The 66565-nt window shown below is 30.3% G+C and overlaps 1 protein-coding gene across 1 annotated transcript; it reads right to left on the bottom strand.

The window, feature by feature from the left end:
• Positions 1 to 9682: 9682 nt before the first annotated feature.
• LOC111637228 (armadillo segment polarity protein-like) lies at positions 9683 to 59974 on the bottom strand. The gene is made up of 17 exons (XM_023382671.1): positions 59883 to 59974; positions 42705 to 42756; positions 39883 to 40004; positions 33641 to 33934; positions 31179 to 31543; positions 29491 to 29614; positions 26757 to 26963; positions 25783 to 25914; positions 25527 to 25649; positions 25280 to 25441; positions 24575 to 24706; positions 24319 to 24441; positions 24072 to 24233; positions 23826 to 23976; positions 18587 to 18711; positions 12833 to 12959; positions 9683 to 10965 (listed from the first exon to the last, which is right to left on the bottom strand). Exons 2-17 carry the CDS (start codon positions 42742 to 42744, stop codon positions 10772 to 10774), a joined length of 2583 nt encoding a protein of 860 aa, XP_023238439.1. The 5' UTR covers positions 42745 to 42756; positions 59883 to 59974; the 3' UTR covers positions 9683 to 10771.
• Positions 59975 to 66565: the final 6591 nt, after the last annotated feature.

Here is a 66565-nt window from a genome sequence, read left to right on the forward strand (position 1 = left end):
GTTTGTAGGATGTTTATGGAAGGATGTACGCATTTTTCTATTAATTTTCGTCACAATATAAAACATTAAAACTGTGGCCGGATGCCGAAAAATATTGCAACAACTTTCTATTGTCTTTTTTTTATTTTTAATTATACAAAATGGCTCATGCCGCAGTTAAGTATAAACCACAAAATGCGTCCCACATTTTGCGTTTTGACAACTTGGGAACGGAAATGATGTCATCAATTTCCGGAAGATTGTGACATATTTGAAGTTTCCAATTATATTAAAGTAACTAATTACGTTTGGGTAATTTTTATTATCAAACATCTCAGATAAGGTGTGTTAATATTCCTATCGTTATTCACTGCATAAATTTTATTGCCGCTGTGTAGAAGCGGCACTAAATTATTTTAAATTGAAATAAATAATTATCTGATCATTTTAATACAATAATGTATAAATATACATCAATTTTAATCGGTTTTATACCGATATTTTGATCAGTTAACGTCTTTAAACAGACGGAAGGAAAGTCATTAGTTGAGAGATCGATAGTTTATAAGAGAGTAAAAATAAGCTTATATTTCATTTACTTCAAGAAATAATCGTAAATATGGAGAAATAATAAATAAATAACTTTCAAAACGTTTAATTTAATTTAAATAAATGATATATTTTTATTCAATGAAAGAAACAAATAGCGTAAGAAAGTGAGGCTATTTGAAACCAGCTTCTCAAACTGTAGCTTACGGGCGAGTCATTTAAAATTGCATTTTTCCTCCTTGAATCTATCATTATGTCAAAAGTAACGATTAAGTTTTATTCGTTGCTCTAAAAATCGTAATTTATATCGAATTCGGTATTTTAATAAATTTACAATAAGCAAAATTCTCATTTCCGTATAAGTATAGCTTCGATTTATAAGTTCTAAGGTTCCATCATTGTTCTGATGTATAATCAGTTGTTTTATGTCGAGAAATTTGAGAAATTCAATAAATTGAGAATATGGCCAACCAAAGAAGGTCGCTGGTTCGGTTCCAAACTGAATTTTTAAACATTTTCCTCCTAATAAAATAATAAAAATAAACTGTAATTTCGTTTAGTCAATATAATGATTTCTGATCGATAGAACAAGGTAGTTAAACTCCTCTTTTCTTCTAACAACGTATTAAAATCCATACTTTCAATAACGCATCGTTACTATATAATTTAGCTATAAAATAACTCATTGCTGAACTTAGACTTGCTGTTGCCTTAATCTATAACACAACAGGCCATTTCTCTTTATAAATAATGATACATATAAAAATGTGAGGCCTTAAATATAAACTCATAAAGCGAGGTCCTAAACTATAGAGTCATAAATGATTAATCAAAAATATAATTAACCATATTAAGGCGTAGGAGGTATAAATTAACACGTAAAGCAGCTCGTTCGGAAAATACCTTTAATATTGAAATACAAAATATTTTTATTATAGATCATGACAAATGAGTCACTTTTAAAATCATTAAATGATCATTAGAGAGATAAAGTTGACACGAAAGTCGTGACTCGACTTTAATAACGACAATTTTTGAATGATATTCTTTTTCGGAGAAACTCTGCCTTGTACTATACATAATTTAAGCATAATATATTAAATTTTATAATATTCTTATTTGTAAGTGTATAGGAATACATTCCAATTAAATTTTATGTGAACATAATTCTTTCCCCTCTCGCTTGCACGTTTGAAATAGAGGAAAAAATTAATTAATTAATTATAATTAAAATTAATCAATCATTAATAAAAACTGAAAATTCGTAGAAATGTTGCATCATAAAATCCAAATTTATTAATTTGAAAAGACTGTTCTGTAATTATAGGAACTAAAAAAAGGAAGATAGAAGGGGAACAAGAAACAAATGTAACGCTCCACCCTCTTTGAAAGGCATAAAAATAAATAACAAAATAATAAAACCAATAAAAAAAACAAATGTTTCATCATTTATCAAAAGAAACTTTAATTTATATAATTTAGTATCATATTTTTTAAATAAAATCCGTTGAATTTTGGAAAGCTTTCTATGTACCCTGTACTCAATCCCTGTGTGCCCTAAGTACCCTGTACCCAATTTTCCAATAAACATTTTTAATGTTTTTATCCCCTGGCTTTAAAACACTTTTTGTGTTTTTAAACTCTTTCCACTCTGCGGACATACTAAGAGGGCCTTTATTCCATATCCATCATGTGTCTAGCCCACAACGGAGATCGCTGAGTGGTGAAGGATGGATCCAACATATTCGGTAGAAAATTCCTGGAGGTTGGTCATTTGGATTCGATTCTGGGTCCCTCGGAGCCCGCCGCTCTGGAGGATCGGAGTGATCTGCAAGATGGCACCCCTTTGGAAGATTGCCCATATGTTGCGTTGCCTTATTACATCAAATCAAACCGAATACTTAATATAACCTATAAATCCGATATTGATGAATCTATAAATGTAAACGATACGAAGTTATCAGTGTCAAAGTTTATAGACCGTGAAGAGTTACGTGAAAAATTTAATGAGATGATATATAAAACTGTATTTTATTCGTGTACTTAAAATTTTATATAAACACGTACAAATATCGCATTTTCCTATAAATTATTTATTTATTTTTAATTATGTAAGTTAAATATTAAAATTTAATTGCGAAATCATAATATAATTAAGAAAAATTTTATATGAATATTATCTAAACAAGTTGAATTATTATTCCAAGATATATTTCAGTTCATTTAATTTATAAACATAAACGAACCCACCTTTAAACAACGTCCAATTTTTATGTTACCATCAATGGTCGTTGTTCGGAAGTTTCACAGTATATAATGTATTATTTTCTTGAATAATTCAAAATTTACTTTTGCTAATATAGTTTAATTTCGAGTACAACAAGTAAAAATACAGCATTAAAATATTTATATCTAGATTAACTGTCCTGAAGTCAATGAATATTCGTGTTAATATCCATTTAATTTCCGGGTCAAAGGGTCTTTGCGTTAGTAAATTACATTCATCCTAAAAACAATGACCAAATGAAACAATGAATCGAATTTCTTAAAACTATTTAATGAACATTTTGAATGATTAGATTTTAATACAAGTTGCTTAAAGTAAAAATCAGCTTGAAGAAATATTTATGCTCATCACCAGGACCCCAGAAAAGCACGATGATGTGGGATTCTATTCTTTTCCGAAAGGCATAAATGTATGTGAATAAAATAAATAAAAACAAAATCATCATAAACCTTTCTTCGATAAATTATATCATTTGCACATCGGGTCTTTCATATGAAACTGACCCAGAAAATGATCCTGTAGGGACGTTATATGCGTGTATTTTCAGAACATAATATATTGGACATAACATAATATACTGGAAATAAAATTTTATTTATATTATCTAGTTTAAAGTATGGATACAATACAATTATATAAAGAGATAAGCATCTAAAGGACACTGAAAATGACACAATGCAACCTTGTTTACGTTTTAAAGGATAAATGCCAAACGCGAATTCATTAATAGAAAAAAAATGATGATGTATATCATCGAAAATAGAAGTATTATATATTATGAAACTCAGAAATACATTATTTTTATTATCAAAAATTATGCAATATTCATAGTAAAACACGAAGGAGCATTAAAATGTAGTACTGTACAGTATTTCAGAATTTGATCATTTTATGTTAAAGAAACGGCATTTCGAATGATGCAGGATGCACAGATTGAACATATTCTATATTTATATATTTTTCCACACTTTCTTATTATAATACACCTTTCAGATCTTACTTTTACAATATACATATATACTATAATTTATTAAATAAAATTGCAATTATTCTAGCAATCTATGGACGCGCGTTGCCTGGTGAAGAGACACTTAATACAGCTAAATAAGCAAACCAATGACAAAGTCCGTTTCAAATAAAATGGACTGTCATTGGCTCGCTTATCCAACCGTATTAAAGCGGCTTCACCATGCAATGCGCTATTTTATGATAGAAATCCGTATATTTATTTAAATATAAACTGTTAAATACATAGTTTCGTGTATATTAGAATACATATATTTAAAAAATAATGAAAATTTACAAAATTAAGAAATTTTTTAGAATGTAAAACACTTACAGGCCTATATATACATAATAGTCTTTTTAATTGTATATAATCTATTCAGAAGTTCTTTCGCGTATTATTTAACTTATGAAATTTTTTAGATATATTGTGTGAAAGGTTAAATTTACTATATTAAAAAATCTTATATTTTAAACCTTTAAAATATTTATTTTATTGTCAATAGATGGCGCAACTCAAGTTACAGACAATACTGTGCCATCTGTTGACGACTTTAAATATATTTCTAATTCGGTGATTTATCTTCCATTTTTTTGTGAGGGAATTTCAAATAAGCAATTTAATTGCTTTTACAGATAATAAATGTGTTTTAATAAATAAAAAGCTTAATAAAAAATATTATCCAACCATATGCCATAACAATTACAGTGATACTTTTGAACTAGTGATGCAAACTTACTAAATTTAGGGGAAAATCAGCAGGATAGGGGAAATTTATGGAAGATATTGTTTAGAACGGAATGCTTTAACTCGTAAGATTATAAAGTGAAATTATCAATAAAATAAAATAAAGGTGACTGAAAAGTCGATATTTTCTCACTCTAAAAACTCTTCTGGAAATCTTTTCTGGCTATGGACGTCTACAATTACAAAGTTATGTCTCGATCTAGCTGGATCGCCTTTTCTCCGATCCAGTCAGAATCTCCATATTAGAGAAGAAGAAAAAAAATTCGAGAGTGTCCGTTAATGGAACTTTCACTGCATTATGATTTCTTGTTTACAGATAGCAGACACCTCTACTTAATTTAAGAAGGAATGAACTCAAGTTATTTTAAAGTAGGTGCGCTTTGCAAAGAGCAAAGCGCATCTACTTTAAACAATTTCCTACTTTAAATAATTCTAGTATTGTTGAAAAAAATTACTTAGCAATTATTTAATATGAAGAAATCTTGATCCTACAATAAGATTCGTTTTTAATCTGAAACTTAGCTTTACGGGTGCCGGACATAGTTCATTCGCATTGCTATATAGGTATACCTCGAGTTATGTCGTTCTCGATTATACGTCGTTTGTCAAAAGATATATGGAAAAATAAAAATCAAGTTTAAGTCATTTTATTCGACTTTACGTCCGTCCGACAAAAATATTAAAGTCGTAATATCACTAGAAAAGCGTTAAAGCACATAAAATCATATTAAAATATGTACATTTACAGTAAATGTTAATATAATCATTATAAATCCTAGAGAATTTTCAAATTCTCCCCACTGGGGGGAGATGGACAGGATTAAGGCTTACTGTAAAGAACTCTGCTTCTATGATATTTATACTATTTTAGATGAGGTTTTTTGCGTTTTTGATTGCGTTTTAATAGGATACGTCAACAGAATGTACACTAAGAAGGGATTTTTCGAAAAATCCCCCCCATGGATGAAGTGTCATACATTTATAATAGATACATTTTGAGCCACAACAACGCGTGGCAGGGTCTGCTAGTTACTTTATAAAGTTGACAACCGTAATATTGGTACTCTAGCAGGAAATTTAAAAATAGCGGAATAAAAATATCAAATATTTTAGTCGTCTTTTTTAAACTCCTATCAACTATACAGAACTATCATTAAAACATACCAGTAAATTTCTATCGGTTGGGTTAAGTTATAAACCTACTATTGCGATTCACGTAATCGGGCGAGGGCGGCCAAATATCTAGCGGGCGGGCGGCTAACAGCCCAGAATCGGTCCTGGATAGAATTGGATGCGGTATACGTGTAGCATCTACAGAGCTCCTAGTCTTCCACCAGATAAACCGGGTGAGGTTGGTGCTCTGTAAAGCGAATGCGCGAATCTGGCTTTCTGGATGCTGACAATACGGCGCTTCCACTTCGCCACTAATACAATAGCAATCTTATCTTTTTTTCTCACGTATAGTATAGAAATTTGTAATAAGATACATAATGCGGTTATAATAAAATATTTTGCGATTATTTTCATATAATTAAAATTAATACGTATTTAATTTTTAGAAAATACAAGGAAAGCGGCGCATCCACCGCTTCCAATGACAGCACGCCACTGACCAACACGTATATTATTAGAAATTATTTTTATTCTGTGCCAACTAGGTGATTTCATTACGTTTATTCGAATACTGTACATTTTCTTTTAAGCGAAGTTTTACATTTAACAAATATTTTGTCAAATCCGAGATAAAATAATTTGTTAAAAAGAAACTTTCCTTTAAAAAATGCATACTCGAAATACAGTTGTCCCTTGATAATCCGACAGGTATGGGACCAAAGGTGTGTCAGATTACCAAAAGTGTCCGGATTACCGAAAATAATTACATATTTCGCATTGTTTTGCTAGCAGTAACTTACAATATTCTCTACTCCAACTGTTCGAACAGAACTGCTCACATAAAACACACGAAATGTGTGTCATCGTGTAAAAATTGGATGGGGAGATTCACATTGCGACATGCAAGCAGACACGTAACGGGGACGGGTACCTTGACGGGAGGTGCGTCGGACTACTGAGCATATCGGATTAAAAAACGTCGGACTATAGAGGGACAACTGTATTACATCTATGACGTATGAACGGATTCGAATTCGTTCCATTTCGCATTCTCCGGCGCCATCTTGAAATAGAAAGTTTTCCGGAAACTGCGAGTTATTTTTCCCTCCATATTGACATTTTTCGAAAAAGTTGAATTACATAAACCCGAATAACGCAGGCAATGTAAATTTTTGATTTATCAGCGATCAAAATTGAATAATTGTCGATAGAACATTACAGATGATCTCATTCTAAATAAAACACATACAATCATTTTATAGATATTTATTAGCAGCACCAGTATACATTATTTTAATATAAAAATTGCATCTCCATAGTATATATAAAAAAAGATATAAATAGGAACATTCATATCTATAAAAAAATTGTGCTATTGTTTTACATTTTTATTTTATATTTAAATATAAAAAAAGGAATTGTATTTGTTCTAAATAAAAAAAATTGCTTACACTCTTACTGAGACAACACATTGCATATATAATAGACAATATACAAAAAACAAAATTGAATAGAACATTTAGATTGATTTTAAATTTAAAAAAATACATAATTAAAAACATAAAAATTTTATCCAATTGTTATAATTTTTTATAAATAAAGATATTAAAAATTTAATCAAGAGTAATAGTATAACATAAAACATAATTCAGTGATATAAGCTGCTTAATTTAATGGCTGAATTGTATTTTATATTGGGTGTGTTGTCCAGTAAAGCAGCTTTAATACGATTGGATAAATGAGTCACCGATAAAACTTGTTTCAAATGAAATGAACTACAACAGTGGCTTATTCATCTAACTGTACTGAAGCCATTATACTAGACAACACACTCATTATTACTTCTGATACTTACAGCAAGAGTAAGAATTTTGCAATTTAAAAGTTTTCATAGCATTCTATTTGAAAATTTTAAAATATTTTGCATTTGTTTCTACATCATTAATAAATTATGAAAGCACACTACATATATTCACAGCAAAATGTTTTGATATAAAATTTTCTTTGTGAACTTTTCAAATGATTTATAATAAAAGTTCTATATTAATATTTAAAATGTATAAATATAAAAGATAAGATATATTTAAATATACCTTTTTTTTCCTTTTCTATTTTTATTTATGAAATATTTAGTATAAAAATGTTTATCTGTTTTTGCACATGATAAAATAAAACATTGTATAAAAATATGAAATATAAAATACATCAGAATTGATTTTGAAATGTATATCAAGTAAGATATATTCATTTTTTTATATATATATATATAAATAGAAAAAATAATTATTATTTTCTGATAAAAATTATAAAATTTTTTACAATTAATTATTTTCTTTTATAAAATATATTTGTAATTTTATCCATCACACACAGATTCATAAGGCTTTGATAACTTTACATCAATTATTATTTATAGTAGTTAAACTGTCATGTAAAGTTTTCTAAATCAAATCAGGAAATTAAACATTTGTCCTTCACTTACTTTATATTTTATTATCTGAAACATTTAAAAGCTTGAAAATCTTTTTTGCTTTAAATTTTCAGTACTGAAATTAATAAAATGGCATATTGTAAGCCAAGAAAATTTCTGTAATTTACTGATTTAATTTAGAAATAGAAAGGCCGATTAAAAATATCTGAAACGTACTGAACAGCAATGTACTGTACAAATTCACTTTATTTTATTGACAAAGACAATATTTATAATCAAATTTCATGCTGTTGAGACAACATAATTCTTACTGAATTTCATTTTTAAATAATTTAATATTAGTACTTTGTCTATCCATCTACCTGCATTTATTATTTTTGAAAAATTTATTTGAAATAAATATTTAAAAAATTATTGGGATGGAGAATTATTACAGAAGTATTTTCAAATAATTACATGCTCTAATGTGCTTATATCCTTGCCTGCTTTTTTAAAAATTTTATTAATTTTAAAAGAAATGTACTTAGAATATAATACAATAATTAAAATATTAGATCATGTAAATTAGCTGTAAAGTCTAACAAAAAGGTTTTAAATTCTTATGATTTTATTAATTATTTATATTAGATTAATTAGAGCTCTCAGCTAAAAATCTGAAGAATTTATTATTGAAATAATTTGAGAGAGAAATTATCATGTGTGTGCTAAATTGCATAAAGCATAATAGCCAATGTGATTTGTTTATTCTGCATCAGACTAACTTAAATAACTAATTAAATAGTCTCTAAATTCTTTAAGAAAATATATGATAAAAATTTAAGCATCATATTTAGACATTTCCTTGATTGTTAGCAAGTTTATAAATTTTTTACAAATAAATGTAACATATAAAATGCAGGCACAAAGATGGATGGAAGACAAAGTATTACACTATTGAGTATCAGTATGTCATACATATTTCTTTTCTGTCTTATTTGTTTACAAACTACAGTAGAGCGTCGTTTATCCGAAAGAATTCTAGTTGGCAAATTTAAATTTTCGCCAGTGCTGTGGCACTGCAATCTTTGGCTTTGTCTTGAGCTACTCAAATATTTTACGTTTTTTATACTAAATTAACTTCTGAAGTATAATTTTTTATTGTTTTTACATTTTCTATTAAATTCAATATATTTGAATTTGAAAAAGTACAGTAGAATGTCAGTTATCCGAAAGAATTCCAGTTGGCAAATTTAAATTTTCGCTAGTGCTGTGGCACTGCAATCTTTGGCTTTGTCTTGAGCTTTGGCACTTTTGTGTGGTGTTTTTCTGAGGACTGTGTGTCGTGCTGAATCGAACGTTTTTGATACTAGATTAACTTCTAAAGTATAATTTTTTTTTTTTATTGTTTTTACATTTTTCAATATATTTATTTTGTTTGTACAAAATAAAAAAATAATTTTTAACGATACAATAGTCTTCGTTAGGCTTAACATCGACGAAAATTCAACACGAAGTGACATGCAATGGAGAAAAATTTCAACATGGGATAGGTTAATATATTTTTCATACATAATCGGTTATCCGAAATATTGATTTTCCAAACAACCCCAGTCCCCAATTGATTCGGATAAACGACTCTCTACTGTATCAATATAAATCATTTACAGCATTATTGTTATTTCAGCTGATTAAAGTACTTAAACTATATAAATGGATGAACAAAAGAACAGAAACAATTTGGCTAGTATGAACAACAAAATTAAATCATTTCTCATGCAGATCAGACCTACAGTTTTCTAAAAGTGATAGTATGAAGTTCAAATGGGATTTCTTGAGAATAGATATTGTCATATGAAATAATAAACAACAATGTATCTAAAAATTAATAAATGTCATCTACATTTTAGAATGCAAAAGAATAATAGTCAAATAATATCAAATTTGACAAATTATTCATTTATTCATTCATTGAAATAATGTAAGTGCACTTTTAAAAGGCACTAATTCAATGAATTTTCGATAAGCTGCAAAAGTGAAAAAATGATGTAACAAACTACAAATTTGAGAACACTCATTTGTCTTTAATTCAAAAATATTATCAAAATATTGTTTATTACAAATATTTCTTTAAAATTTTCAAATATATGAATTAGTCAAAAAAATAAATAATTACACAAACTTGGTGATTAAAATTTGTCTATGAAATATAAAAATAATTTTTCAATAGAATAGTAGCAAAAGCACTTTATTCTTCGTTTTTTAAAAGGAATAGAAAAATTTTATTTCATATTGGTGATGTTATAAATGTATAGTTATGAAATAGTGTATTCAAATTATGAAATGATAATAGTTTGATTCATAATAATTGGATTAAAATTTTTTCTATGACAAAATGAAGACTTTTCACAAATACAAAAACACAAAACAATACTGTTTTTATTCTGATGATTATAATTAAAAAAAAACAGCAATCAATATAAGATTGCTGTAAAATGAGTATATACCTTTGGCTCTATGATAAAGAAAAAAATATCACATATATCAATGTATAATTAGAAAGATTACTTATCTGGAAGCCTTGCTGAATTAAAATTATAAAATTTAAAGCAATATATATTTAGTTTGGCAGCTTTCAAATGGAAATAATGCACAAATAATGGAATGCATGAAATTTTGGCATCTACAGATCAGTATCATACCAAGCTGTAATCTGATGATTTGCATCTTGTTGCTGTTGATGCTGAAGTCCAGGATCTAAACCTTCAAAATCAAGATTGTCCAGATCCATTGGGCCATAAGCTCCTCCACCAACAGAACAAACATTTCCTATATCAATACCTTGGATGGAATCAACTGGACCATTAGATTCATATCCTAAATAAAAAAAATGAATAAAATCAACGTTTGTCATATATTAAAATAAGGATCTTTAATTTTGTTTTTCTGACAATTAACTAATTTATTTATCTATTTCTTTATTTCCAGCACAGTGTAGATTATAGAGTTGGTTCAATTCTGTCTGTTATGATTGAACCTAATTTGCAATGAAGTCAGCCTAAAATATCTGGGCCACACAATGATCTAAAATTTCCAAAAAATCAATAGTTATTTTCAAATCAGATTTCTCAAAACGCACAAACTTTTGCCTCAATCATTCGACTAGCTGCACAAATGATGAAAATATTCAATTTCATTGAAAAATGGATTCATACAAGATTTATAGTGTTCTCACATTATATTAATTTAGATTAGCACTTAAAGACATATTTTTAATTATAAATAGTTTCATTATAAAAAACACCACACAGTCTTGCAATAAAACACTGGTAGCTGATAAATAATACACTAACAACTGCAATAGTTTCACACTGTTTTGTTAAATATAATAATTAATTTTGAAAACTTTATTTTGTTAATAATCAAATATTTCATAAATATATATACAGTAATTTGTACAGAAAATTAAAACATAACTGCTGTAAATTATTTCATGTGGAGAATAAAATGTATAATCATAAAATTATTAAATAACATTATAAAAATTAAAAATTTAACTTCTATTTAAAATATTTATAAAACAAGTTTATCATCATTCTTTTCTGAGTACCATTTTGTATGTGCTCATATGTGCACACACAAACATAAGTTTATATAAAAATGTGTGCATAACAATATTGAGTCTTTTGGGCATGAACTTGTGAAGTATGCTAATTGCTTTTACTAGTCTATGTAATGCAATTTTTTAAAATTTTGCTATCTAAGAGAAATACAAGTAAAATATTTTAAAAACTAATTCCAAACAAATTATTATAAACTTAGATAATTTATTTTGACAAAGTTTTTATATAATGTTTTAAAATTAAATCTTCAGAAAGTATCTAAAAAGATCACTTTTAAGAAAATATTTTAATACTTTGTAAACTGTTTAAAATAGAGAAATACAGTATGATTACAAAAAACATACTGCAAATGTTTCCTGTAAATGTTTAGTCTTAACTTAAAGTTACATATTACAAAAAATATTAAATAATTACAGTTACAACGATGATTTATGAAATACTTTATGATCTAATATAAAAAAATGTCAATTTAATTTTAATTATAATAATCAATATAAAAAGAATAAAATGTAATGTAAAATATGCAATTAAAATTTTTTAGTGGAGATCATTACCATCATTTATTTTATATAAAAACTGTTTTACTAAATACTTTAAATGTTTCTTTTATATATAAAAACAACTGAATAATTATTGGACAGAAGGGGATTTGACAACTAAAATTTTCTAAAAATTAGTTTTGATTCCATTTTATAATTATTTTCTCAGAAAAGCCAGTTTTTGAAAGTACTCTTCATGTCTTCACACTAATTTCAAAGTGGTTTAATAAAAAATATTTGAATTTTTAACACACTTTAGTCAATTATATAATATAAATACAAAATCTGTTTATAAGCACCATTCCATGAGTTATGTATATTCAGTCATTGATATAATTTTGATCTTTGTGTGAGAAAATTTGTTAAAATTGGTGACAGTTAATACAAAATTTTAAAATGTTTGTATTAAAATAACAATTGCTATTATAAAATAATTATACTTATAATAATAAATTTTATGAGACACAATACTGATTTTATAATTTAGTTGCTGACTACTTGTAAAATGTTGAAACAAAAACAAAGATATTACAAAATTTTATATGCTATAAACTAGAAATTAAAAAAATCTACAGTACTTACCAGTCTGTGAATACATGTCAGGTCTTCCTCCCATATTTGAATTAACATGAAGTTCTTGTCCAGATTGATAAATCTGATCATGATAAGGTTCTTCTGATTCAAGTATATTCAAGTCTGCATCAATAGGCTAAATATTTTTAAAAATAAATATTTAATCTTTACAGTTAAATACTCAAGATATTGAAATTATACTTAAAAAATAAATTTAAAATTAACTGAACTAAAATGTTTAATAATATATTTAAAATACTTATGTAAATTTATTTTTATTTCTAAAAAACTATATGCCAATCTTCCAATCTTATCAACAACCAATTAACATTTGCTAATAATACATAATGTAAATGTACAAAAAAAATTGCCTGGTTAATATTTTCTTTCTTTACATTTTTTTGGATAATAATTAACTTTGTTAAAAGTCAGAATAATTACTACAAGAGAATGCAATATCTATTTAAGGAAACTAATTTCCAAATATATTTACTTATATACACTGGCATGCAAAACTTAAGCAACAATGTAATTTTTAAGCAGACAGCCATGAAATTGTAGAGGAGTACAGTGGGTGATCGGTTAACGAACATAATCCGTTCCAAGACTTTGTTCGCTATTTGAATTGTTCGTTAACCGATTATGAATTTACCATAGGTTTGTATGGGAATTTGATTAATTCGTTCTGGAGACATCCCAAAATAAAAAATATATACTTTCTTACTACGTTTATTTATATGTATACACAGATGTGCATTTTTATTAGTTATGGTTTTTTGTTTGTGGGGGTTAAATAATCTGTCTAATGTCGATTGCTTTTCTCTCTTCTTCGGGATTTTTCAGAAGTAATTAATAGCATTGTAATTGTAGAGATCCCCAAGCCTATTAACCTCAACCTGGTTTGTATGCCATTCTAAGACCGTTGATCTGACATCCCCCATTTCTTCAAAAGATCTTTAATTAATAGCAGATATCGGCATTAATCCTCTTTTTCAGAATAAAACATATCTTGCCGAGTTTCTTGGTGTTCTCTATTCAAGAGTTCTTGACGTTCTTCTGTCGTCAGATCCGTTTCAGGTTCCATTATGAGCTCTTCATTGTTCTTTATTTCTCAGATGTGATTTTTGTTATTCCTTTAGCTGCTTGAGTCTTCTTGATAATACAGTATCTTTCTTAGATAAGATTGAACTGCGGCCTACTGTAGACCTGTTCAAGCCATACTGTCCAGCAACATCAGACATCTTTTGCGCACTCTCTACCTTTGCTATTATACTCTCACCTTTCGAAAATAAAAACCGACACAAAACTTAATGAGTGCCCGCCCGACAGTCTCGCGAATACTATAAAAGAATTGTTTGTCAGAAAAATAAAAGGTTGGAATTACAAGGGAGTATTTCAAAGTTCGAGGGATACTATCTAATCAGTATATTATCAGGTTGAGCGTCGACGTTGAGGTCTCCCGCGCTCCAAAAAGTTACCTGAAAACAAAGGAAAATCAGTCGGTATTTGCTATTTTCATCGCTTCTTTTTATGTCTGTTCAGTGAAGTGTTCGTTATCCGATCATGTGTTCGTTGTCCGATCACAAAAATCTTTCACGAAAGTGTTCGTTATCCAATTTGTTCGTTAACCGATCACCCACTGTACTTTTTTGCGATCAGTACAATAAACATACAATTCAATAGAAAGGTGATTCGTATGCAAATATCAGGAATACATCACAGGTGACGTAAGAGCTTGCAAAACGCGTGCAGTCAGCGTGCGCAGTTTAGGACTACAATAAAAAGAAGGACAAAAGGCATTATTAAAGACACTTGCTGCAAGTTCAAATGAATTTGTATGTGCAATATAACTAGAAGAAACCATCTGGATGACTTTACATGTGGTAGAATAATTGGCAAGCTTGGGGGGGGCATAGTGTAATAAGTGTAGCCCAAGAGTTTGGAATCAACAAGTGTAGTTTCATGAGCTTGGAAAGCATTCCAAACCACAGATACAGCTGTAAGAAAGGGTGGTGGTGGTCATAAGAAAAACAATGCCAATGGTATATTGTCCTGCAAGTGAAAAGAGATCAATACCAATCAGCAGGCACCATTGTTCAGCAGCTGCGTATAGTCAACAGGACAGAAAGTATTGCAGTTTAATGTAGCCAGATGCCTTCAAAATGGTGACCTATTCGCCTGCTGTCCTGAATACTGCATCCCATTGACAGCACCATTTAGACTGGTGTAAGGAATACAAAGACTGAACATCTCATCAATAGAGTCACGTCTTATTTACAGATGACAATCATTTCAGTATCACAGCAATTCTCAATGCCAGTTGATATGGAGAGAGATAGGGACATGGTTTTATCCCACTAACATCATGGTGGTCCTGGGGTGCTTGTTTGGGGAGGCATTATGATAAACAAGTAGACTGAGCTCCAAATTTTTGATGGATGTACTGTTACTGGAGATCACTATGTCAGCAAGTGATCCTTCCACATGTGCATCTGTTTCGAGGTGCCATTGGTGCAGACTTTGTTTTTATGGATGATAACTCCAGGACACATCAACCCATGCTGTTGAGGAACTTCTAGAAAGTGAAGATATCACTAGAATGGATTGGCCAGCATACTCTCCTGATTTAAATCCCATAGAATATGTGTGGAATGCTTTAGGGAGACACGTAAGGTTAAACTTATGTCAAACTTTTAAGTTAGAAAGTAATTTTTGTTATTTAAATATTTGTTAAATATATGTTAAAATTTTGTTTTTAAGTAAAACATAATACAAAATATTATTGTAAATTTTTATAATAAGATTTTAAAAGCAAAGATGGTCAATACTCCAATCACTCAATTTGATTCTTATTTTACTAAAGAAAAGTCCTGCTACTGAGAATGCCCTATCCAATTCGATTGATGAGGGTGGAATCATCTTTAATGCATTTAAAAGATGATGATGTTGTGTTTTTTCACCTGTAGCCTGGAAGATTTCTAGTTCATTTTTGAGATGCGTTACAGTTATTTCTTTTGCCATCTAGTATTCTTGATTTGTCTACCTTGGCTGCTTTAATAGTGGCATCGAGCTTATAGCCTGATAATTCAGTAGTTTGTTTGGCTTTAATAATCAGGTTTATGAAGAAAAACTTCATACTTGTTTGTATCCTTGCCCAATTTGCACAACTTGACATAATGCAGTTATTGAAGCTATCGGGCATGGTTAAGAGTTAAGATAGCACAAGCACAATTAGTCCAGATATTATAGGTTCTGACAAGTAAAGAATTCTCAGAGTCCTGTCACAAATAGGCTACATATTGATTATTGACAATCTGTGACATGCCATAATCAGCAAAAATTTAAAAAACCTAATAAGCAGGCTTAAAATTAATAAATAAAAATATATTCTGACAGTTTATGAGTTAATTACACTTTCTATTTGCAAAATTTCCTCAACTTTAACACAAAATTAAAAAAAAAGTGAATTTTAAAGAAATTTGCATGATTTCCCAGAATGAGCTGAATTTCTCAAGATTCTGTTGGAGAAACTCTAGTACCAATGCTACTCTTTCAATAAAGCCTTTTTTTTTTGTTTGATTCCATACTGTATGTGTTCTATTAATTTTTGCGCTAGTATGCTTTCTTCAACCTTTAAGTACAAAATACTGTCTCTGTATTCTGAATTTCATGTCTTCCAGGTAATTTCTTGCAGAGTTATGGCAAAAAACAATTGTTGTTTAAGTTTTGCATACCAGTGTAATAAACAATTTTAATAAATAAATTTTATATTGATAGATTAATTTTCAATCTACGATTTTTAAAATACAAACACATGGCTCCCATTTAAAACTATTCACATCATTTTGCAAATAAAACTATTCATTTGATTAACAGAATTGTGCAAGAATTCATCAATCCCAAAAGTACCTACTGTACCATGGTTTTTCATCAGCAAGATTACAAAATTAAGCCCAACCTAATAAACTGAAATTAAAATAGTCTAATGTAATTTGTAATGTAAATGATTTTCATTTACATTTCATAAATTTCATTAGTAAATGATGCCATCTCAAAACAAAACTATAAATGATACTTTCAAGAATTTTATAATTATTAAGAATTAAAAGTGCAAAATTAAAAATTGTATACAGTAGACCCCTATAACACAGTATATACGTTCCGTGTTTTATGAAACTCATGTTGTACAAGTCCTTAAATACATGAGCCAATCAGAGCCCGGCATGTATGCAGTTTATGGACTATGGCTGTTTGAAAGATTTTCTTCCATAAAATTAATCGATTCTAGACTAATTTGACTCAACATTTCCAAAACATGTATAATTTTTTTGGGAATAATCCATATAAACTATGCTATAAACAAAAAATTGTAGGATTACTTACCGAGTGCGCACCGTTTGACAACGCCATTGCTTAAGCTTGTTTTCGTCATGGAGTGGCGCATCGAACGGCAGGGGCGTGTTTCCTGATAAATTATTTTTCTGCGAAAAATTTGCTGAACTTTGGAGACATCATTAATATAAATATAATTTTTATGGCTATTAAATAATAAATGATTTTTAGTAGGTTCACTGCTCATTTAAACTCAATGGTTTGTGCAATATCTGCTATTGGTCTAGATTCAACCAATCCTATCGCAACACGAGTTGGCAATGACGTTTTACCATATCATACAAGTCTCTTTTAGCATGTTTATACAAATACGATCGCAATTTTTCCGCTGTTATATATGAATCATCCATATTAAATGAACCTGTTTTACAGGGGTCTACTGTATTTTGTATTATACTTTAAGGCCCAGTTCTCATAAAAGAATTCTTGTGAAATGGCAGCATGTGGTTACTGCATGGCAGTGCACTAATTACTCTGGAATAGAAATTTAATTAAATGTAATAATTCCCATTCAGTGGAAAGTCTGAAGCTGTAGATTGTTACTGCTTGCCAGATGTATTGTCTGTAGCAAAATAGACACCACATAGTAGTCGTAGATTGACTATGAACTATTGCATCATACAGAATAATTCTTAGAAGCAGAAGTGGAAGTTCTGTGGAGGGTGCATAACTAACATATCATTCATCAAGTCAGTCTCATGTTGGTATCTTCTTCCTGCAGTGTATTTTGCAGAGTATGATACAGTTCATCAAAGCTTGAAAACAACATTCTAAAGTAATTAAAAAATTCTAATTGTTCTCTCAAAGCTGGTTAAATGTAATATAAAAAGTTCCTTGTAATAAACAACTGCTCATTACTGGATATACCAATACCTTCTATTTTTTTTTGAGAACTGAAGTCCCAAGAAGACTATAATTGCACAGTTATGAGCATCCATGTCAACTAGCCAACTCAAAATAAATTCTTGTCTTCATCTGCAGAAAAACAACGCACCACATAGTAACCACACAGCCATCATTTCAAAGAAATTCTATTCATTTGAACTGAGCCTAATGGGGCTTTTATGTCACAATAAAATATGCTGAAAAAAGAGAAATGAATGTTGATATTTTGAGAAAATAGGGTTATGGTAAAGTTATCTGAATGTGGCTAATATTTTTTTTATAACTAATTAGTCAAATTGCTGAAGAACTTTTCCTGGCAGTGGGAGCCTTGAATAAAAATGTTATCAATTAAAAAAATAAATGTATCTAATAAATTTTTTAAAAACTTCAGAATTTTCTCTGAATTTGACAAATTAAAGTCAGAGTGTTTCAATCAAGAAGCTATTTTATTATTCAAAAATTAAATAAAGGCATAAACATACTCACAGTGGTTCCCCAATTACCAATGTCATCTCTAAAAAGAGAATTGGTTAATTCAACAGACAATCGTTTTTTATAATCATGAGGTTTATCTTCTGACATTCTAAACAGAACAGCAGCAGCATATGTAGCTAATAAAAATGATTTATATTACATTATATTATTGTACTTTCTAATTATAATTAAATCTATAAAAATAAAATGCAAAATTTATAACAATGAAATTNCCCTTAAATAAATGGGAGAAAATTCGGAACTATTCAAACATCTGTTCTGATCGAAGTGAAATAAAAACCGGAGAAACCCGGACGAGGACCCGGAAGAAAAGACCGAAACGGAGATTACGAGAGAGAAAAATCAAACGACTTAGAACCCAGCAAGATAGCACGGTCTTTACCCTCGAATCACCTATCGAAACATCAGAAGAAGAATCACCATTGATTAGCAATCCTTGGGATGAATCTATTTTGTCATCCATCCTTCCTCCATTACCGGAAGAACATATGGAAAGTAAAAAGGAAAGTGATAAACTTAATCTAGAAAGCGAAGAATCGGAACCGGAAGGAAAACTAGAAATAACTCCTCCATATATATTCCGACGCCAAGAAACAAGTCCAACTCCATCGATGTCTCGACCTACCCGTAATCACTTTTCACGATTTACTTCACCTACTTCTAGTCGATCATTCCCACCGTAGGTCTAGAAGTTGAGTTGTAGCATATTAATAGGGCATGAATTGCATGTCACAGAGGTCATATAAAATATAGGAGAGGTGTTTTAATTAAATCCATTCCCTTATTTTTGGCATTAATAATGATATTACCCTATTTCAGTGGGAAAGAACCTTAAATAGCGTAACGAAGGAATTCTTCATTTACTGCGCTCTCAAACGACTCTATTAAATGATACCCTAAATATAAGCAAACATAATAGACACCAGATCTATATATTATTTAAACGACAAGAATATTTTGGAGAAATCCTGAATTTATACCAATATAACCTAGCCTTTGAGATAATTCTACGAACGATCGAATTCTCCGTTCAAGAATTACATTTCCAATTGGTAGAACTATGAGAAACGATTGATATTTTAGAACAAGGTCGATTAAGCACCTACTTTATCTCACGAGAAATCATGTTACGAACTCTACGAGACATTCAACTCCAGCTTCCGGAGGGCTACGCAATGATCGAACCCATCAAGCCAGATACATTGTTTAAATATTACCAATGGATAACTACCATTGCTGTAGCTTTACCTGGGAAACTACGAATTTTCGCCAAAATTCCCTTAATCACCCCTAGTGGATATTTTGATATGTACGAAATTGTCAAATTTCCAACATACATCCCTACATTAAAAACCTTTTTCCAATTTAAGCCAGAATATCCTATTATTGCTCTGTCTATGGATAGACAATCGTATATGTTGCTCCAACGATTCGAACTCACTATGTGCAAGATAGACCACTTTCCTATTTGTTCATTAAACGTTCCCATACAACGATTCCCTCAACGAAGTTGTGAGTATGCTCTGTTTAATGGAATCGAAACCCAAGTTAAAGACCTCTGTACTCGACAAATCGTCGCAAGATATGCTCCTATCTTTAAGAGAATAGATGAACAAGGAACCTGGATTTATTCCACATCTGAATCTCTCACCTTAACTATCAGATGTCCTACTAGACCTCAGAAATCCCCTTTTATATCTACAACTCACAAATTGAATTATACCGGGATAATTAATCTACCAAATGCATGTACAGGGTACCTACCCGGAATCGTTCTCACCTCACACTTTCAAAGACAATCAACCTTACAACTTGAGATAGCACAACACTTAGTAGTTCCTCAAATTGAACAACTTTTAAATCAAACTGAACTTCAAATACTTCAAAAACGTCTCCTAGAATCACAAACCCAAGAAAAGAGAAATCTAAACTCCGACTACGATATCAAGTTAGCAGACCGATCCTTATCAGACGTCACCTATGACCTCAATCACCTGTTACAAATGACAACTAAATCAACACCTCCATCCTACCTCTCAACGGTAACGACGATAATTACAAGTTGCCTTGGTACTGTCGTTGTGGGATGCTGTCTTTATTATATCATTCGACGTTACATTCAGCCGAAAAAACGTCGTCCACCACCTCCACCACACCCCACAGAAACCGAGCCAGAACACATCTCTCTTAGTGAAAGAGAAAATCAACAGCAACCCGACACCCAACCAAGCGCTTCCCGAGAAATCGCTCCCCGAGGCGACTCTACCCAAATAGCACACAAACTTATTGTTCAAAGCTATTAAGGCCTCGCGCTACACTCAACAACCACCATTTTATTATTATTTTTTAATTTTTCCAGTTATTCGGCGTTCCGAATTTATATTTTCCAGCATTCGAATTTATAAACGGAACCTTTCTCATATTTTAAAAATTTTCTTAGATTTATATATACCTATATATATATCCTAAATTTAGAATTGTAAACCCGAGAGAGAGTAAAATTAAACATATATGTAACCTCCATATACCTCTAAGTGAAACTCAGTGACAATTTTACCATTATTATTAACTTTTATTAATGTTTTAATCAAAGAAAAGTGCTATTTTTACCTCTTAAAGCTGAAGACGTCCAACGCACGTGACTCAACCATTCTAACACTTCTAAGTGCCAATCAACCCATCGCACAAGAAGTTCTAACCTGATCGCCACTACAAAATAACAACAATTTACTTCCTTATAGTCCAGAATCAGCTTGAAAGTGTTATTTCGCCGACAAAACAACATCGTGCACACAAAAATCCAGCTGACGAAACCAAGAACTCCAAGAAAAAGGACCATCTCAATCCTAACGAACTTTGACCAGTACCTTCCTATCCAGGTCAACGAGAACTTCAACTGACCAATCAACCATTCCAGTTAGAAGACTTCAGTCCTCCCACCTCGAGCAATAAATATTGTCGCGGATGACACGTGCCGGGATTTATTTGTATAATCAAAGTGTTACATTTCACCTCAGATTCTTTTATCGCTTTTATTTGTCAACGCGACCTTTTAATATAACCGAACGAATTTTTTTTTTGGTGAAAAAAAAAGAGAGAGAGAGAGAAAAAGAGAGCAAAAGGTCATTTGAACCATTCTCTATGTAAACATACCTCTATCCAGACAAAACAATCCAAAGGTTTAAAATCACACTACTAAGTGCGATTTTAAAGAAAACAGGGAGTGAATGTGAGATCCGGAATTTTTACCGATTATTTGACGATTAATTGTCCCGTTTTTGCCTAAAATCCAACTAAATTTTCCTTTAACTTAAAGTGGAACCTAACGGGAAAAAAAACTTTTCGTTTATGTTCGACATAAACATCCGTTCAATTCGAAACTAATCCCACATTCCAACGCTAAAGTTTATAGTTAACATGGGCCCGGGAACAACTCTGACCCATCTGCATACCTTTTACCTCACAACAATTGGTCACATGACCATTCTCCCACGCCGAACTTATAAAAACCCCTTCCTTCCCCTTCTCGGGGGAGTCGTTCATTCGCCGTCACTTTTACAACTGTGTCCTAAGAATATTGTGTCCTATTAATATACTGTGTCCTATACGATATTGTGTCCGGAAGAAAAATTATTATCCTAATCCTACCACATCGTTGGATATCAAAACCTTTTTCCTTAAGAATATTCAAAGACATAAAGAGGTATGGAACTTATTTTTGTGAACTCTCTCTCGGTCCTTTGCAGTTCAGGGATTCAGATTTTCCCTTTTGAAATTGGTTATTGTAATCTCTATGTAGCTAATAAATCGTTGTTATCCTGTTAAAGTGGTGTCATCTTTACTCGTATATCGCCGGTCATCTTACCGACGCACTCCTCCCTCCGCCACTCGACCCGAAACATTTAATCCCGTTACCACGGGAAAGGTAAAATTTTAATCCATCCTGACCAGTGAGAAGGGTTTAACGACCTGTTGCCGGATCGGAGACCTACACCCTCCCCGGCAGGTTCACAAATACATAATTATACAATTATAAATATATTATATTATATTATAAATACAAAATTAAACTGTAAAATACTTAAAGTATTAAATTAAATCATTCAAATACATGACAAATAAACATTTTTAATAAACTTTAAAGAAGAATAAATAAACTCAACTTTACTGCAAACATTTTTGACCTAGTCGATGAGACAAAAACATATGCATTAAAGATTAAAATTTCTTTCTAGAGAACTAAGGTATGTTTAATTGTCATTTAAATTGTTCCAGCTTAGTGCAATTAATGATTATTCAAATACAACAAAAAATTCTAACACATTAACTTGTATAATTGCATCAAGAAAATTGCATGTTTTAATTGCATCAAGAAAAAATTCTACTAACATTCAAAACTATTTATAATGAAATAAGTGGTAGTATTCTTATTGATGGAATATTCTTATGTTTGTATCACTTTACTTGCCATTTATTAGATCTTATTATGAAACACTTAAATAAAAAATGCATCTCTATATTTTGTATTTATTTTTCAATGTAACTATCATTTTGTTTTGTGTTATTTTGTATATTTTACTTCCCAAAAATAAAGCTACATTTAAATATAGGGGAATGCAATTTATATATTTAATCAATCTGCTGAAGTAAAAAATATGCACCTTATAAAAAAGTCTTTGAATCAAAAATGTTAGACTTCAAGGTGGGCTATCACCATAATTGACATTACAATCAATGAAAACAGTACACTTCATTTTTTACATGGAAACCCCCGTTAGTATATAATATATTGCTAATACTGCAGTACATTCTCTCTGAAGAAAAATATACTTGGTAGAGTCAATTGTATGTCATTTAATTTCAGGAATGTGGAGAGAGATGAGTTTGCAAAACTCATTCTTTGTTTTATTCTCATCTCTCTCCATAATAAAAAAATATTGCAATATCTATTATCTTTATAAGAAAAGAAATGAGATATAAATAAAACTTGATAATGAATTTGGATATGTAAATAAAATATTTCATTAAAAGAAATAGGAATGTTTTGGAACCAATATAAAACATGTATAAATGATACAGATAAACATGAAATGTATAAACAATGCTTCACTATAATATATAAAGTTTAATATTTTGAAAATATCATTTCTTTTCATAAACTGCCAATTACAAAGTCAAAGAAAATAGATATACTGAAAAATTATATATTTAAATTTAAATAATTACTAACCAACTCCTTCATTGCAAGAATGAAGTAAATCAGTCAAAGGTGCAGTTGCACCTTCTGCTTCAATTATTTCTGCTCCTTCTTTGTCTGCTGCTAACTCACACAATACCCCTGCAGCTACACGCTGTATATTTTCAATTTCATTATATAACAACTAAAACAGAAAAATTTTTAATAAGAATATTAATAATAATAATTATTGTAGTGATAATTTTGAATCATTTGATTTTGTTAAATTTTTTAACTTACTTGCACAAATACTCTTATTACATTTAAGCCTCGAATAATTGCTCTATTACGAACATCTCGGGCTAAAATATGAAGTGCTCCTACAGTACCTTCAACTATTTCTTCCAATCTTACACCAGAAGAATCTTGAACCTGACTATTATTAGATGCTAAACTAGCTCTCTAATAAATAAATAAAACAATAAAAAAACTTATAATTTCAAAATATAAACACAAATTACATAGTTATTTTTATAGCAAAATTTACTCTTTGAGGATCTTGATATGACTTGAATAATAACTGAACAAGATGTGGAATTGCACCATGTTCTCGAAGAGGAGCATGATTGGCAGAGCAGAGAGCAAGATTACGAATCAAACCAATTACAGCCTAAGTAAACATGTTTCATTAATTTAAAAAATAATATTAGAATAAACCTATAAAATATGTGCAAAGTAGAACTACAATAAACTTCAAATGATGATAATTGTTATCCAACATTTAATTGTATAGAATTACTTACTTTAATCAAAGGCAGACGAGATGGTGGTTGAAGTAATTTGACAATAGCTTGTAATCCATAATGTAATCTGACAGCATTCTGTGCAACTTCAGCTTCATTATGTCTGCTTGTTAAATGACGTAATGCACATACCTAAATGATTTTAATAAATCATATTAGACAAAACTACAAAATAAATTCACTATAAATATTCTTATATTTAAATATATTTTTAAAGATATTATAACCAAAGATTATTTAATAGTAAAATAGCCAAATTACATAATTATCAAATTGGAAATTAAATACCTTCTAATACAAACAAAACAAAATTGTCAAATTAAAAACATACAGTAGAACCTCGATTATCCGGACTAATTGGGGATGAAGGTAGTCCGGATAAGGAAAAATCCGGATAATCGAAACAAATACTTTGTCTTTTAATGATAATACAACACGTTTTCTTTTCGATGACATATCGGTAATATTAAAAATAAATACTGTATTTAAATCGTGATCAAATTTTCAAGAAACAAATGTTTTATTGAATTTGTACTACTACTGACCAGCGCTAACAGACTACCTATTGTTTAANTATCTATTTTAGTAACTGCTTAAAAGTGTGTAATCACTAAAACAGAAAAATTTTTAATAAGAATATTAATAATAATAATTATTGTAGTGATAATTTTGAATCATTTGATTTTGTTAAATTTTTTAACTTACTTGCACAAATACTCTTATTACATTTAAGCCTCGAATAATTGCTCTATTACGAACATCTCGGGCTAAAATATGAAGTGCTCCTACAGTACCTTCAACTATTTCTTCCAATCTTACACCAGAAGAATCTTGAACCTGACTATTATTAGATGCTAAACTAGCTCTCTAATAAATAAATAAAACAATAAAAAAACTTATAATTTCAAAATATAAACACAAATTACATAGTTATTTTTATAGCAAAATTTACTCTTTGAGGATCTTGATATGACTTGAATAATAACTGAACAAGATGTGGAATTGCACCATGTTCTCGAAGAGGAGCATGATTGGCAGAGCAGAGAGCAAGATTACGAATCAAACCAATTACAGCCTAAGTAAACATGTTTCATTAATTTAAAAAATAATATTAGAATAAACCTATAAAATATGTGCAAAGTAGAACTACAATAAACTTCAAATGATGATAATTGTTATCCAACATTTAATTGTATAGAATTACTTACTTTAATCAAAGGCAGACGAGATGGTGGTTGAAGTAATTTGACAATAGCTTGTAATCCATAATGTAATCTGACAGCATTCTGTGCAACTTCAGCTTCATTATGTCTGCTTGTTAAATGACGTAATGCACATACCTAAATGATTTTAATAAATCATATTAGACAAAACTACAAAATAAATTCACTATAAATATTCTTATATTTAAATATATTTTTAAAGATATTATAACCAAAGATTATTTAATAGTAAAATAGCCAAATTACATAATTATCAAATTGGAAATTAAATACCTTCTAATACAGACAAAACAAAATTGTCAAATTAAAAACATATTTTAAAGTATGATTAAAATAAAATTTTTCATATCTTTCTAAAGTGAAACTAGTCTGTACTAAAAATTTTACATACACTTTATGCCAAATTACAAAAGCAATACAAAATCAAACTCTTTCAGTGTTAAAACTTTTTAAGAAAAGACAAAATATATATGTAAGTACTTTCAACAGTGCATTATCATCTTCATCAGGTAAAAATGTTTATAGAATATGTATTAGAAAATTATACAAAAATTTTTTGCTAGATGAAGATGGTCATTCACCACTGAAAGCACTTGTCAAATATTTTATCTTTTTTTAAAGTTTTAACACTGAAAGACGATTGTTTTTTGTACTGCTTAGTCTGTACTACTGTATAATTTAAATCCTAGCAAAAGCTATCTAGTTTTTTTTTCAATTAATTTGAAAAAATAACAATTAATAATAATACCGACATATAATTCAACTTATATTACTTTAAAATATGAAAACTTTGTTTTATTTTTATTTGTAAAATTATTAATAAATTTTATTTTCAAAATTTTCTGAAATATACTACTCATTTTTAAAAATTTTTTAAATAATTAGTATATTTTAAATGAGCTATTTTAATTTAATATCTGAATTAAATAATATAATGGTATCGTTTTACTAAAACTTACAGCTGGTTCTGTGATTTCTTCTCTATCACCTGCTTGCACTATGACTCGCACTAGACCTTCAATTCCTCCCAACTGACAAACAACAATTTTGTTGTTTTGATTATTACAAGTTAAATTTGACAAAACACCTGCTGCACATGTTACAACATTGATATCAGTGCTGCTTAGTAGCTGGACTAAACTTTGAAGCAACTGTTCTACATTTTCCTTAAAAAAAACAAAATTTTTAATTATTCATAATTATTATTAGATTTACATTCACTAAAATTTGACTTATGAATTAAATTTATTTTTATAATTGTAATCAATGTTTCCAATCTATTAAACTTATTAAATGAATAATGAATTTCTAATATTAACAAGTGTGGAAAAGGAAATAGCAATTTCATTAAAAACACCTAACTTCTTATGCATCTATAATTCTTGTAAAGACGACAATTTGATCCACTGCTACTAATTTTTATGAACTAAACAAAGTAATGCATCTTAAAGGCAAAAAACAAACATTATTTTTTATAATTCAGCATTATTAAAAGACTACTAAAATAATTATTACAATTTAAAAAGTTAAATATTGTCACATATTTTTTAACTTAATTATGGTTAACAACTTAATGCTATTGGAAAGTTGCGTCTTTTTGATAATCACTGTATATGTCAAGCTCTTTCAAAAATCCAAATGCTCTCAGCAGTGTGGTAATTGTCTCCTACTTTCACATTTTCTAGACAACTCATTCCGAGACACTGACGCTTTAGTCAAGTCAACAGTATTCTAAGCAGTGTGAATCTTTTGACAGTCTGGAAGTAGGAGACATTACTTACCTTTTTAAATTGCAATATCTATTTTAGTAACTGCTTAAAAGTGTGTAATCAATAAAAAAATGTTATTTTAGTTTTTGTTTACAAAAAGCATTATTTTAATTTCTAACCTGCTAGATTTAGAAATAGAATTAAACCTTCAACCATGTTGCCAGTTTCCCAAGCAATTCTAGAAACCTTTCTAAAGATAAATCATTGAGTTTAGAAGCACTCAAAATGATTTTCTATATTTTATTTAATAGTCTTTAACTGCATTAAAGCATTTTTAGTATTTTTATTCCCTTATATTTTGTGGAGTTTCTGAATTATTCATTTATATATAATTTTGTAATTACGAAAAACTTTAAAATGGTTAATGATCTATTATTATTATTATATTTTAGGAGATTCTGTTCAGTATTTTTTAATGTATACAAAAAATTTTTATTGATGACAATATGGTGAATAATAACAAAATATTTCTTACAAGGGACAATAATGTTAAAATCATGATTTTTCATAAAATAATACTAACTTCTACAAAGTTTAAAATTATATTTTAAATCTCTTATGCTTCATTATTTATCTAAAATATATCAATTAAAACTATATTTTGAGTATATAGAAAAAATATGTCTATATTTTGACTATAAAACCAACTTAGTGTACTTATTAGCAGTATCTATAAGGTTACTACAAATGCACTGTTCAAATTAATTATAGGATATAATCACATCAGATTTGTTTTATAATGAAATCAATACTGTTGACTTGACTCTAATGTTGTAAGATCTAATTGTTATGTTATTCACAAAGAACTGAGTAATATTCTTTCCATATCAGCTGCACTACAATAGTAAATGCAAACAGGTGATTTACAGGTTACAGATGATCTATTAGTGTTATTTTAATAGTTAATATTTTAATAGGCCTAAAATTCAGTAAGTATGGGCAAATTGCCTGGATATATAAGATTGGATGCAACTTCATAAAATTACAACAGTATGTAGAGACATCTACAGGGCAGTTCTGAAAGTGTAGATGGTTGGACAAGTATGATTCTCAACAACAGTTCAAGAATCACAGCTGATGCTGATCTAGAAAATCACACCAGTGTGTGATTTTTGTAAGTAAAAAGGATTGAGACCACAAGATTCACAGATTCAGTAATATTGTGGAATGTGTATAAATGAAAGGAAAATATACCAGTGGGCTAGAAAGCTTTCAAGGCCAAACATTAGCTGTTGATGAACATTGCTGAGGTTGTCCTTTCACAGTCTTCAGTGATGCTAACTTTGCTTGAATGGAAGCACTTAGTAGTAAGAACAGGGATTTCTGTAGACATTACTGCCACAAAATTGAACATAAGTCTTGGATCTGCACATTGCATCATCCATAACACACTGAAATATTGCTATCAGTGCTCTAGGTGAATGCCAAGAAGGTTGACTGATGAACCAAGTTCAAGTGTTGAAGAGCTTTCTTGACTTGTTATCATGCTGAAGTGAAATTCTTCTTTCAGAAGAAGTTCTTACACCTCCAGCTTGAAGAGAGATAGTCAGACAGAGTTTTACTCTGTCTGATTATAATGTATGTTTGGTAATCTTAAGGGAGCATTGCAAAGATGAAAATTTTACAGCAACAATAAGGTGAAGGTGGTAGTGCATTTATGACTTCAACAACAGCCAAAAACACTTTTTCTACTGAAACAGACACTTTTTCATTGATGTGAAAAGGATGGTGACTATGAAAAATGACACTTTATTTGGATCTGTATATATGATGTACTGTACATCTCAACAAAATGCAATTTTTCCTTATTGAATTACCCCCTATAGATAAAATGAAGTCATCAATTCTGTTGCAGTACAAAACTGATCTACAATATCCCATAAATGTTTTGAACAGTACAGACAAATAATAATAAAATTTTTACTTGTTTTGTTGCAGCATCTGATAAATTACGAAGGGTCCATAAACAATTAAGAATCAATCTTTGACTCTGATGTCCAAGATGAGTGGCTAATGCTTGCATTCCACCTAAAAACAAATATAAATAACTTAAAAATATCAATTTTTTTGATTAAAAGCTTGATATCCAGTGTAAAACATTTTTAGTTAATTTTGCAATTATGTAAATATTTAACAGTAGAGCGTCATTTATCTGAAGGTCGGTTATCCGAAGGAATTTCAGTCAACAAATTTAAATTTTCGCCAGTGCTGTGGCGCTGTAATCTTTGGCTATGTCTTCGGCTACTCAAATATTTTACGTTTTTGATAGTAAATTAACATCTGAAGTATAATTTTTTATTGTTTTTATATTTTTCAATATATTTATTTTGTTTGTACAAAATAAAAAAANAAATAAAAATTATTTCATATTTATAATAAAAACGAATTAGATGGCAATTCTCGGGCCAATTTCATACGAATTACAATTCGGAAGAATTCAAATTTCGAGAACGACAAAGAAAAAGAGGGTGGGTTTTTTCTTTAAAGGCTCTTTTGCGGCCAGCGTATTTCATTTAATAATTTTTCGATGAATCTAATAATTTTACTAAGTTGTACAGTACATTATATATTCAGAGGCGAGGGGATATACTTTTTAGGTTAGAAAATTTAGCGGAAATTTTCTGAACCGTGAGATGATTTCCGGCAAAGTTTACAGAAAAATACAAGTGTGGATTGTAGCTATTGGCCAATACGAAAGTTGGCCGCCGTTCCCGACAAAAACTAGGATTTTTTGTGGGACGATCTCTGGCCTTTACGTTAATTTCCTTACCTGGCGGATCCTCGTGGTTCTTAGCGGCAATTAATATTTTAAGCCGTTTTGTGGTAAAGACGGCTTTTCGTCTTTCGCGGTAATTTTATTGGACATTTTTACATTAGGAATTTAATAATTAAAATTTTCAAATTTAATTAATAATCTCGTTCTCACGTAAAAATATAAAGACAATAAACTTTGTCGGATAAAATTAGCTAATAAATAAAAATTAAACGTTTTATTTTGTTTATAGACCAATTTTAGTTAATTTTTTCTTACAAAGAATTTTTTTCCTTTTTAATTAGTTTCGTCGTGTTTTTACTTCTAACGTATAAAATTAAAAAGTTTATATATTATCGTCGCAATTATTTATTAACTCCTCCTTAAGAATGCCATTTTATACGGTAGTTAGTGGCCTTAATAAAGTAATCCCCACTCGAATTTTTTGAAGTGGCAAATAAATCTGTTTTAATTCTCCCTTAAATGTTTTATCGGAAGAAGTTTAAATTCGGAGATTTGCATCGATTCCCGTACTTTCGTATAAAGTCTCCGTTCGAATCTTCTGCTAATTGACGATTGCCTTTTTCTTCTTGCCATTTTCGAATTTAAGATTTATTTCTTTTCTGAAGATTTTTGTGAGAAAAAATTGGACAATAATTATAAATAAATTTCACTTTTTAGTTGAGAAGTGCGTGAAGAACGTTTGTCTTAAATTCGAATTAATTCCAATTTAAGATACACGTCCGTTCACGCAACGTTCGAAATTTTTTATGGCGATTTTAATATTATTAATAACTTGAAATTGTAAATAAAATTTTAAATGCTTTAAAATTATAACTTATTACTTTATTTGTTGTCACATATAATTCAGATTTCTATTTATAGCAAAAGTATGCAAAAATAATGACAAAAATTTATACCTTAATAATTTAACAAGTGCAGGAATTCCTCCAGATTTAAAAATTGCTAATAAACCTTGACGATGATGAGAGAGATTATGCAGAGTACTAGCAGCACATCTAGTTGTTTCTAAATCATTAGAAGTTGACATTGCTCGAACAAGTCCTGCCACCATTTGAGGAGAATTCATTAATGCATGTCGTGAAGCTTCTTTTTTCGATAACTGATGAACCATCATAGCAGCTTGACTAACAACTACCTGATCTTCATCATTTAACAACTTTATCAACTCTGGAATGGCTCTAGTTGCTAGATCAGCATCATCCTGAATAAAAATAAATTATTATTATTATTATTATTTTGAAATTGTGAAATGTTTTAACTTTTGTAATGACGATACAATATTATGAGAAAATGATATTGTTAAGTTTAATTAACCATTTCCAAATATCTAATTCAATTTTTAAACACTTTGAAAAAGGTTGAGCCTAAAGTGTATTTAAATAAATAAAAAAATTACAGAAAATAAAAATGTAAAGTTATTACTATGAATTTTTTCCTTTCAATATATATTTTTGAGGTAATAATGTTCCAGAAAATTTAAAATGATTACAATTTACTAAATAATTGAACATAACTTTCTTTTAACTTTTAAAAACCATTCATTAAGTTATAAATTATTTTATTGGTATAGTTTTGATCTAAAATGAATTAATCACAGTCTTCATAGAGCACATTTTTGCCATCAATAATTGATTACTATTTACTAACCAAAAAAATAATACAATATGACTGTAATATAAGATATACCAATAAAAACAAAAAATATACAAGATATAGTAGAAAATCTTGCTTATTTTAAATATACTACAAGCTGGAATCTATTAAAGTAGATGATATGACAGAAATGTAATTTTCTTGAAGAATGAGTGCCATTTTGCTAAGCTTATATACAGAGACATTTGTTACTTTTGGATACATTTAATTACTTTTTGTACTTTTCATTTTAATTTTTGTTTGTATGTTCTTTATTGAATTATACATGAAATAATATACAACAGCATAATAGAATTAAAATAAAACTTTTAGGGCCTNAAAAAGGTTGAGCCTAAAGTGTATTTAAATAAATAAAAAAATTACAGAAAATAAAAATGTAAAGTTATTACTATGAATTTTTTCCTTTCAATATATATTTTTGAGGTAATAATGTTCCAGAAAATTTAAAATGATTACAATTTACTAAATAATTGAACATAACTTTCTTTTAACTTTTAAAAACCATTCATTAAGTTATAAATTATTTTATTGGTATAGTTTTGATCTAAAATGAATTAATCACAGTCTTCATAGAGCACATTTTTGCCATCAATAATTGATTACTATTTACTAACCAAAAAAATAATACAATATGACTGTAATATAAGATATACCAATAAAAACAAAAAATATACAAGATATAGTAGAAAATCTTGCTTATTTTAAATATACTACAAACTGGAATCTATTAAAGTAGATGATATGACAGAAATGTAATTTTCTTGAAGAATGAGTGCCATTTTGCTAAGCTTATATACAGAGACATTTGTTACTTTTGGATACATTTAATTACTTTTTGTACTTTTCATTTTAATTTTTGTTTGTATGTTCTTTATTGAATTATACATGAAATAATATACAACAGCATAATAGAATTAAAATAAAACTTTTATTCTTATTTTAATTCTATTTGTTTTAGCAATTTCAGATTTTTCTGTCATAAACAGTTCAAATATTCTAAATTAGAAAGTGTCTATTAAAATCTTCTAATATTAATTAATAATACATTTGTTCAGCATTCAAATTACTGATAATATGTTTTTGTACTTGAAAACATTTAATAAGTTATCTATAATTTCTTTCAATAAAGCAATCCTTTTTTGAAAATTTCTCAAATGTTTGGCTTGACGAAATTTATACATAAACTACGAATAATTTCTCAGTTTCTACTATATTAATATTAGAATTATACAATTATTTCTATCTGTTTAACAGAAGAAATAAACAATTCCAATATTTTATAATATCAAAAAAATTTATTTTTTATAAATAAGTTTTAGAACTGTCTACTATAAATATTCAGTTATCAGCATTAGAAAAATAAATATAAATGATGAAAATTCCTTTAAAAAAATAAATAGTCTCTACTATAACCTGTCTACACATCTTTAACAGCTATATGAAATTGTATTCACATGGTTTTTCCAAATATAAATAGAATAAAAAGCCAAACCAATAATGCTTTTATAGTAATTTATTTCAAACTTTATTATTTTTTATGACAACTTCACTGGGGCAAAATGGTTGATTAGAAATAATGATAATTTCCACATTTTTTGAAATAATTCATATCTAAATTACATTACATATATCAATAAACACATACCTGATAATTTATTATATTTACAACTGCATGTTTCAACATTTGAGAAGGTTCTGATAATTTCTGAACAGCAGTTGGACGACTAGTATCAAACTGAGTAGAAGGAATTTCAATTCCTTTTTCAAGTGTTTCTGGAAACATTGCTTCTCGAACACGTTGTGATCTTGTTTGGCTTAATTGTTGATTTATTTCATCAACTTGTTCATTTGTTAATCCTTGACCAAATTCTCTTTGTTCCCAGTCAAACAACATTTGATTAGTATCCATCTCTTCATCTTTACCTGTTACAGATGGAGCCTGTGTATTTGATCCAGAATGGATCCCTAAATCTACATGATATGAATTTTGTTGCCAAATCATTGTCTGTTCTTTTGGATTAGAAACTGGTACTTCGGGTGTTCCGTAATTTCGATGTAACATTGTTCTTCCTACTGCAGTGTTGGAAGGAGTATAACTCATTCTCAATTTCACCTTTAACAATTATTAAATTATTGAATTATAAAAGATTTATAATTTTTGAATTATAAAAAAAAATATCAGTAGAATTTCCCCGCCGCGAGGGGAATCTCGTAGAATCCGGCGAAGAAAGCGCAAACTCGGGGAAAAACAAGATGGCGAAGCATCATCCCGATTTGATTTTCTGTCGCAAGCAAGCAGGCGTCGCTATTGGACGACTCTGTGAGAAATGCGATGGAAAGTGTGTGATATGTGACTCTTATGTGCGACCCTGCACTCTTGTTCGAATCTGTGATGAGTGTAATTACGGCTCGTATCAGGGACGTTGCGTGATCTGTGGAGGTCCAGGAGTGTCGGATGCCTACNAAAAAAAAAAAAAAAATTATTATAATATAATGAAAAAAACCATTCAATAATTATTTTAATAATATTCTTTTAACAAAAAATTAAGAAAAATTAGTTATTATTTTGAGACTTTCATATATTAATTCATATAATTTAAATTGGCTTCAACACAATTAGTTAATAAGAGAAAATTAGCATTGTTTAAATGACACTTACATATGTTTTATAAACATTTAACAAAATAAAGTCAATGTATTAAGAAATTAATAATAATGAATAAATTTCATCAAAATAAAATAAGAGTATTAAACATTAAATTATATTAAATTAAATATTCTGGGGGCACTGTCTGACTTGTGGCTGTTGACATGAAAATTTTTATCTCTAGTGATTTGACTGATTTTTGCTTTTCCTTTGAAAAATGTCAATTTCAGGATCAGAAACGAAAAACATTTTTGCCACTATCTCAAGATGAATCACCACGAAATGTAAGAAAATGAATTGGAAGCAAGGAAAATGTCTCAGGTGAGTCAACGGAACAGTTGATCTTGTCTTATATAAGTGCCGAAAAGGAGATTAATGTTGAAGAAATTCAACTTCTGTTAAAATTGCAAGCTTCTTCAAATAGTAAACTATAAATACTTTTAGAGCATTTAGATAGAATGCAAGATGAATTGAGAATATTGATATATCATTGGTAGATGTCAAAACTAGACTCTCTGCTCTTGAAGCTGATAGAGAAAAAGGCTATGTTAAAAATGCCAAATCAAATACAGAAATAGATATAATATGCAATAATCTCTGTGAAAAGTTAATAAGACTAGAAGATAAAGAAAGAAAGAACAACGTTGTAATATCAGGTTTAGAAGATAATGATAAAATGAATGATGGTTTAGTTAAGGCTGAAGAACATTTAAATGATAATTTAAAGATTGCAGATGTCAATATTAAATGTGTTTTTAGAGTTGGAAAATTTAAACTGAATACAAAAAGACAGATTATTTCTGAGTTGTTTAATTTTGAAGCTAAATTAAAAATTCATAAAAAATATTAGTAATTTAAAAGGTTCAAATATATTCATCAATGACAATTATTTGAGAAATACCAGACTTATCAGAAACAATTAAGGCTATACAGTAAAGAAATTAAAGCATTTAAAAGGTGCCAAAATTGTTAAATTATGATATAATAGTTTACTCATAAATGACAAGATATTTGCATGTAATTACAATGGTGAAATCTTCCAAACAGACAGAGAACAATGTTTTTTAGGAATATAGTTTATAATGACAAACAACATAATAACATAAACAACAAAGATGACCAATATGAAGTCCTATATTTTAACAAACATGATAACATGAAACTTCTTTTCTACAATATTGCAGGTTTACATAATAAATACTGTTTCCCTAACTTCTGGAACTTGATATATAATATGGATATACAGTAGAGCGTTGATTATCCAAATCAATTGGAGACTGGGGTTGTTTGGAAAATCGATATTTCAGATAACTGATTATGTACGAAAAAATATATTAATTTATCCCATGTTGAAATTTTTCTCCATTGTGTGTCACTTCGCGTTGAATTTTCGTCGATGTTAAGCCTAATGAAGACTATTGTATCATAAAAAATTATTTTTTTATTTTGTACAAACAAAATAAATATATTGAAAAATATAAAAACAATAAAAAATTATACTTCAGAAGTTAATTTAGTATATAAAATGTAAAATATTTGAGTAGCCCAAGACATAACCAAAGATTGCAGCACCACAGCACTGACAAAAATTTAAATTTGCCGACTGGAATTCTTTCAGATAATTGACGTTTCGGATAATCGACACTCTACCATATTCTGTCTGGTGGAAACATAGCATTCATCTTCAGCAATTGAATCACTTTTTTCTGATGACTATAAAATTTATCATCAAATAGCTCATAGTTGTGAGGGACCTGGAAGACCCAGTGGAGGCTTAATTGTTCGTCTCAGATCAGATATAATCTCTAAGATTAAATTGATATTTCAGACACAGTTTACACTGATTTTACAACTAGTCACTGAGGAGTTAACTAATATCCAGCTAATAATGTCCTATATCCCACCTGACAGTAATTATGACAATGATTTCAAAAATACTTTGTTGATTATACTTTGACGATTACTTGCTACATGGAACTAACTTGATTTTATGTGCCGATTTTAATGCTAGAATGGGACTTCCTAATTATTTATCATGTTTTACGGTGACCAGCAAATTGCTCTCAGAGTTTCAAAAGATTCTACAGTTAATAACAGAGGAAAAATTCGCTATGATTTTTTGTGAGGATAATAGTCTTGTTTGTCTAAAAGATCTATTGCCAAGAGATAAAGAAGGTAATTTTACTTTCCATGCAACCAAGGAAGCCAGTGTAATTGATTTCATAATAGTGTCACAAGAAATATACTCTCGTGTTGTAAATGATTTGTGTCTTATCACAGATAGGTTCAGACCACTCATCTGTTCTTCTTTTAATGGCCTTGCTGATTTCATCCAGAGTTTCTAATGATCAAGTTTTTGGTAAACATGCAATATAGAGAGATGAATCTAAATATTCATTTGCTGCTACATTAGATAATGTTCTATCAGAAGAATATGGAGGAAATCTCTCATCCTAAGATTTAGTAGAATGTATAGCAAAGGTGGCAATGTCTCTAAACTTAATTTATAATGTTAAATCTCTACCTTACAAAAGACATATAACAAGTGTATGGTATGATAGCAAATGTTCTATCATGTGAAAAAACTTGTGGAAACTGTTTAAGAATGCAAAAACTCAAGTACAAATGATTCTTATATTTTGTATAAAAGCTATTTAAAAGAATATGAAGTATTATGTCAAAAGAAAAAACAGTCTTATTTTTGAAACTTAAATAAAAGACTGCTAACATCCAACAACTTTAAAATATTTTGGCAAATAATTAATACCGTTAAACGTAAAAGTCTATCAGATTATAATTCAAGATTTTTTTTAGAAAGATGGTTCAATTTTTAGGCTACTGAATTCTCCAAAGAACATTCTTTATATATTAATGGTGAACAATTGTTGATGGATGTGTATAAAGTTTTACAATAGAAATGGAATGTTTTACAGATTTTATACTGGAAGACCTAAAAAGAGCTATTAATCATTTTAAAACTGGTACCTCACCTGAAATTGATTTTATTAAAACAGAATATTTAATGTGTTTTTCAGAAAACTTTCTTCTTACAATATTGGAAGTTTTTTAATGCTATAAAAAGAAATTTTACTTTCTCAGAAAAATAGATTGAATCTTTGATTATTCCAAAATATAAAAAAGGCAATGTGTATAACCCAAAAAATTATCGACCCATATCTCTGGTTCCTTGAATCAGTAAACTATTTATGTCCTTATTAAATAAAAGATTAGAAGATTGGATTATTAAAAATGATATTTTGTGTCAGGAGCAAGCAGGTTTTCGACCTGGCCAATCATGTCAGAATCAAATATTTGTATTAAATGCATTGATGCAATTAAAATTGCAGAAAAAAAGAGGGAAACTTTATGTTTTTGTAGACTTTCAATCTGCTTTTGATACAATTAATCATAAAGTTTTATGGTCTCTATTAGAAAGAATGAGCATGAATAAACAGTTTCTTGACCTTATAATTGATATATATATATATAATATATACAAAAGCTACTGCAAGAATGAAGATATTAGCCAAAACGACTGATTCATTTGGTATTGACATTGGAGTTCTGCAGGGTGAAATTCTGAGCACATTACTTTTTAATTTGTACATTAATGGTCTGGTAGTTTGACTTGCTAAATCTAACTTACCTGGGATTTCTCTCTCTGATCAAGTTGAGTTACATGTATTAATGTATACTGATGACACTAATTCTTGCTGATACTCCACAAATGTTACAAAAGTAAAATTGCAATTCTGGAGAAATTTTGCTGTGTCTATGGATTAACTATAAAGGTTTCTAAAACAAAAGTAATGGTATTTAAGAAGGGTGGCAGAGGATCACCCAGAGAGAAATGATTTTTTTAATAATCAGTCTTTATAGATCATTTCAAATTACATATACTTAGGAGTATTATTTTTGTCTTCTGGACAATTTTTACAGGCCAAAAATTATAATACATGTAAGGCTAAAATGGCAATGGGTTCAGTATGGCCTATTCTTTCAAGAGCTAAAATTAATTCTGCTTATATCTATGTAAAGTTATTTTGTTTGATGATTTCTTCTATATGGGCAATTACTTATTATGATAAACTGGAAATTGTCCTTGCTTTATATCTTCGAAGAATTTTTATTTTATACTGTAAAATTCCAGCTTACATGTTATGTTTGGAATTTGGTGTCTCTAGAATATCGGTGATAATAATAAAAATAATAGTTTCATTTTGGAATAAGACTTTTGAAATTAGACGACAAAAGTTACGTTAGCATATAAATAACTGTAAATTGTGTTCAACGATGGATAATTCTACATATAATTAATCATTGGTGTTGAAAAATTTGCTAGATTGACATGGTTTCTCTTTCCCATTGGCTGTCTCAAGATCCTCATTTAATTAAAAGCTATCAAATGTTAATTATAAGAGTATGCTGTGAACAAACCACACAAGAAGATTGGTCTTTGCTGGAAAAGACAAATATTTTCAATTATATCATAGTGTTAAAACAACTTTTATGTGCGAGGATTATTTGTTTATGGACAAAAACTATCATGTAAAACGTTCAATACTGCAAATGCGATGTGATCAAAATTATATTTTGACATATAATAACAGTCTAATAATAAATCCTGAAAAATTTTGTAGTAATTGTACTATGCCAGTATATGAAACTTGGGAACATGTATTCTTTCAATGTATAATATTTGAAGTAAGTAGGAAAAAGTATTTGATAAGATTTAAATCGTGGAAAGATATAATCAACATATCATATTTTTCAAAAAAATGATTATTGCATATTTTACTTTATATTATTTGGTATTAAACTATTACATTAATTTGACAAACTGTACTAACTTTTTTGTGCATTACTGTCATCACTGTATGTCTTTTATTTTGTAATATCTTGTATTAATCTATTGTATTAACTTATTATGGTGCACTAACTTCACCTTTATGTAACCCTCTTGTAATGAACTAAGGTTCAAACAATAAAGAATTGAGAAATTAAATATTCTATATATTTGCTTTTGAATTAATGTAAAAAGAAAAGCAAACAAATTTCCATAAGATTAAAATAAAAGATTTTAGAATACAAATTTTTCTTATAATTAATGTGGTTAAAATGCAAAAATAACTTTTCTAAGGATGAAATCAATGCATATTTTATATTTTACTGTTAAAATTTAATTATATTTAAAATACTTAAATTAGAATATAATAAAATTTAACATATATTAATATTACCTGTGTATTTGATCCAGAATGGATCCCTGAATCTACATGATATGAATTTTGTTGCCAAATCATTGTCTGTTCTTTTGGATTAGAAACTGGTACTTCAGGTGTTCCGTAATTTCGATGTAACACTATTTATAAAAATAATAATAATAAAGTTTCATAAAATTAGTCTTGATTAAATAATTAATAAAATAGTTTAATTGTCAAAAAATTATCAGATTTATTAATGTTGATAAAAAGTTTAGAAATTTTAATATTTTTCAAAATTAAATAAAGAAAATTTGTTTAAGACTGTTTTACTACAGATAAGTCTTTTATGTTACAAAAATAAAATTCTGTGATTCTCTTATATTTATCAAGTAAGATTTACAACCTTGAAATCAGTGAAGTTCATTCAAATGTATGAGATAAAACATGTAATTAAGCACTGATGGATCTTGAAGACAAACTTTTTATGTTTCAATTGGCAGAAGCAGTACGAAACTGTATATGAAAGTAACAAAACAAAAAATACTAGGCCATGACCAAAAAGTCACCTCCAATACTGGTCATTAAAAGTCATTCACATTAATAGGCCTACTGGTGACAATAGTCAGTAGTATATTGTATTTCCTTTTCATTTATCACACTGGCCAGTTGTCAAAGCACTGAGGTGACCAAGTTGCATAACATTGCAACCAGAATTTTAGCATACTTCACCCAAATACACCTGTAATTGCTGAAGTGTCTGTGGTTGCCATTGGTCCATTTTTGTTTCAATCAGTGCAACACATTCTCAATAAGTAATAAGTACAGAGTATTCCCAGGTCAGGAGAGCATGTGACTGCAGTTGCCAGCCAACCAGACTTTTGTAATTATAACCAAATGTGGTAACACTCTAATGTGCTGAAACTGATGCTAGACCAGGCATGGACAACATATGGCCTGCAGGCCGGATCTGGCCCATCTAATGAATTTATGTGGCCTGCGATTAATCTTTCAATATTAGCTACTCAATTCTGAATAGCTCAATGAAAAATTCTGACACCTAAAAAAAAAAAAAGGTCAACAACTCACCGTACATTTACAGTTAACCCTCCATTGCAAATCTCTTAAGTACAGCGTAGAATGTTGATAAAGCATAATAATGTGAAAAATCTATCTGTAATCTCTATTCTCTATTTACAATTTAGTCTCTACAGGGTGACACACAATGAGATCATGCACCACCTCAAAAATCTTCCTAGGTCAGCCTCTGGTTCGGCCTGTGAAAAAAGTTTTCTTTCCAATTCAGCCAGGTGGCAAAAACTGTTGGCCACCCCTGTGCCAGACTATCAACTTAATAATTCCTGTTGTAAAAATGGTGCTTTAGGATTTGGATATAATCTTGGGCTATAATGGTATCACTACAGAAGTCAAGGGTGCAACAAAATTGGTGTTTATGCAGTCTCAGAGTGTGACTATGCAGACACGAGCGAGCGAATTTTCCGAGCAAGCGAGAATATGTGGCAAGAACAGGCAAGACGGAATAAATATCAAAACCTGTCAGATATGTGCGAGAACAAGAAATTCGCTCTCGCTAGCGTTATTTTTCGCTTCTCGTTTGTGTATGGTTTTCCTTTGCGAAAACTAAATCACTTGCTCTAAATTCGCGTCTGCATAATCGCACCCTCAAACCATTAAAGACTGTAATTTTTGCACCTTACATGTGTAACCAGAGTTGGTAAATTTTTTCATCTCCTTTCTTGGCAATTTCATCATATTTAATGGTGCAAATTCTCTCAAATATAGTACTTGCTTCTAACAACATATAGTCCAACCTAAATGAAGAGAGTCCATTCTAAACACATTCTCTTCACAAACATGTTGAGGAAGAGTTTTTGCTTTGCATTATGAAAACTAGTTCAATTGGTAAACATATCTGTACATTGACAACTCAGAGACAGGCTTTTGAAAATTTTTTCTTGCTCATTGTGTTAATTTGTAGAATATGCCAGTTTGTCTGAATATCATGATAAAGCATACAGCATGCAATTCACATCTGTTGAGTATCCAATGTCTGCCTAGTGTCTTTCCAAGATAACTGAGTTCTAGTTACTTTGTATTTCTTGAGCATACCATGGATTGTTGATTATGTCAAATGGACATAGATGCAATTGTATGTTTCAAATCTCCATTTGTGGTGCTCAATAATAATGTTGCACAGGATCTGGAGCAGGTTTACTTCATGATATTTTAGGGTTCTGCATTACCACTTGGTAAAGAATCTTAAAGGCATTAGTTTGTAAGAGATTCTGCTGCAGTTTGTAAATGCTGTTTGCTGTTACAGTTACTAATTAGGAAGTTAGATTGAACAACCACTGTTAAAATCCATCTAGTTTGATAATTTGCTTAATGGGTTAATTAAACATTTGACAACAATCAATCAATTCAAAGTGCCTTGGAACTGGAAATGGTTATAAGTGAGAAATGTAATTTTAATGATTTTAACAATTAATGTAGTTTTTTAAAATGTATAAGATAGTCATCACCAGAAAGTGAGCTATCAGGAACAAGATTGTCCAAAATGCATTTTCCGTATAAAAATGAGTCAATAAATGATGATGATGATTTCCTAATCAGGCAATAATTCGATTACTGGTATAATAAGTCTGGTATTATAGGTGGATGGTGATGACCATTAACCTATCAGATGGTCAAAGTTTTCTCGTTGCAATTTGGTTTCGTGAAAATATGGGGCTTTGAGATGTTTATACATTTAACTTAAAGTTAGTATTCAAAATTGAAAATTACAAATTCTATTTTATTTTATTTAGTATTAATATGAAAAATTTTCAAAAATATCATACTTGTTCTTCCTACTGCAGTGTTGGAAGGAGTATAACTCATTCTCAATTTCACCTATGATAAAAGAAAATTACAATTAATTATAATAACATATTAATAAACAGTTTACAATATTAAAATAATTTAATAATCCACATGATAAATAACATAAATTAAATTTAAACTTGAAATTATTTTTAAAATTTCTTCATCAATGCAATGCAATTTACATAATGATACAGAACATGAGATTACTGTAAGAAGAAACTAATTCTGACATGAAAATAAAAGCAGGCTCCGTAAGAGTAATAGCATCAAGCCTTTTATTCATTATTTATGTGTACAGTAGAACCTCGAAAACTCGGCTCTCGATAACCCGGCACTCCAGATAACTCGGCCACACCCTGGCAAGGCAAAAAAATCCTTAGTTAATTAATTTTCATTATAGACAGCTTTATAAAAGTATAAAAGCTCTCATAAAGTATCTTTCTGAGGTCTGTCTTATCAGGTAAATTACTGTACACAGTGTATTCATTAATTTTCATTTTCATGTAGTAAAGGCTCTATCCCTTCATAAAGGACGTACTTTTCCTTTGTTTAAGGGTATTTGGGCAGTTTATTCTCTGTTATATTCTCAAGTAAACAATACATACAAGTACAGTACAGTATTTTCTGCGGAAACACTCATACTTATTTTTTTAACCCCATTCCTGATAACCCGGCATTTTCACAAACTCGGCCACCCTTCGGTCCACATTAGGCCGAGTTTTCGAGGTTCTACTGTACTATATTTTTTAGCAATTAATAAAAATCGTTGTTGTTTAAAAAGTACCAAAAATTATTGTTCTGAATGATTTTAGTAATTCTCAAAAACTAATACAAATACCTTTACTTAACTAAAGAATTTTTAATTTAATATAATAAATGTTTCTGAAGCTTTTAGCTTTATCTTCAACACATCATTTGACCTTTGTTCAAACAAAAAAGACATTTGGTTAAACTGTTTTAATTTTGTTTACATAAAGGTCAAGTGATGCATTTGAAGTTGAAGCTAAAAGTTTTGAAAACATTTATGTTACAGTGGTACCTCAGGATACGAAATTAATCCGTTCCGAAACTGAGGTCGTATCATGAAAATGTCATAAGGTGAATCATTTTTCCCCATGTGTAAAACCAAATAATTCGTTCTAACACGAAAAACACACTCAAATTAAAGCTAAGCAGTACATTAAAAAAAAGATAACTATAGTAAGGAAAACACTGAAAAAATGCATTTTGTAGTTGTAAATGTATAAATAACCATAATAGAATAATAATTGATAAAAAAAAAATATAGTTTTATTTGCACTTTACTTTTGAGGATAGACGACAGTGGAGGTGTAAACTGGTGGTGGAGGAGAGTGGAGAAGGGATATGATACTAAAACTTAACTTACATAACATAATGTAACAATAACTTAAAAATAACTTAGAAAAGATAAAAAAAAAATTAGTGTTGTTTTTCATATTTTTTTGTTTTAATTTTTATTCGCTGCATTTTGCTTTTTTTCCTTCACTTCCACCAGAACTTTCACTGGCTAGAGGTTGCTCAGTAAAATATCTATCCAAAGAGGTTTGACTTTGCCTACTTTTTAAAATGTTTCTAAAATGACTTAGGCAAATGTCATTACTTCGAGCAGCAATACGGCCAGTGTGAACCTTTTCAGGATATTTCTTTTCAATAAAATCGGTCACTTTCTGATGATACCTCAAGATTTCCTTTATCGAGCGAGATCCTTCCACGACGAAGCAAACGCGGGACTGAGACCGATGAACAGAAGTGAATAAAAAATGGCGCTGCGAACTAATGTAACGTCGTATGGTGAGTTTTTGTTCGTATCGTGGAGCAAAAATATGTTCGAATTTCATGTCGTATCCTGAAAATTTCATATGCTGGGGCGTTCGTATCCTGAGGTACCACTGTATATTAAGAATTTTTATGAATTTTCCGATGGTTTAGCTGTTTTGTGTTGATTTTGTGAACGTCTCTTCAATTAAAAAAAAAATTTGGCTGTGAGGTAGTCTACTGGAAAAGTTTTTTCAGATTGAAGATACGTTCACTAAATTAAGAACTTTTATTTGATTAAAGACTTTTTTCTATTTGAGTTTTAGAATTTGTATAAGGAACTGAAAATATGTTAGTCTGTTGGGAGGTCTCCTTCTTGTCGATTTTCAGAAATAACTTGGCAAAACAATTTAACATAACATTTATTTATAACATAGAACTTATGACTCAACATAAATGATATTGCCATACAACTTAGAAAGTACGGAGAGTGATTTCTTCCGTACTGATACTGACACCTCAAGTCAGAAAGAAAAGGTTTCTTCTTTTTGTGTGTTCTCCTTCATCCTCAAACACGATTACTCTGACCTCTTCACATCTTTCCAGGAAGTAGTTTGCAGTTCATATTTTCAGTTCCTTATACAACTATACAAAGATACTTGTAATGTCTTGCTATTGCTGGCAGAGACTGCTCTGCCAGGAATAGCAAAACATCATAAGTATCTGGGGTTGAATTTAACCCGACATCTTGAGCATGTGACTAATGTATCCTGTTGCTGCTGCAAATCTGCTGCTTTAGTCATTGGAATGTGAGGGTTGGTCTCAGTGACTGTTTGAGTTGTTGCTGTTTCTGGACTGCTCCTAGCATCCTCCTTATATATGTAAGCTGGCTTGGTGGGGAAACAAAACTTTTGAGATAGCAGTGATAAATCGACAATGATATGTCAATTTATCACTGCTATTTCAAAAGTTTTGTTTCTCCACCTCAATACATGATGCAGTCCTTCGTAAGGCAGTTGTAATCCTTTTCAAAGTGCATCAGTTCACAAAAAGATGTTGGAACAAGAGACAAGATCTTTATGAATGTGAGAACCTGGACTAAATAATGAAAGATATTTCCAAAAATGGGAAACAATGCCAAGATGTAGCTAATGTATTGACCTGAGAGAGTTTCCTCTTTCACTTTCTCAGCATCAGGATTTTCTTTCCCACAAACTTTTGTCCTTCTAAGGTATGATGATGTTTTAATATACCAACAAACGCAATTCAGGCAGTCGTCGGCCATTCCTCCAATGGACTAGTCATGCCTGGCTCTTACCTATTTCACTAACAGATACTTCAGCTACAGATATGATTCATCCGCTGTTACACATTTAAAGGACGGAGTGTCCAGACATGAACTTTCTCTAACTGATGAAGTCAGTGATACTGGCTCATATCACCAACTGGATTGGTTAGATCCTTAGAACTTCTACAACAAGGTATTTATCAACTTGTGAACCATTGTGAACTCTCTTTCTTGCATGCTCAAGGCTACTGAAATCCTAATAGACTCGCTATAATTATCAGTGTAAAATTCTATATGTTTAATAAACGAGTATTTGTTTGGTTTAACTTGTATCCGAATGCTTTTCTTGTCATGTGTTGTCTCTTAAGCCTCCTCCATCCCGATTCCAACCACCTACACACACAATCGCTCACGTGACCTAACAATAACATAAACAGACCTAACAGTTGTGTGGTGTCTTCCATCCTGACATAGTCATCACTGATGCGATGTTGACCCTTTGGTCAAGTGGTACAAAAGTATAGGGGCACTTCATGCATGAAAAACATTGCTGTTTTCTTGGGAAGACATAATTCTGATCAGATTTTCTGCATTTCCTCTCTCAGCTTACCAACAAAGGTAACTGGGGGGAGAGGAACTCATGTGGTAAACATAAGGTCACTCATAAATCATCTCAGCTATTGTTGCCTGGATGTCATCTTTCCAAGCAGATCTGAAACCCAACAGTACTGTAGGGAGTGCCATGGTCCACCAGTTTGTAGCATGTGCCATTATGGCTGATTTCAGTTGGCAATGGAACCACTCTACTTGACCATTTGCAACCAGATGGTAAAGGGTTATGCAAATCCTCGCAGTCCCCAGCCAAGAAGTGAAGACTGAGAAAAGCAAAGATTTGAACTAGACTCCTTGATCTGTTGTCAGGTGCAGTGGCAGACCAAAACAGGCTACCCATTGAAAGTAGAAAGTCTTCGCTACTGCTTGTGCAGTACTTTTGACTAAAGGGAATGCTTCTGGATACTTAGAGAAACAATCCACACAGGTGAGACAAAATCTGCATCCATCTGATGGAGGCAAGGGTCCAAGTCTATGTGAACATCTAGCATTAGGAGTAACAAACGTTGCCTAGTTGGCTTCAAGTGTGACAAGAGACTTTTGTTTGTTGGCATGGAATTTATTTTATTTAATGAAAGACAATGGCCATACACAATGCGTTGAGCTGGCAGAAAAGAGGAAATAGGGGGAAGAGGGGAAGAAGATAGAAAGAAGAAAAAGAACAGATCCCTCTGAGAGGCATACAGATGGTTACTACACTCTTTATGAATTGACACTACTATGAAAACAGCAAATATACTGATAACTTAAATTTAACCTAACTAACTTAAAATTAACTTATTAATTAAAAATTAGCTATCTTAAATCTAACTATCACATACACTGAACCAAATTTACGGTGTGGTACGATAAACAACGAAAAATAACGAAAAACATAGAGTTGTTTCCTGGTGCATCGAATGGCTCTGTTTAGACATATCATCCTCACTTTACCAAGGAGGGGTTCGCTCCACGGGGGGAGACGTATCCGGAAAAAGGACATGGGTACGACAAAAAAAAAAAAAAAAAAGAATGTATCGTACCCATGTCCTTTTTCCGGATACGTCTACCCCCGGGGAGCGAACCCCTCCTTGGTAAAGTGAGGATGATGTGTCTAAACAGAGCCATTCGATGCACCAGGAAACAACTCTATGTTTTTCGTTATTTTTCTTCGTTTATCGTACCACACCGTAAATTTGGTTCAGTGTATGTGATTATTATTGAGGTGTGGTGAGTAGTTTGTTTTAAATCTAACTTAAAACTAGTTATACTAACTTAATGTTAAATTATTACTAACAAGAATACTGACAAGGACAATAACCCAGACAAACTAGAGCATGCAGTGAGCAGGACACCAAATTTATTTATTTACTTATTTTTTAAAAAAATATAAAGACAACATGAAGAGTAATGAAACATGTATAAAATCAGAACCCAAAAGCTACAAAGAAACAAGAGACACAACACAAAAGAACTATCAGTGCAATTAACCTCAACAGGAACTATACAATGTGAATGAGGAAACCAATATGTTGTGTGCGCCATCGAAGAGAGACCACAAAGACTTTGCTGTGAGATATGATACATGCTTGTTGGCATGAAATACATGGACGGGCCTAAGTCGACACATTGTCTCTCATTGACAGCCAAACGTATCATTCTTGGACAAGTTTAATGAAAGCTTTGACACCAGGATGAGAAAGAGTTCACGCAGATGGTTAAAAACCTGCCGTCAAAAGTCCCTAGGCACAAATGGCTGTATTTGCTAGTGAAAATGTCACAATATAAGGTGCTAGCTGGTTCTCCCACTGGAACTGACTTTAAGATTAAAGAGGTAAGTATATTACTTAGTAAGTTTTTTAATTCCATTTCCCCTTGTTGTGCTAGTGCTGTTTGTCAAAGTTGACAAATGCTGGCATCTTGATGGTAGAGATGTTGACGCAGGAGAGAGCATCTGTACGACATTGTCATCTCCTTTTACAAAACAAATATGCATAGTGAATTAAGTGATAAAGACCAAACAAATGTCTCAGCTGTTTAGGGGAACACGTATCGGTTTTTTGTTGGAAGGCAAATGTAAGTGGCTTATGATCTGTGAACAACACAGATAGATGGCCTTCGTCCATATGTCTGAAGTACTTGATGGAGGTATATGCAGCCAAAAATTCTCAGTTGTAGTCACTATACTTTTTCTGTGACGGCAAGAACTTTCTGCTGAAGAAGGCTAGTGACTGCCAGCAGTTGGACACTTGTTGCAGTGCAGCTCCCAATGTTATGCTGGATGCATCTATGAGGATTGCCAGCAGTGCTTTGGGTGATGGATGAGCCAGAGTGGCAGCTTCCTCTCAAAGACCTTTGCCTTCATCTGCATCAATTTGATATTTTGCCTATCATTCTTAGTCACCCCCTTTAACATAGATGTGTAAAATTGCCTGTGTATGAGCAGCATAGGGAATAAACCTCCTGTAGAAGCTAACGATTGCTAAAAATGATGGAGCTCTTTAACAGTCTTAGGTTTCAAGAAACCCATGTAGGGTTTGTTGGTTTTTAAAACCTGATTTTGAAAAACTGATTTTTTTGAAGAAATTTATATAATTTGAAAACCAGGTTTTCTCAACTTAAAAATTACCATACTGTTGAAATACAGTATCATACAAAGATGCTGTAGGTGTTCAGCTTCATCAGCTGAGTACGTCGTCAAAATATGGGACACAAAACTCTAGCCCTTGAAGAATCTGATTCATAAAGTGTTAATAACAAACAAAACTTACTAATACACCTTATCTTGCAGCCAAAGTTTATTACTTCAAACGTTTTCAATCATGTTAAATGACCTTTCTCAAGAAAAAGCAAATAAAAGATAAAAACTGTAAAAATCGAATGATTAGTATAAACGAACAAGCTTTTTTTTACAGTTTTTATCTTTTATTTGCTTTTTCTTGAGAAAGGTCATTTAACATGACAGAAAATGTTTGAAGTAATAAACTTCAGCTGCAAGATAAGGTGTATTAGTAGGTTTTGTTTGTTATTAATAGTATGCAGTCTAGAACAAATTTCATAAAGTGTTAGAAGGTAGCAACTGCATTACAGAGACCAAAAGGCATAAAATGGTATTCAAACAACTTGAATGGAGTTGTCACTGCAGTCTTTGATACATCCTCTGCTCTCACTGGGATCTTGTGATATGCCTTTGCCAAGTCTAGAGTGGAGTAAATCCATTTTCCTTCCAGGATTTGGATGCAGACTTGAATATGAGACATAGAATATTGATCTGGTATGGTGATTGCATTCAGCCTGCAGAAGTCTCCACAAGGGCACCAGTCTCCATTGCTTTTAGGCACCAGATGTAGAGGACTAGCCCAACTACTCTTTGAAGGATGGCAGATGCCCTGCCTGTTTGACGAGATATTCAAATTGCTGTCTTGATGTCCAGAGATAACCATCAAAGTTTTGAAAAAACTGGGGTCCTTTTGTCTTGATGCAATCAAGTCAGCTCAGGGAATTCAGCCAGGAGTCGGTGATATGGTGAATCCCCATTACAAATCTAATATTGGTTGGGGTGCCAACTGTGATCTTACCTTTGGATTGCAGCTGCATTGGTGGATCTATCAAATGACTGTGGAGAATGTCCATCTAGTAGTCCAAAATGGTACAAAAAGTTTACTCCAATAATGGGTTGAGAAACTGCTGCAAGAAAAAAAGGCCAATAAAAAACTCTTTGGAGGCCTAAGTCTGGATTAAACAATTTTTGGCAGTAAGTGCTTATGGTGTTCCCATTGGCTGCAAAGCTGTAGTTTTTCAGGTAATTGGTAAGTTTGGTTACATGGCACAACAACCACAGACACATCTGCACCTTCATCCACCAAGAAATGTGTGGATATCAATTGATTGTAAAGTTGATTTCCAGAGCACTGTCACCTGCAGCACTGCATGACAGCTTTTCCAGTTTTCCTGCTAAAAGTTACAAGCTGCTCACGCCCCAATTTTTGGATCAAGATCTATCCTGATATTCCAAGCATTCTAGGCAAGAAGAGATATCCAGCAATAATGCTTGTATCCTATGGTCCTCTTGGGATACCACTTGCCCTGAGACAGAATTGTCCACTGTAGCTAGAATTCTGTCTGCCATCTCAGCCAGCTTGTTGAAGCTGTCGTTGGAGATAGCCAGAATTTGTTATATGCTTGACGGCAACCATTGCAGAAACAGTGACTTCAGCAGATCGTCACATATATGTGCTGATGCCTGGACAGTATTTTATTCCCAAGTTGCATTCTTGAGATTAAATCTTTTAATCTGTGAGCTGTCTGCATATTGACGACACAGCCAGGATTTAAGTGCTTCATATGGCTTATCTCCCAGAGGGTTTAGAATAATACCTGTTACCACTGCCAGCTCTTCGGAGTGAAGTGTCAAAACCACATGGTATAATTTTGTCACTTCTACGTGACTCCTGCTAATGAAAATTGCAACTCCATTTGCCTAAACCATATTTCAGTGTTTGCTCTCCAAAACGGCGATGGCTTAACAAAAACCTTGGCAACTATTTCAGTTTGTGGCAATTGCATCTCAAATTCGGAAATCTAGCTAAAAAGTAGTTCATTCACTTACTTCTTAATTTCCTTGGCAATTGCTAGTCCCACAACATGGCAATCCAAAAAAAACTTCCAGATTCTGAGCATCCAGGGTTGTGAAACACATGGTTGTCGATTTTGACTAACTCTCTTAGATTCATTGGACAAAGTTGTTTTCTCACACTTTATACATCCAATTGAGGATCTAGCTGCCCAAATATGTAAAATCCACATGCAATTTTTACTGATGCTGATGGATTGCAAGTACATTGCTAATGTCCATTGCCTTTTGTGTGTTCAAATCATGTTTGGATCACATTTGTTGGGAAGTTCCCCTTTCAGCAATTTTTTAGAAATAACTCTGTAAAACAATTTGAGATAACATTTCTTTATAGCATAAAACTTATGACTCCAACATAAATGATATTGCAATACAACTTAGAAAGTATGGAGAGTGATTTCTTCCATACCGACATTAAGATCTCAAGTCAGAAAGTGAAAATTTCTTCTTTTTGTAAGTTCTCCTTCATCCTCCTACGTGATTGCTTTGGCCTCTTCATATCTTTTCAGGAAGTAGTTTGCGATCGTAACAAGTCTTCATTCAAGCTTTTAGCAATATACTTTTTTCAGAGACTACATTTATAAAATAAAGACTCAAAAATAAGTCATTATAAAACTCTAATTTTTTAAAATTACATAGAAAATATAAAATTCATTTCCTATGCTATTTTTTATATTTTTAATAAAAATAAGTTACTAATGTATTACTTTTAATGTCTACTCTAAGTAACATATTTGCACAACTTATGAGTTAAAATGCAAAGTAGCATGGCTTCAAGCCTTTTCTACAATTTACAAGACAAAAATCAGGAAAACTGTCTAAAAAGTAGTTCCAAAAATCTATTACAAAGATTATAATAGAGTCACTTGTCTTTGTTATTGTGAATTTCCCATGAACCAGAAAATCAATATTTTAAATTCCAATTTTCTGAAATAAAAAATAATTTGGAAAATGAAAAAGACTAATGTAAACAAAAAAAACAATAAATAAATAGGCCTATCCCATGAAAATTATTTTAAAAAAACAAATGTACTTTAAAGAAAAAAATACTACTACAATACAATACTACTCTGGATGCTAAAAGGAAAACTTTAATGGAGGAAAATTTTAAATTATTTATAAAAAGTTTAATAATTCAAAAAATTATTTACAATAATATAATGATAATATCAAAAAGCAATTAAAGTAAGCTAAGACATTCATCTGTTACTAGCAAAAAACAATACAATTCAACATAATAATTAACTTTCAAAATCTTGCATATGATTATAAAATTATAATAAACTGAGTATTGTATTTTCTAACACTTCCAAATAATATTTATTTTCAGGAATGCCAGAATTAAAGATTCAAACATGATTACTTAGAAGATGGAAAAAAACAATATCTATTGCAATGGTTATATAAGGTAAATATAATGCCTATTTGTGGTTAAATTTAATTAAAAGATTAAAGAATACAGAATAAATTTATTAATAAAGTATGAAAAATATAGAAAGATATACATCATAATTAAATACAATGTTTGGCTAAAATCATTAAAGTTTTTAGAAATCAATCACTTCAATCAGGAATGAGGACAGAATCTTTATGAGTGATAACATTATGTTCATAATCTCNCGTTATAGGAATTGTCGTTATAGGAACGTACGTTATAGGGGGGGTCGACTGTATATCTATTACTATCTATTACACACAAATACATGCATTCATACCCCCTCCAAGCTAAACATGATAAAAGTGCACAATGCATCTATGTTCTGTATGAACCTAGTTGATTGTTTATATGAATTTTCTTTCTTCCTGTAACAAAATATTTAAACATTTCCTCAAACCCTAAAATTTAACATTTATATTTTTACTCATTGAGTTGAAATAGTCATTTTGATGATAAATTTTTCTTATTCCTATATCATCTTGTTTAATTTTTTAAACTTATTTATTTAATTTTTATTAAATATTCAATATTGTAAGATTGCATCTGACATAATTTTATTTATCATATATAATGTTACAATATATTTTAAATTTCTTCAGCAACATTGCTTGTATCCTGTGTTCATTTTGAATGATTACTATGAGTTGAAGTTTGTCTAAATAGATCTTTATTTGAACTTTAGTTTCTTTAAAAAGGTGAATTTTCTTTTAAAAACAGAGTAAAGTTTGTATGAACTAATGAGATGTTGAATAGTATAGCTAAAAGTGTTTATTACTAATGCATAAGACACCATGTGAGATATTTGTAATAATTGCTGATTGTTATTTTTGCCTGATGACATATGACAGATAAAAATGGGTAAAAGAAGGTATCTTAAAATTGAGGAAATACATTATCTGAATTCCACTTTATCATACCAGTATAAAATCTTGTTAAATACATTAACTTGAAAAATCACTGCAAGAAATGTAAATAATTAAAAAAAAACTCTTGTGCTTGTCTTCAAATCATATATAATGTCAAACCTATATAAGACACCACTACTGATTCAGCAATGTTTTTGGTAGATAAATAGGACTGGCAGTTGAACACAGATTGTCATTTATATGATGTCACCAAGTAATTGATCAGCAATATTTATGTAATATTGACAATAGCATAATCTGTTACAAAAATGTAAACTTATTAAATTGTCTCTTAATAAATTTATTAATAAAGTATGAAAAATATAGAAAGATATACATCATAATTAAATACAATGTTTGGCTAAAATCATTAAAGTTTTTAGAAATCAATCACTTCAATCAGGAATGAGGACAGAATCTTTATGAGTGATAACATTATGTTCATAATCTCTCCCAAATATCAGATAGATTCAACAACTTTATAGTTGTGAAATTATTACAAAACTTGCTTCTAGCCCTTGGTATAATTATATTAGTTAAATTATCAACAAACTTCTCTTTCACTCTATATTATCAAATATTGCTACTACCCAATGTAAACCTAATAATTATGCATACATGTAGGAATAATAATAGAAAGGACAATAATATTCTAGCATTCATAACCATCTCCTAATCCTCTTTTTGAATTCCACACTTGTCGTCTCCTTTTTCTCATCTGTTACTTCTTCCCTCTCTCCTGTCTGTTTCCTCTCCATCGTCTCCTCTTTTTTCCCTTTAAGTCCATAAATCCCATATACACAACAGATCATTGTTGGACACACAACTGACTGGTGTCAGATTCCTGATAATTTTTTCTAATTGATTGCTTGTGCACATAACCATCAATTACCAATGTCAATTAAATTATTTTATTTATAACCACATACTAAGCTTAGCTAAATACTATATGCATTTAGTAACAACCAAACTTAGTATTTGATTAAAAACAAAATAATTTAACAGTTTCATACTGTTACAAATGAAAGCAAGCATATATTACAGTATACTAGTATACTAATTAGTTGTTCACTATAATGAGCAATTAGGTAGTTTAGTTTAGAGATAGTTGCTGATTATAATATACTATCAGTGTATATACTTATCATTTGAAAGGAATATACAATTTAAATATAAAAAGTTTATCATGAATGGATCCATCATGATTAATACATAAACAGTATTTGCTCTTGTTCATATGTTAGGTCATAATGGATCACTGAGCACTGACTATTTTTTATTAAATTGCACTCTGATGATGTATGCAAATACGATACATATGTGAATTACATATGATTTATATCTCATCATTTGATGTGATGTCAAAAAAATAAAATAAAGTTCATTAATAACTTTTCATATCAAATATTTTATAACAAATACACAAATAACAGCAATAAACCTGAGTAATTTGGCAAATAACAATGAAAATTATCAATTTTTATTTAACTTTATGAAAATTACAACAAATTGATATCAAAGATAAATATAATATCCATTTAATGAATGCGATTATGATTCTATCTTCTTTTGATGTCAAATTTTTGATATTAACAAGTATCAAAATAATTCTTTCTAATTTTAAATATTGCCTACAGGCTGTCCATGAATTGTGTGTACAGGTTTTGAACCATTTTTGACCCATTCTTTTCTGTTGTATACAATGATGTACCCTACTTTTGGAAAACCTCCTCCTCTAATTATAAGTATAGGGTGTTTTTTTTAGAGGTATACAAATTTAAAATGAAATAAAACACATAAAAATAATGTTAATGGCCATGGTGTTGGCTTTATTCAAAAGATAATTTTATGCCATTAGTGTTTAAACATGATTTCAGGTATATGGGTGCCATGGCTGGCTCGAATGAAGTGCAATTAGGAAGAACAATATTCTACCACTTTATCAAGCAACTGGGGTCGTATATCGGCAATAACACAGCGAATGTTGAGTAACTTACATCCATTAAAAGTCACTGTTTGGTGTGCTTTATGGGCAGGTGGAATCATAGGCCCATATTTCTTTAATGATGATGCCGGCCAGAATGGTACCATCAATAGAGAGTGCTTTTGAAGCCATGATTGCTGATTTCTTCATTCCTCAGTTGAATGGTATTGATGTGGCAGAGCTTTGGTTTCAACAAGATGGCGCAACATGCCACACAGCACGCGACACCATCAATTTATTGCAGGAAACATCCAATGAGTGCATAATTTTGCATAATGACCCTGTGAACTGGCCTCCACGATCATGTGATCTCACACCTATGGATTACTTTATTTGAGGATATGTGAAGTCACTAGTCTACGCCGATAAACCACGAACATTGGACCACTTGAAAGTCAACATTCGCCACGTTACTGCCGATTTACGGCCCCAGTTGCTCAACAAAGTGGTCGAAAACTGTTCTTCCCAATTGCGCTTCATTCGAGCCAGCCATGGCACCCATATGCCCAAAATCACGTTTAAACACTAATGGCATAAAATTAGCTTTTAAATAAACCCAACACCATGGCCATTAACATTATTTTTATGTGTTTTATTTCATTTTAAATTTGTATACCTCTAAAAAAACACCCTGTACAATAGTTAATGAACCCAAAAACTGAAAAATTAAGAAAAAAGTTCTGTAAAATATAAATATACTGTAATAAAGGGTTTATTAAACAGTACATACAAAAAAGTACATTATTGTAAACAATGGGGAGGAAGAGAATTGAGGTAAATGTGAATAAACCCTCAGAAAATTTCTGAGGGTTTGTTCACATGACTTGGTAAGTAGGCTTATAAGCAAAACTTTGTATACCACTAATATCACTAAAAATAGTCCATGCAAAATAACACCTCAATCCTCTTCCTCCCCATTGTTTACAATAATGTACTTTTTTGTATGTACTGTTTAATAAACCCTTTATTAAACAGTACATACAATTAATGGACAGCCCCTATTTATTTTTTCTCATAATAAGTAAGTTTTTAATTAGGTTTCTGTTACTGGTTTTTTGTAGACTTTAAAGAATTAAAAGCTATTGGCTTTCTTTCTTCAGTAACACATCACACAAGGAACAGTTGATTTATGTATTTTTTATTAAAGGAAATGCATTTCGGGTCTTAATGACCCCTCTTCAGTCCTTAGACTTTACAAAAAAAAAGAAGATCGATATTGGTTACATTATACAGAATAATACATATAATATTTTAACAAAATTTTTTGAAAATAACTTACATAGTTGATTGTTGGTTACAATTGACATTAGAGAATATGTTGAGTAATTGACTTGGTAATCAGTTATCTAGGATTGCTGCAGGGTTCGGATCATCTTTGAGTATGCTGTTGCATTTGTAGAATGAAGTTGTATCTATATGGGAGGGCAGGGTAGAAGGTTCACCAGGTTCACCAGACGGTCTGGTGAATCTATCCTGCCCTCCTATATAGATGTATCTGGGAGAGGTGGGGCGGGATGGAAGAGCACATGTGGATACTATCTGTTAGGGAGGAGGGGTTTCCAGATGTCACTAATGGTTAGACAGTCGTTTAAGTTTATTTTATAAGTTTTTATTTTTGTGATTTCAAGACATTCATATAATTTCCTTTTTATACTATTTTTTCTATTCTGAGTATTTTTAGATTATTAAGTAAGATCTCGCAATCTGCACTACTGCAAGGTATGGCTACAGCAGAATTAATGTAATTAAATTTAATAGCATGTGAATGTTCTTTTAGTCTAATTTTTAGGGTTCTTCCAGTTTCACCTATGTACTGATAATCCGGTTTGCAGCTACAGGATATTCCATAATATATATGATGTTATTTTGTTGCATAATGTTGATATTTTTTTGAACAATATTTTCATTAGTTATTAGTAATTTTTTGATATTATTAGTAAATTCAGGGGCTAGCATTATGTTATGTGATTTTAATAGTTTTTAAATTTTTTCAAAAATTGTAAGGACTGAAGACAGGTCATTAAGACCCAAAATGCATTTACTTTAATAAAAAATACATAAATCAACTGTTCATTGTGTGATATGTTACTGAAGAAAGAAAGCCACTAGCTTTCAATTCTTTAAAGAAAGTTTTTACTATCTATATCAGTAGTGTTACCACCCGTCCAGTTTTCACCCGGACAGTCTGGGAATTGACTCACTGTCTGGGTGAACTATTAATTTTGTCCGGGAATTTCGTAGTGTGAAATTATGATGAAACAAAGTTCTTGCAAATATTTTTACAAATTTACACTATTTTAATAGCAAAAGAACTCACAATCACTGAAACTCATCTGCAATTCTGCCATGTTAGTCTGTGTTTACACTGACATGTAGTGCACAACCTGTCAACCTTTTTTTTTTTTCTTCTTTTTTTCACGTATGATTGTACATGTCTCCAATATCCAATAGAGCTGTCGTCTGTACCTGTTCTTTCTTAATTTAGGGTTACTTACGTTACTCCTACGCAAGTCTCTAGTCCCTAACTATAACTGATTTAGAACTGGTATGTATGTTATTCTTCGCATTGTAAAATGACATTGTGCATGCATCAGGAACTTCTGTTTGAACAAACCTGACCTGCCGTCTGGGTCAGCAATTTTGAAAAGGTGGCAACACTATATATCAGGGGATTTCAAACTCAAACACTGCATAAGACCAGTCAAATAGATATATATCAGATGCAGGCCATATTTGATATTATTTGGTAAAACAAAACATACTGTAACTTTAACAAAAAAGGCTCTAACAAAAGCTCTGAGTACAAAAATATTTGTACACACATATTCATACAATTGTAGGATTTTTTCAAACATTCAATCTCAGTGACCTCAGAAACGTGATTCTGAGTGTTATCACTATACGCCCCAAGAGCTTCATATAATTAATATTTTTAATCATTTATGTCAGATTTGAAAATTAAAGATTTATTACATTGGTCTTTATATACTATTCTTCATATAAATGTCACATGGGATTCTAATTTTATTCTAATTCTTTATAAATATCTAATATAGTTATAAATACATAATATTAAACTACAGTAAATTAAATATTCAAAAACCATCAAAACAACTTATTTTTGAATGTTTGTATTATAATTGATACTAACTTTTCCAGTTTTTTTTATATAATTTACATTATATACAGTTATCTCATTCAAAGTGAAATAATTAAGTAAAAAAATATTTCAAATATTTATAAAATACCAAAATAACTGGCAAACTTGAAACACTTTATGTATTAACATAAATTATTTACAATTAGTAACTTACAATAATCGTAAAGAAACTATTTCACGTTCGTATAAGATTCTTATCTTTAAATTTTTAAAAACCAACATCAATAAACAATAATCTAATTCCAATTGACAGTTATAGAAGGAACAAAAAAACTTTCAGTCCTTTAAAAAATATTTAAATAAAAGCTAATAATTTCACTTTTCTTTAATACACATCCCAACTACATAGTTTCTGTATGGGGAACAATATATTATCAGAAGTGTCAATTTCATAAATAACTGTAAAAAATATACACACCAATCAAAACCCGATATTAAGCAAATATACTCCCACAACTGCTGTAAATGATCAGGCTAAATTTGTTAAGCAAATAAACTATTACAACTGCTGTATGTTTGCTTAACAAATTTAGCCCGATCATTTACGGCAGTTGTGGGAGGAGTATAATTGTAAGAGGAGGGACTCGAGGTCCGAAATGCATACTTCTTTGGAAAAATAAATTGATTTTCCGAGGCCAATCTTGTGTTCAGTGACAGTAAAGTAAGTCTAGAAATAAAGAGGTCAACATAAAGCTCACAAGTATATACCAAGCTAGACAAAAAACATATTATAGTATAGTGGAATGTATTTATTTATCAAATACTAGTCTCTAGAAGTTATGCAACCCAAAAACACCTGATAAAGAAAGCTGAAAACATTAATTTTTGATTAAACATTGATATACAGTTGAAAGTTTCTAATTCTACAGGTGCCAAGTAATTTTGTTCCTTTATATATATTTGTTTGTTGTTTGTGTGTGTGTGTGTATATTATATAGTAACTAATTTATATTATTTATTCGCTTCAGTTTTATAAATTTAAGTAACTTGTTAGCAATTCTTGCATTCTTTATCTCAAATAATAAATGACAGAAAGCAATTTTTCTTTCATCGCATTTTTTTTTTTGTTGCCATTTTTGTTTTGACTATAAAAATGCAATTCATGCTTACTTTCCGTTACAAATTGTTTCATAATTTGTTCTGCTTTAACAATCGCGTGCTTTGTAACAACAATTTTGTATGACATATCCCTCGAGCGTTATCATTACTGTAAAAGAAGTTTGAACGAGAAAAATGTCAATTTCGTCTATCCGAAAACAAAAGGATAAATTACGTCACATATACGTAATTGACATTATTTTTAATTGACTTTTAGCTAATGGTAAGCTTATATAATGATTTTAAGGAAAATTTAATTATAATAAAATCAACTACTTACCTTTAACAATTAGCAAATTTTTGACGAGTTTGATGTTTCAGGACGCATTTAAACCTGAAGAAACAGTGTTGCCAGAAAGACGTCGTAAAATAATTTTATTTATTTATAATTTCATATATTTTATTTAATTTTATACATTTTACAGTCAATAATAAATAATATAAATAAAATAAATTGAATAAATTTATTTTGTTAATTAAAAATTTATTAAAAAGATAATTGAGCGGAGCTCTGATATGCCGGAAAGTGTTTTGTCCGCGATCGAAGCTTAAAACAACCGCACAGTTACCAAACACAATTCATTGTAAATATGTGCAACTCGGTAAAGCCGATGTCGTGACGAAAGCGAAATTATGAAATTTGATCAATAGGCTGAGATATTCCGGGTCAAAATTCTCCATGTAAAGTCTATGGAGTCGATTGCCGGTTGTAAGCTGGTCGCGTGGTACCTGTACATGTCAATCGAGTTTCCGATTGATGTCAATTTACGTTGATTTCTACGACAATTTTTTATTTTAGATTCGCATCAGTTTTAAACCGTTTCTTCGTAAAATTTTAGTTATCCACACCGCGGAGTTCAGTTTTGTTTTTTAAACAAATACCAAGTAAAATTCTCATATTGTAATAACTGCTTAAGAATATTTAACATCAGTCATTCAATTTTACAGTATTAACAACACGTTTACGGTTATTCGATCGTTGGGATCTGTTGGGTATTCGATCGTGTTAACAACGAGGGCGATCGAGCGCAGAGGACCGGGGCCCAACTAGCGAGCACGAAATAGTAATAGAGGAAACTTTACAAAGAATCGGCTGAAGCCGATTGCCGCCTTAAATGATGATCCAAAAAGTCCGATTGTGTAAATTGTGTGACTTGGAGGATGATCTAAAAAGTGCAATTAAGATGAAGAAAAATTAAGCATCCCTTATATATCCGCCAGACAAATGTTTTATAGTGTTCCCGGTGCATCTACAAACTCGATATCCTAACTATGATCTTTCTTGTAGAACGGCTACCTTATGGCTCCGAATGTCCCCATATGGTGGTAATCGAGTACAAATTAAAATTATGCGTTAGACGCAATTGAAATTTTAACCAGACAATTTCTCTATTTGGCTATATTTTATACACTCATTGCTATAAAATTTAGCGCACCGAGGAGTTGCCGGAATCGAACGAAATTGTATTGATAAATGTGTTCGTGTAACTATGATATAAGTGATTACAAAATGAAAGCAAAAAGATTATTTATTGCAGCAGAGGCCATGCGGTAGATTTTCTAAGTATGATGCAAGTCTTTGAAATTCTGCCCCTTAAATGTTTTTTATGCCGCCCCCTCACGGTGCCGCCTGATGCGGCCGCATCTCTGCATCATACCACGGCACGGCCCTGTATTGCAGGAATAACTATAAATGTTTGTTTTACTTAAGTTACGGCAACGCAATACTTCGGCCTTTTGCCTAGGGCACTTTTTAAGGGTAACCGGCCCATATTCAGGCGTTAGACGTGGAGAAAACCCACACCGAAAAACTCCACGTGGCCACCCGTCCGGGGAGGTGTGAACCCACGACCGAACTACCAGTGTTCGGAGACCGGAATCGTCTGGCACTGGTGGGTCCTGAATATTTTTTTTAATATTCTTTCCGCCCTGTGGGCAATAAGAGGGCCTCTTATAACAGGCCCATTATGGGTTCGGCCTGGCCCACAATGGGCGACCGGGTGGTGAGGGACAGGGCCCGACATATCCGGGNATTTAAAACTGTTGTTTTGAAAACTTAATTTCAATTTATGGAGTTCGTTTTAAGTCGTCTCACGCTAATTTTCCAGTCATCTAAATGTCTAAAAACATATAAGGAATTAAATCATAAAAAGGGGATTGATTGGATTAATGAAATGACGCAGCGGAATTAGGTTATCTGTCAATGGTTCTGGGAAGATATTTTATTGGAAACTGGCTCTTATTTAGGTGTCAGACACACGAAAAAAATCCGGCAAGCTCATCTATGTTGGTCAGGCACGCGACCAACTTCCAACGTTTAATGGTTTTATCTACTCATCCACTGGAGGGATCAGACCCTTTACAACTCGGTCAAATTAACTTACACAGATATTAGTTTACATTAAGGATAAGAAAATTATTATAACATCGAGTAACAATAAAGAATAAACTTCATTTGCTGTAAAATCATTGAAAAATGTTTTTATAATATATATTTCACCATCACATTTTTACTCCTTTAAAAAAAGCGTGCTTATCATCATCATCTCTCACAACTATCATAAAATTGAATTTGTTTTGATTGAAATTACACTTACATTAATCGACAGGAAAGAATTATCTTTCTTGTAAATTAATTTATTAAAATCTAAACATTATTATAAATTCTGACTTTTATCAAATAAAATTCAATTTAGGACAGATTTGTTTATACACTAATCAGATCTTAATAATATTTTCAAGTGTTACATTACTCAAATTACAAGTAAAACACGTGTTTATGCATATACATGTTTGTACACGTAATATGTAAAAGCCTTTTAAAGGACCATCAGGAGGAGGTCAACCTCTATTTTTTATTGAATATGAAAGAATGTGAGCGAATATAAAACAGATTTAAAAGAAATATAAAATTTATTAGAATATGAATTATTTTCTGTGACCTAAATTTACTCACATATTTTATTATGTCAAGGATGCAATATTAAATTTTCCGACCATCGCTAGGGTTTAATATATGAATATCATTTGCACGGAAATCTAAGTACGAATAAAAAGTTGATATACAAAATAATAATTCAAAACAATTTTTAAGTCTAGTTTTTTTTTTTGAAATATTATTCGTAGAAATAAAATTATTCACTTGATTTATAAGATTGAAAACTATAAGGTAATAAGTATGACGTGCAATTATTTATTGTAGCATGGTGACAATGCCGGGTTGCAATTTTTAATCATATTTTTAATTTATTTAATTTAAAATATATGCTCTCCATCTCAAATTAGCAGTGGCTTGCCCTTGTACACCATAGTTTTCCCTTTAACAATAGAGTCGTACTGATCATCTATCTAACATCTTTTAGGTGAACATTTTTGAATTGAAATAACATTATTTCATGTTTGCATCGGAAGTTCTTATATAGTTAATTGGAGCCTCCTGCCCCTAGGCTTTCCATATCTGTCTCGATTCTCATTCTCCCCCTTTTTCTAATTTCTAAGGCGGCCAAGAACAACAGAAAATTCGTGACTTCTAGCCTATCCTGCATATGTAAAAGTAACTACTGAACGATATTTGTCCATTGACCCATGAAACTTCATCATATGTTGATCAAAATCCCATAAAGTACGTCCGTCGTAAAGAACATTAAGAATTATTCATAGAATATCGTCGGACAATTACTCTAGAAATGTATAGGCTATTGAGAAATTTTAGAATACCTCAATACAGAATATTTCAACAATAATATTGTCAAACAAACAGTGTCGAGTGCGTAATTTCGGGTGAGGATTTTATGTCAAGTGAGAATTGTTGCGCTAATGCGAAACATTTTCAAGAGAAAACACATTGACTATCGCTACTGTTTGACAGCGTAAGTTATACCCTTTTTTGCGATTTATTTATTTTAATAAACTTAAAAATAATATATTTTAAATTATAATATTAGTATATAAAATTTTAAGTTTCATAAATCTAAGGTTGCATGCAACTACCGAGACTATTGTAAAAAATGAAGTGGAGTTTTTATTATCTAAATTGAAGCGAAAGTGGTATAATTTCTAGATTATAAAAAAGGTAACAAATGTTAAATTTAGTAAATTTATAGCTTAACGTATGTAAAAAAAAAAAAAATTAAAAACTTTATGACACTGAACAAAAACATCAGCTTTCATTCTTAATAACAAAAAAGATAAACCTAAACTATTTTATTATGGTCCATTTATTTCTGTAAATTCTGGTTCTTGTATTTTTATTCTTTTCAGTCAGTTAAATAGTTTACAATTTATAAAAATAATATACTTTTACAGTAAACTTGCAAAAGCTGGAATCTGTATAAGACGGAAACCTCCTAGAAGTAGAAGGTTCAAATATTTTTCAGAGAAACGATTACATTAGCCAAGAAATGTTCTATGAAAGCAAAAAATTCGTGTTTTGTATTTTCTCATCATTTTGCATCGTTATTTTGAGCTTTTACTTTTGTGCTTGTGAATTATACGAAATTGTAAACCTTTAAACTAAAGAGGAAGATGACAATGATGATGAAGAAGAAGATAAAGATTAGCTAATAGAAGAGGCCGAGCCTTTAAATCAAACACAAATTTACAAAAACTTGAAGGAATTCGGAAAACTAACTACAAACGTTTTCGATTTTGATTTAGGTCACCCTCAGCTTATAGAAAAATATAGTAGAATATTTTTTCATTTAAAAATTACAAAAGTGAGTATAAGAAGAAAGAAAAGAACAAAAAATCTAAGAGGAAAGCTACACGAATAAAAAATCCAGAAACGAGTTGCATAACTTTCTCAGAAGAAAGTTAAAATTATTTGTGACCCCATCTGTTATGAGATTTTATTTTAAAGTTTTTTTATATTATTAATTGTTGTATACTGTAATTGGAAAAAAGCTTAATTTTGAGAATAGGAATGAATTTTATAAAATATTTTAAATGCTAATAACAATTAAAATCGTCATCAAGTCCGACTGCACTTGAGATATGACACACAATCCCTTCTATCTCCTCACCCCCTCGAACTTTAACCACCAAAATTTAATAGCATTAATCCCTCTAATACACAAACCTCTATGCAAACTTTCAAAAATTTTCAACGAAAGGCACAGGAATTATTAAACTTTAAATTGGATGAATCGTGCCCTTCACACACATCCATCCATACATATATAGCCTATGGTAAAAACCTTCAACTTATTTTTGCATTTTGAAGGTTCCCCGAGTCCAAAAATATAAAAATCTTGGGAGGGGATAATTTTTTTATTGCCGTACTTTCCCTCTGTTATATATAACAGTCGGGAAAGTAATAAAGTTAAATTAACCGAATTTAGATTTTTATAAGATTGTCAAAAGGTAGAAACTGTACTTGTATAATAACTATATCCACAATTTTGTCTGAGGCCCATTGACATCAGATTGTTTATTGTACGTAAAACCATTATAATGTATGACTTCGTTAGCAAATGCAATTTCAATAAACGTATGTAAGTTGTAAAAATTTCAATGAGTTGCTCAACTTTCCCGGTAACATTTGGTGGCGCCATCTGTTATATTTTATTAAAAGTACTTTTTATATTCGTCTATTACCCTCTTTTACAGGTTTTATTGGAATATTTTTTAGGGAAATTGTAACCAAATCTTTTGTAAGGAAATTTTGTAAAGGGAAAGTGCATTGTAGAAATACTTTATAGTTTTTTTTTTGTATTTGATTTTATTCAATAAACGAAAATGAAATTTAACATTTTTGAGTAATTATTGCTCTCAAATAATTTTTAATAATTATTTGCGAATTATAATAAACGAATTTTTGTATAAAAATATATTTTTAGCATTGAAACCAATTATATCTTAACTACATTTACAGTGTAAAACCAGGTTGTTTAAAAAAAATACACAGAAAATCTCTGCATTACTGTGAACTTTATTCGGGTTCCGTTTTTGCACGACTTTTACTGTATATCACTTGATTTATCGTAAAACAAGTGCATAATTCTCATCAAGTTAGTGAGAATTATATTACAACATAAATAAAATAATCTAAAATAAATTAATTTGTTTATGAAACAATTTCGCTTTCTTGACACTATAAAAGATATTTTCGTTAGATATAAAATAAATCAAATGGTAAATTTGTATTTAATTAAGGGAATAGAATAGAATTACCCAATCATAATAAATCTATTTCATGCATTTATTTAGTTACAGCTATATATAATGAAGTGAGTAAACAGAAGTAGAGCGTAACCTGTTGACAGAAAGACAAGAACTGGTTTCTTTCATGATCATTTTTTTCTCACTCCCCACACAAAGTATCGTAATTATAGATTCTTACAGAATAGTCTTGCATATTCTAACTCAACAAACAAGTATCAATAGATAATTAAGGTAAGTAATTTTCAATTCGGAAAAGGCAATTTCTCTTTCTTAAAAACATCGTTTTTTGTCTTATTTCACTTTAGGTAAGTGTCATGATTAATTTTATTATAAAAATATGAAGCTAAATCTTTATTATTTAAAATTTATATATTAAGTATTCCTTTTTTCTTATTAGTTCCACACGTTTAATCCATACTTATTAAAAGTCAAGCTGATATAATTACATGGAAATTTCTTATTATAAATGTTTATAATTTTACACTTTAATCTTATATTTAACTTGAATTAATTTTAGTTTATCTAGAATATGTGTATTTATATTAAAATCTATGATCATGGGTGTCTTTAGAGGGTGCAAATGGGGTTCTTGCCCCTCTCTCAATTTGTGTAAAAAATTCCCAAAATTATAATCGTAAAAATGGTTGAGATATTACATTCTCGATTGTGTGATGCTTTATATGTATTTAAAAAACAAAAAAAGTAAATAATTAAACAAAATTTATTGATGTAATTTTTTTTCTGAAAGCTTTGTCCCCCTAATTGGATAATTTTCTATGATATTTATTTATAATAAAGTCG

This window comes from Centruroides sculpturatus, unplaced genomic scaffold (genome assembly GCF_000671375.1).
Source record: "Centruroides sculpturatus isolate CEXI.00-Female unplaced genomic scaffold, Cexi_2.0 scaffold1058, whole genome shotgun sequence".
NCBI classification, from domain to species: domain Eukaryota; kingdom Metazoa; phylum Arthropoda; class Arachnida; order Scorpiones; family Buthidae; genus Centruroides; species Centruroides sculpturatus.

What these genes read in the sequence shown, in the direction of transcription:
- LOC111637228 (XM_023382671.1), bottom strand. Translation starts at nt 42,744, where the DNA reads ATGAGTTATACTCCTTCCAACACTGCAGTAGGAAGAACAA. An exon ending in AATAGAAATCTGAATTATAT is followed by an intron (nt 29,615 to 31,178) that starts GTGACAACAAAT and finishes GATATTTTTAAG; the next exon opens with TTATTTATATTTGTTTTTAG. An exon ending in TTGGTAATTGGGGAACCACT is followed by an intron (nt 12,960 to 18,586) that starts GTGAGTATGTTT and finishes AAAAATATTTAG; the next exon opens with CCTATTGATGCAGACTTGAA.